Source organism: Mesoplodon mirus (genome assembly GCF_964341445.2).
Source record: "Mesoplodon mirus genome assembly, chromosome: 8".
Classification (NCBI taxonomy): domain Eukaryota; kingdom Metazoa; phylum Chordata; class Mammalia; order Artiodactyla; family Ziphiidae; genus Mesoplodon; species Mesoplodon mirus.
The window spans coordinates 45,075,846-45,147,934 of record NC_138984.1 but is presented as its reverse complement, the minus strand read 5'-3'; the positions used below and the strand labels follow the sequence as shown (position 1 = coordinate 45,147,934).

General features: G+C 36.6%; 1 protein-coding gene across 1 annotated transcript; it reads right to left on the bottom strand.

Moving 5' to 3' along the window:
• Window positions 1–57,921: 57,921 nt before the first annotated feature.
• Window positions 57,922–62,956, bottom strand: MSTN (myostatin; the record flags this gene model as incomplete). The annotated part of the gene is made up of 3 exons (XM_082629736.1): window positions 62,560–62,956; window positions 60,351–60,724; window positions 57,922–58,302 (listed from the first exon to the last, which is right to left on the bottom strand). Exons 1-3 carry the CDS (start codon window positions 62,930–62,932, stop codon window positions 57,922–57,924), a joined length of 1,128 nt encoding a protein of 375 aa, XP_082485862.1. The 5' UTR covers window positions 62,933–62,956.
• Between the last annotated feature and the right edge of the window lie 9,133 nt (window positions 62,957–72,089).

The following is a 72,089-nucleotide window of genomic DNA, read 5'->3' as shown; positions in this document are numbered from 1 at the left end:
CAACATGTCACTGAGGTGCAGTTCTTTTTTAAAAATCTATTTTCTCCCTTGTTTATATTTGATAGTTACTATTGATTTATCTTCTGGTTCACTGATTCCTTCTTCCGTCATCTCCGTTCTTCTACTGAGCCCATCTAGTGAATTATTTTAGTTTGGTTATTGTATTTTTCAGTTCTAAAATTTTCATTTGGCTCTTCTTTATATCTTCCATTTCTTTTCTGAGATTTTCGGTTTTTCCATTTGTCTCAAGAGTGTTTGTAATTTCTTCTTGGAGCATTTGTATGATAGCTCTTTAAAATCATTGTTTGATAATTCCAACAGCTGTATTATCTCAGTAATGATATGTATTGATTGTCTTTTCTCATTTAAGCCCAGGTTTTCCTGCTTCTTGATGTGATGTGTAATTTTGGATTGTATCCTGGATATTTTGAGCATTATGTTATGAGAATATAGTTTCTATGTAAGTCTTCTCTTCTAGCAGGCAGTCATCCTATATAGGTTCAGAACACACATCCTGACCCATTTTTGTTGGCTGTGGCTTGAATGTCAATTTAGTTTCCAAAGCAATTGTAGTGCAAATCTGGCATGCCTCAGTACTATCCAGAGGTCGGTTTGAAACCTGGTAATAGTCTATACTGTAGTTCAGTTCTCACAGCCCTTACTGTGTTGATTCTTGTTGGTTTCATGCCAGAGCCACTTGGGGTTGTGCCCAGGACTTCGTAGACGTTCAAGAATACCTTTCTCTACCTCTCTTCTCTCTAATCCTCCTCCCCCTCTCTAGTTTGGGAGGGGATGTGTTGCTGCTCTTTGCTCTTTTGCTTAGTGCAGGATGGAAATGGTCAACAGAGTTCCATCCCCACAGTGCCTGGTATGGAAAGAGAGGGGCACTGCTCCTTTCATCATGTTTGTCTGGAGTTGGGAGGGTATAATTAGACGAGTTGTATTCTGAAGAGCCATCCTTTTTCTAGTCCTCTGACTAGAGAGAATGGGTTTTCCTTGGGGCTTTTGTTTGTTTTGTTTTGTTTTGGTCTGTACCCATTGCATACATAGGAGACAAACAACAACAGGGAAAAAAAATCATCACAGTCAACACAGGTCATTTCTCAAGTTCCTTGGTACTAGTCAATCTATCTTCTTTTCTTTTTCAGAGTCTTCTGATAATTGCCTTATGTTTTTGTCCATAGCTTTTCACTATAATCAGCAAGAGGAATAGGGTTGAATATGCTTACTCCATCTTGTCCAGAGCTGAAAGTTTCTCTGAGAATTTAAATATCATTTCTTTAAAGTTTTCTTCTGCTTCTAACATACTCTTAGCTTATTCTTGATTTGATTTCTTCTTTTTGCTATATTTTCATATTGGAGGCTAAATGTAAATTCATTTTTCTTTTTCTTTTTTTTTTTTTTTTTTGCGGTACGCAGGCCTCTCACTGCTGTGGTCTCTCCTGTTGTGGAGCCCAGGCTCTGGACATGCAGGCCCAGCGGCCATGGCTCACGGGCCCAGCCGCTCCGCGGCATGCGGGATCCTCCTGGACCGGGGCACGAACCTGTGTCCCCTGCATCGGCAGGCGGACTCTCAACCACTGCGCCACCAGGGAAGCCCTCATTTTTCATATTTAATAGTGAGGCACCGAAAATCTGATTACAGGCTCTTATTTATCCATGGGGCTTGATGACTAGCAGTTTTTCCATAGGACAATCTACAGCAAGCTGGCTTTTTCATTGGCTGCCACTATTAAAGTATAACTTTCAAAAAGGTTAAAAAATACAACTCATATACATAAAAATGACAAGTACCAAAGAATTTATTTGACTCACTAAGATGTTATGACTGATTCAAAGAGCAGTTGAGAATCTAGTGTAACACACACATAGGTATATCTTCAGCTTGTTGCAAAAGAGGAAGTCAGAGTGACACCATCTGTGTGGCCTCAAAAACATACATCCATTCTGTGAACTGCCTGTGGGGGCCATGTGGAAAAGAGCTGAGGGTGGCCTATGGATGATGGCCAGCAAGAAAAGGGGGATCTCAGCTGTACAACCCCAAGGAACTGAATTCTGCCAACAAAAGAGTGAGCTTGGAAGCCTCAAGTTCCAACAATGAGCCCAAAGCCTCCTTATGAGAACTCAGTCTAGCTGACAACCTGACATCAGCCTTGTGATATTCATAGCAGAGAACCCCTCCTTGCCTTGTCAGACTTCTGACCTACAGAACTGTGAGCTAATGAATGGATGTTGTTTTTAAGCTACTAAGCTTCTGGTATTTTATTATGCAACAATAGGGCACTAATACAATACCAAAGAAGTGCAAATAAATTGGTCAACATGTAAGTAAATCTAAACAAATATATGTATAAAAAATAACAGTATTATCTCTTTGGGAGTGTCTTCAAGAATGACAAAAACAAAACTCTGAGCTAAAGCATATGAACTGAAAGAGGGCTAATTGTAGTTACAATATTCTAAGATCTATATATTTGAGAAGCAGAGATTTGTAGGTGTGGTGTCCCTCCTAAAAGGGGATCAGATCCTAAATCCGATCTCCCCTCCTTCTTGGGCAAATGGCCATTCTATCAGAGACCATAATTCCCTGACTCACATACAACTGGATAGCCATATGTTGAGTTCTCTCCAGGGTTACATGAGTTGGAGTCATGTGTGCACCTTTCACCTTATTTTCTTAAAAGGAAACAGTTTACCCTAGACTTCTTTTCCTCCTTTCTGATGTTTGGACATGGACAATATAGAGACCCAGCTTTGAACACACAAATACAGACCATAATGGCTGGTGGAGCAACAAAATGGAATCATCTGGTTCCCTAAATGACTAAGTAGAGTAGAGCCATACAGCTAACCTGTCTATAACTTGGGACCATCACATGAGGTAGAGATCTACATTATTTAACTCTTTATATTTTTACATTTATTTCTTAGAGCAGCTCAACCTTAACAGTAACTAAATTAGTCCCTGCAGCTGGAATGCAACAATCATAGGAACCTAAAATATGGGGCATTTGGCTTAGCAAAATTTAGGGCTTAGCAGTGAAGCAGTAGATCTTACGTTGTTTGGGGTACAGAAGCAGTTGGCTTTTCCAGCTTGTGAGGCTCACATTTCTGGATTCTCTATTTCCTTCCTTCTCTGCTTGCAAATTGGCATATTCTTGCCTTAACTCATCTTTTTCTTATAAAGCAGCAAGGGTAGAGAACACATATTCCTTATTGCTTTTAGTAAGGTATTAAAGAAATAGCATGAGATAAAACTGACTCAAAACCTTTCCGTAAATCTTCCTCAAAGAAAGAAAGGCAATCTTTTGACAAAGATCAGATTGAGGATGTTGCCTTCAAACCTAAACCTGTTGTTCAGATAGCCTCAAAATAGCCATCATTAAAATGAGAAAGAGGGAGAGAGGGAAACAAGAAGATAAGAAAAAGCCGGCTTAGAAACTTTGTCTAGAAAAAGAACAGAAAACAAACTTTGATGGGGTTACTGGCATATAGACAAATAGGAAATAAATAGAACCAAAGCCAGAAAAGGTGTTTTGAGAATTACACTGCCAACAAGTCAATAAGTAAGATCTTGTGAAAGGCTGTGGTTGTTCAATCCTTGATGCAACCCTCAGGCTCCCAAACCAACTCTAGCAATGAAGTGGGATATTAAAACATTACACTCTTCCATTCCCAATCTAACCCTACTACATTCTCTCCAAAATCAGGTATGGCCACAGAAGATTGGGAACAATGAAGAATGTCTAGAAGGCAAAGGCAGAGTCCACAGTTGATAGGGGAATTTTTCTAATAGATTAGAACCAGCATGTAACCAAGAAACCTTTTTTACTGCTAGGCTAAGGGGTTCTTTATAATTCCTGCTCAGCATAATTTTTCTCCTTTCTGTGGGCAGATGACTACTCTGTAGTTCAATTCTTCCTTTATCCAAAAGATCTTCAATTCTTCCTTTATCCAAAATATCATAGTATATTAGGGTTCAGGTTTGTATAAGTTGTCTATTAGTATATTGTTCACAGGACTAAGAGGCACCTCATATGAACTGAATGGAGAGAATTTTGCAGCACCTAGATGTCTTGGACGTTGGACTAGATAGGATCTTGGATTATGGTTCATAAAGAGGCAGTAAGTCTTTTTTAATGTGTGCGAAGAAAGCAGGCATAGGTGTTTAGATGGCCAGCCTACTAGTTGTCCCCAAAAGGTCTATTCTTCCCTTCTTCCTAGGTACTTGGTCTTAGCAGCAAGAGACTACATTTCCCACTCTGACTTGCAGCAAGATATTGCTGTGTGACTAACTACTTGCTGTTAGGAATGCTATGTGCAACTTCTGCCTCAATGGCTTGAAAGAAAATTGCCTGCATGGGATTTTCTCTCTTTCTCCTTCCTATAGAATGTAGATGTGGCAGCAATCCAGCATTAGCCACGCAGATGAGGACAGCATCCTAGTAGATGATGGTGCAATGACATGGAAGCAGGCTAGAGCCCTGAGTGATATTATGGAGCAGAGCCATCCTATTAATCTGGACTGCTCATGTCAGGACCAAAAAGAGAAATTTTTTTTGTTAAGCCACTGTGTCTTTGAGTAGCTTAGCCTTTTCCCTGATTAATTCAGAAAGCTAAGACAGTGCCTTAGGTTAGACTTTGTTAAGCACCTATGATAAAATTTTAAGGGGTAACCACAAAAAGAATGGAAATTCAGTGTATAACTTCTAGCCTAAAAATCTTAATTCCCCTCCTCGCCCCCCCCACCAAAAAAAAAAGACAAGAAGGAAATAGAAGCAAAGGAGAAAAGCACCGACAAATAGTACAAAAAAGATTATAGTAACAAGTCCATAAATATGAGTAATCACAATAAATGTAATGAACTAAATTCACCAATTAAAAATCATCATAATATAGAAAGATTAAAAGTAAAAAGAATAGAAAAAAAATATGAGGCAAATAATCAAAATAACATTGAGGTGGTTATATTTCTATGAGACAAATTAAATTCTGCAGGAAAGTATAACAACTCTAAACTTATATTCCCCTATTAACAGAGCCATGATATATATGGGTATTGTTTTAAGAGAGGTTCAGGCTTATCTTGGAAAGTCTTCTTGATTCTGGATATAGAAAATCTCAAGGAATACTCAAAAAACTTACTACAACTTCTAAATAAATCAAGCAAGGAACTCAAATAAATTTAAGAAATGAATGGCAATACTTGTATATGAAAAGCTTTAAAACATTGCTGGGAGAAATTAAAGATCTAAATTAGTAGTGAGAGATTTCATATTCATAGATTGGAAAACTTAATAATGTCAGGATGACCCTCTGTCTAAATTGATCTACAAATTCAACACAATCCTTATCAACATCCTAGCAGATTTTTTTTGTAGAAATGGACAGGCTGATCCTAAAATGTATATAGAATTGCAAAGGGCGTAGGATAAACAAAAGAATTTGAAAAAGAAGACAATTTTACTTTTTCCTTTACAATTTGGATGCCATTAACTTTTTTTTTTTTTTTTTTTTTTTGCAGTACGCAGGCTTCTCACTGTTGTGGCCTCTCCCGCTGCGGAGCACAGGCTCCGGACGTGCAGGCCCAGCGGCCATGGCTCACGGGCCCAGCCGCTCTGCGGCACGCGGGATCCTCCTGGACCGGGGCACGAACCTGTGTCCCCTGCATCGGCAGGTGGACTCTCAACCACTGCGCCACCAGGGAAGCCCCATTAACTTATTTTTATCTCTCATTGCACTAGTTTTCAGGACCTCTATTACAATGTTGATATAAATGATGAAAGCAGACTTTTTGCCTTATTGTTTTTAAATTTTAGGGTGAAAGTATAAGTTTTTCACCATTACATATGATGTCAGCTATGAATTTTTTGTAAATGTTCTTTATAAGATTGAGAATGTTTTCCTTATTCCTGAGTTGTTAAGAGTTTTTTGTTTTTATCATGAATTAAATATTTGATTTTGTCAAATATTTTTGATGCCCCTATTGATATGATCATGTGGTTTTTGTCTTTTATTCTATAATATTAATATAGTGTATTGCACTAATTCATCTTCAAATGTTAAGCCAACCTTGCATTGCTGAGATAAATCCCAATGGGTCCTGGTGTATAATCCTTGTTATATCTTGTTGGATTACATTTGCTAGTATTTTTTAAGGATGTTTGTGTCTTGTTTATAAGGGATATTCATCTCTACTTTTCATGTGATGTCTTAGTCTAGCTTTGGAATCAGCATAACACTGACCTCATAGAATAAGTGGGAAAGTGTTTCTTCCCTTCTGTTTACGGAAAGAGTTTTTAAAAATTAGTATTATTTCTTCTTTAATATTTGATAGAGCTCACCAGAGAAACCATCTGGGCCTGAGCTTTTCTTTTTGGGAAAACTTATAACTAACTCAGTCTCTTTTCTTGTTATAGATCTGTTTAGGTTTTTCTACCTCTTTTTAAGTTAATTTTTGTCATTTGTATCATTCTGGACATTTTTCCATTTCATAAAAGTTGTCTAATTCATTGGTATAAAGTTGGTTATGATATTCCTTTATTTAGTCTCTTTCTGTAAGACAGTTAGAATTGATGTGACCTCTTTCGTTCCTGATTCCAGTAATTTGTCTTCTCTTTATTTTCTTGGTCAGCGTAACTGTAAGCACTGCTTTAGCTGCATCCCATAAATTTTGGTATGTTGTGTTTTTGCTTTCATTCAGTTTATGACATTTTCTAATATACCTTGTGATTTATACTTTGACATCTGGATTATTTTGAAGTGTCTTTACTTTCCAAATATTGCAGGATTTCAAAGATATTTTTCTTTGTTAATTTTAAATTGAATTCCTTTGTGGTCAGAACATAACTTTGTGTGAAAAAAAATATTTTTGAAGTCTTTTTTTTTTTTTTTTTTTTTTTTTTTTTTCTTTTTGCTGTATGCGGGCCTCTCACTGTTGTGGCCTCTCCCGTTGCGGAGCACAGGCTCCGGACGCGCAGGCCCAGCGGCCATGGCTCACGGGACCAGCCGCTCCGCGGCATATGGGATCCTCCCAGACCGGGGCACGAACCCGTATCCCCTGCATCGGCAGGCGGACTCTCAACCACTGCGCCACCAGGGAGGCCCCTGAAGTCTTTTATATTACTATACAAATTCACAATTTATAGTGCCCTTTCTTTCTTTCTGCGGATTTGAGTCATAGTCTGGTGTCAGCCTGGAGGACTTTCTGTAGTATTTTTTGTAAAACAAGTATACTAGCAATGAATTTTCTCAGTACTTGTTTATCTGGGAATTATTTGATTTGATTTGATTTTGTCCTGCCTCTGACTAGTTTTGTTTTGTTTTTGACACACACGGGAATAGGTATCTGAGAAGGTAAAGGGTACACAAGTCCAGATATGAAGTCAGTGTACTGTCCATTATTGGACCATGGCCTCTCAAAGTTCTCTTTCTATGACAGAATGATTCTTGGTTTATTACTATTCAGGACAGGGCACGGATTTTAACAAAAGCCTAACTTTGTTCTTTGACATCTAAGGTAATGTGGGCTCAGGAAAGCCTATGAAACCAGTCCAGTTGTAGTAAGAGTTTGGGGCTGCAGGCAACAAAAATTGGCCTTAATATAGGCCATAAAAGGAGATTTATGGGTATATACTTACTTGCTCACAGAATCAAAGTAAGAGTTAAGTAGCTAGACTTCTAGAAGTACAGGATTCAAAGTACCTTTGGATATACTAGAAATAGGATATCTTGAGCCTTCCCTTTTGATATCCTCAGGATATTACTGGCAATACCATTGAGTGACTTAGTTACAACCACCTTTTGTCCTTGTACCTCAGACCTAATGATTACATTTCCCAGGAGAGATTGGATAACTTGGGTAACATGACCAAGTTGTGTGGTGAGAATCCTATGACTGGCAGTTTCACTAACTACATGAGGTAAATAATTTCCACAAATAAAAATTTTGCTGTTACCAAAAGAGGGAGAGAATGAACACTGGACAGACAACGAAGCCAGCTATCCTCAAAACTCACAATGTCAGCTCATCCTCACACCACAGGTGACCTGACAAAAACTTATTATTTTTGCCTGCCCCAAATTCATTTTGCCTTAGAGTAACAGTATCCCATTATTCTTTGATAAACTCTCTCTGTGTCCATTTCCTATGAGTGGAGGTCCAGGCATGTATATGTGACCCTGGCCAGGCCAGTTCAAACTAAGTTTCAATTCTCTGACTTTTCTTGGAAGTATTAGGGTAAGGATATTCTTCCTCTTCTGGAAAGTTACCTTCATTCATTAAAAATAGTTCTGTTGGATACAGAATTATTGGTTGACTGTTTTTTCTTTCAGTACTTTGAATATGTCATTCCACTGCCTTCTGACCTCCAGTGTTTCAAAGACAAGTCAATTGTTAATTATATTGATGGTCCTTTGTATATGGTGAGTTGTTTCCTTCTTGTTGATTTTAAGACTTCTTTTTGTCTTTCAGTATTTTAACTATGATATGTCTATGGATCTTTTTGTATTTGTCTTACTTGGAGTTTGCTGAGCTTCTTGGATCTATAGATTTATGTTTTTATTCAAATTCAGGAACTTTTTACCATTATTACTTCAAATATTTTTCTGCCCCCCCCCTTTTTTAAAGCTCATTTTTGTTTGTAGTCCCTTTTTTGGGGAGGAATGCTTTTTGATTTTATTTTATTATTATTATTTTTTAAACATCTTTATTGGAGTATAATTGCTTTACAATGTTGTGTTAGTTTCTGCTGTATAACAAAGTGAATCAGCTATACATATACATATATCTCCATATCCCCTCCCTCTTGTGTCTCCCTCCCACCATCCCTATCCATCCCTCTAGGTGGGCACAAAGCACTGAGCTGATATCCCTGTGCTATGCAGCTGCTTCCCACTAGCTATCTATGTTACATTTGGTAGTGTATATATGTCAGTGCCACTCTCTCACTTCGTCCCAGCTTACCCTTCCCCCTCCCTGTCCTCAAGTCCATTCTCTACATCTGCGTCTTTATTCCTGTCCTGCCCCTAGGTTCTTCAGAACCTTTTTTTTTTTTTAGATTCCATATATATGTATTAGCACAATATTTGTTTTTCTCTTTCTGACTTACTTTACTCTGTATGACAGACTCTACGTCCATCCACCTGACTACAAAAAACTCAATTTCATTTCTTTATATGGCTGAGTAATATTCAATTGTATATATATGCCACATCTTCTTTACCCATTCATCTGTCGATGGACACTTAGGTTGCTTCCATGTCCTGGCTATTATAAATAGTGCTGCAATGAACACTGTGGTACATGACTCTTTCTGAATTATGGTTTTCTCAGGGTATATGCCCAGTAGTGGGATTGCTGGGTCATCTGGTAGTTCTATTTTTAGTTTTTTAAGGAACCTCCATACTGTTCTCCATAGTGGCTGTATCAATTTACATTCCCACCAACAGTGCAAGAGGGTTCCCTTTGCTCCTCACTCTCTCCAGCATTCACTGTTTCTAGATTTTTTGATGATGGCCATTCTGACCACTGTGAGGTGATACCTCACTGTAGTTTTGATTTGCATTTCTCTAATGATTAGTGATGTTGAGCATCTTTTCATGTATTTGTTGGCCATCTGTATGTCTTCTTTGGAGAAATGTCTATTTAGGTCTTCTGCCCATTTTTGGATTGGGTTGTTTGTTTTTATGATATTGAGCTGCATGGGCTCTTGTATATTTTGGAGATTAATTCTTTGTCCCTTGCTTCATTTTCAAATATTTTCTCCCATTCTGAGGGTTGTCTTTTCGTCTCGTTTATGCTTTCCTTTGCTGTGCAAAAGCTTTGAAGTTTCATTAGGTCCCATTTGTTTATTTTTGTTTTTATTTCCATTACTCTAGGAGGTGGTCAAAAAGGATCTTGCTGTTATTTGTCATAGAGTGTTCTTCCTAGGTTTTCCTCTAAGAGTTTTATAGTGTCTGGCCCTACATTTAGGTCTTTAATCCATTATGAGTTTATTTTTGTGTATGGTGTTAGGGAGTGTTCTAATTTCATTCTTTTACATGTAGCTGTCCAGCTTTCCCAGCACCACTTTTTGAAGAGGCTGTCTTTTCTCCATTATATATTCCTGCCTCCTTTATCAAAGATAAGATGACCGTATGTGTGTGGGTTTATCTCTGGGCTTTCTATCCTGTTCCATTGATCTATATTTCTGTCTTTGTGCCAGTACCATGCTGCCTTGATTACTGTAGCTTTGTAGTATAGTCTGAAGTCAGGGAGCCTGATTCCTCCAGCTCCATTTTTCTTTCTCAAGATTGCTTTGGCCAAATAGAGTATGTTAACACATATATGTGGAACCCAGAAAAATGGTACAGATGAACCAGTTTCAGGGCAGAAATATAGACACAGATGTAGAGAACAAACATATGGACACCAGAGGGAAGGTGGCGGGGGGGATGGTGGTGGTTTGAATTGGGGGATTGGGTTTCACATATATACACTAATATGTATAAAATAGATAACTAATAAGAACCTGCTATATAAAAAGTAAATAAAAAAGAATTTTAAAAAAAGACTGCTTTGGCTATTTGGTGTCTTTTGTGTTTCCATACAAATTGTGAAATCTTTTGTTCTAGTTCTGTGAAAAATGCCATTGGTAGTTTCATAGGGATTGCACTGGATCTGTGGATTGCTTTGGGTAGTAGAATCATTTTCACAGTGTTGATTCTTCCAATCTAAGAACATGGTATATCTCTCCATCTGTTTGGATCACCTTTAAATTCTTTCATCAGTGTCTTATAGTTTTCTGCATACAGGTCTTTTGCCTCCTTAGGTAGGTTTATTCCTAGGTATTTTATTCTTTTTGTTCCAATGGTAAATGGGAGTGTTTCCTTAATTTCTCTTTCAGATTTTTCATCATTAGTGTATAGGATGCAAGAGATTTCTGTGCATTTTGTATCCTGCTACTTTACCAAATTCATTGATTAACTCTAGTAGTTTTCTGGTAGCATCTTTAGCATACTCTATGTATAGTGTCATGTCATCTGCAAACAGTGACAGTTTTACTTCTTCTTTTCTGATTTGGTTTCCTTTTATTTCTTTTTCATCTCTGATTGCTGTGGCTAGAACTTCCAAAACTATGTTGAATAATAGTGGTGAGGGTGGACATCCTTGTCTTGTTCCTGATCTTGGTGGAAATGCTTTCAGTTTTTCACCACTGAGAACAATGTTGGCTGTGGGTTTGTCGTATATGGCCTTTAGTATGTTGAGGTAATTTCCCTCTATGCCTACTTTCTGCAGGGTTTTTATCATAAATCGGTGTTGAATTTTGTTGAAAGTTTTTTCTGCATCTATTGAGATGAACATATGGTTTTTCTCCTTCAATTTGTTTATATGGTTTATCACATTGATTGATATGAGTATATTGAAGAATCCTTGCATTCTGGGGTAAACCTCACTTGATCATGGTGTATGATCCTTCTAATATGCTGTTGGATTCTGTTTGCTAGTATTTTGTTGAGGATTTTTGCATCTATGTTCATCAGTGATATTGGCCTGTAGTTTTCTTTTTTTGTGACATCTTTGTCTGATTTTGGTATCAGGGTTATGGTGGCCTCATAGAATGAGTTTGGGAGTGTTCCTCCCTCTGCTATATTTTGAAAGAGCTTGAGAAGGATAGGTGTTAGCTCTTCTCTAAATGTTTGATAGAATTCACCTGTGAAGCCGTCTGGTCCTGGGCTTTTGTTTGTTGGAAGATTTTAAATCACAGTTCCAATTTCAGTGCTTGTGTTTGGTCTGCTTATATTTTCTATTTCTTCCTGGTTCAGTCTCAGAAGGTTGTGCTTTTCTAAGAATTTGAGCATTTCTTCCAAGTTGTCCATTTTACTAGCATGTAGTTGCTTGTAGTAATCTCTCATGATCCTTTGTATTTCTGCAGTGTCAGTTTTTATTTCCTCTTTTTCATTTCTAATTCTGTTGATTTGAGTCTTTTCCCTTTTTTTTCTTGAGGAGTCTGGCTAATGGTTTATCAATTTTGTTTATCTTCTCAAAGTACCAGCTTTTAGTTTTATTGATCTTTGCTATCATTTCCTTCATTTCTTTTTTATTTATTTCTGATCTGATCTTTATGATTTCTTTCCTTTGGCTAACATTGGGGGTTTTTTGTTCTTCTTTCTCTAATTGCTTTAGGTGTAAGGTTAGGTTGTTTATTTGAGATGTTTCTTGTTCTTGAGGTAGGATTGTATTGCTATAAACTTCCCTCTTAGAACTGCTTTTGCTACATCCCATAGGTTTTGGGTTGTCGTGTCTCCACTGTTGTCTGTTTCTAGGTATTTTTTGATTTCCTCTTTCATGTGTTCAGTGATCTCTTGGTTATTTAGTAGTGTATTGTTAAGCTCCATGTGTTTGTATTTTTTACAGTTTTTTTCCTGTAATTGATATCTATTCTCATAACCTTGTGGTTGGAAAAGATGCGTGATATGATTTCAGTTTTCTTATATTTACCAAGGCTTGATTTGTGACCCAAGATATGATCTATCCTAGAGAATGTTCCATGAGCACTTGAGAAGAAAATGTATTCTGTTGTTTTCAGATGGAATGTCCTATAAATATCAATTAAGTCCATCTTGTTTAATGTGTCATTTAAAGCTTGTGCTTCCTTATTTATTTTCATTTTGGATGATATGTCCATTGGTGAAAGTGGAGCATTAAAGCCCCCTACTATGAGTGTGTTACTGTCGATTTCCCTTTTTATGGCTGTTAGCATTTGCCTTATGTATTGAGGTGCTCCTATGTTGGGTGCATAAACATTTATAATTGTTATATCTTCTTCTTGGATTGATCCCTTGATGATTTTGTAGTGTCCTTCTTTGTCTCTTGTAATAGTCTTTATTTTAAAGTCTATTTTGTCTGATATGGGAATTGCTACTCCAGCTTTCTTTTGACTTCCATTTCCATGAAATATCTTTTTCCATCCCCTCACTTTCAGTCTCTATGTGTCCCTAGCTCTGAAGTGGGTCTTTTGTAGACAGCATATATGCGGGTCTTGTTTTTGTATACATTCGGCCAGTCTATGTCTTTTGGTTGGAGCATTTAATTCATTGACATTTAAGGCAATTATCGACATGTACGTTCCTATTAATATTTTCTTAATTGTTTTGGATTTGTTATTGTAGGTCTTTTCCTTCTCTTGTGTTTCCTGCCTAGAGAAGTTCCTTTAGCATTTGTTTTAAAGCTGGTTTGGTGGTGCTGAATTCTCTTAGCTTTTGCTTGTCTGTAAAGGTTTTAATTTCTCCATCGAATCTGAATGAGATCCCTGCTAGGTAGAGTAATCTTGGTTGTAGTTTCTTCCCTTTCATCACTTTAAATACGTCCTGCCACTCCCTTCTGGCTTGCAGAGATTCTGCTGAAATATCAGCTGTTAACCTTATGGGGATTCCCTTGTATGTTATTTGTTGCTTTTCCCTTTCTGCTTTTAATTTTTTTTCTTTGTATTTAATTTTTGATAGTTTAATGTGTCTTGGCATGTTTCTCCCTGGATTTATCCTGTATGGGACTCTCTGCACTTCCTGGACTTGACTGACTCTTTCCTTTCCCATATTAGGGAAGTTCAACTATAATCTCTTCAAATATTTTCTCAGACCCTTTCTTTTTTCCTTCTTATTCTGGGACCCCTATAATTTGAATGTTGGTGTATTTAATGTTGTCCCAGAGGTCTCTGAGACTGTCCTCAATTCTTTTCATTCTTTTTTCTTTATTCTGCTCTGCAGTAGTTGTTTCCACTATTTTATCTCCCAGGTCACTTATCCATTCTTCTGCCTCAGTTATTCTGCTATTGATTCCTTCTAGAGAATTTTCCATTTCATTTATTGTGTTGTTCATCATTGTTTGTTTGCTCTTTAGTTCTTCTAGGTCCTTGTTAAACGTTTCTTGTATTTTCTCCATTCTATTTTCAAGATTTTGGATCATCTTTACTATCATTATTCTGAATTCTTTTTCAGGTAAACTGCCTGTTTCCTCTTCATTTGTTTGGTCTGGTGGGTTTTTACCTTGCTCCTTCATCTGCTGTGTGTTTCTCTGTCTTCTCATTTTGCTTAACTTACTGTGTTTGGGGGTCTCCTTTTCACAGGCTGCAGGTTTGCAGTTCCCGTTGTTTTTGGTGTCTTCCCCCAGTGAGTAAGGTTGGTAGTGGGTTGTGTAGGCTTCCTGGTGGAGGGGACTGGTGCCTGTGTTCTGGTGGATGAGGCTGGATCTTGTCTTTCTGGTAGGCAGGACTGCATCCAGTGGTGTTTTTGGGGTGTCTGTGAACTTATCATGATTTTGAGCATCCTCTCTGCTACTGGGTGGGGTTTTGTTCCTGTCTTGCTAGTTGTTTGGCATGTGGTGTCCAGCACTGTAGCTTGCTGGTCATTGAGTGGGGCTGGGTCTTTGCATTGAGACAGAAATCTCGGGGAGAGCTCTCACCAATTGATATTACTTGGGCAGGGAGGTCTCTGGTGGTACAATGTCCTGAACTTGGCTCTCCCACCTCAGAGGTTCAGGCCTGATACCTGGTTGTGACACCCGTCAGCCACACCATCAGTTTTGGAGACTGAGAAGTACCTCTGCAATCTGGAGGTCCAGGAGAGCTGGTGGTTTAGTTCCAGTCCAAGACCCAAGTCTGAAGGCCTGGAGAAACAGGCTGCAAGCGTGCTTCAGGGCAGAGAGGCAGGTCTGTAGTACCTTGTGTTTTCCTTTGTGCTCCCTCTAGTTTCACTTGCTCATAGGTTGCCATGGGCAGAGGCCTTGCACCGACACTTCAGACCGGAATTCCTGGTGAGCTCTGCCCTTTTATTCTGTACTTTTTCAGGGACTCCCTTTACATGTATGTTAGTACCGTTGATGTTGTCCCACAGGTCTCTGAGGCTCTATTTTCTTTTCTTCAATCCTTGTTCTTTCTGTTCTTCAGATTGTATAATTTCCATTGCTTATCAACAAGTTCTCTCATCTTTTCTTCTGCCATCTCAAATATGCTGGTGAGCCCCTATAGTGAATTTTATTTTATTTATTGTAATCTTCAACTCCAGAATTTCCATTTGTTTCTTTTTTAAAAAATAATTTCTGTGTACATATTAAGAATTTCTATCTGTTGATTCTCTGTTTTCATACTTTAATTCTTTATACATGGTTTCTTTTAGTTTTTTGAACATGTTTATAGTAGCTGCTTTAAAACCTTTGTTAAATACAACATCTGGAACACCTGAGGACACTTAGACATAGTTTCTAGTGACTACTTTTTTTCTAATTATGGATCTCACTTTCCTATTTCTTTGCATGTCTCATATTTTTCTGTTTTTGTTAAAATATATGTATATATATCCTCAGTCAATAATATGCTTGCCCCAACCAGGACCACAACCTTAGGCAAGTAGAGTCAAGCTATTGCCCTCTCCCACTGGTCAGTCTTTGGAAGTCACTTCCATCAGCAGTGCCACTTAGCATGGGCATCATCCAGCATTCCAAATCAAGTGATCCCCCATTGAAGGTAGCAGAGAAGCTGCCAGTCCTCAGAACTTGCCCCATCTGGCAGAACTTCCTCCTAGATCAAGGCAGGAGATGTGGTAGGAGCAGCCTCAGACCAGAACACCACAGATTCCCACCGTTCTTACCTGAAGTTCAGCAGTATTACAAGCATAAAAATGCTTCTCAGACTGTCATATGCCTTTGTTTGATTTTCAAAGTACTGAAATGGTTATTTTTGTAAATTTCTCCAGATTTATAGATACTTTTTGGGTAGAGTATTTGCTGAGTTCATCAGTAGATCATAGCCAGAAACCCCTCCCTCTGCTTTTATCTGGACCTTCTCTTTTCTTCACCTCTATTTTTCATATCCTTAGTCTTGTTAGTTTCTCCTCAGTGTGGAGAACTGTCCCAGAAGGCAACACTAGTAGCTCCATTTTATGAATCAGTAGGACTAGTCAGCTCCAGCCCTTATCATGGACCCTTGTATTCACCCATTATCTGCTTTTCTCAAATTGACTCACCACTTTCCATTGAATACCTGTTGTTTACTTTGGCTCTCAGATCCATCAGATGGTTTATTTTTTTCTCTTTGCTTACTTTCATAGATGCCAAATTTTTACAAGTCTTAAGGTCTGTCCTCAAGTGTTTGATTTTGGGGTTTTCTGGGAATACTTTGTCACCCAATTTTCTGATAAGTGTCCATAGGATTGTAATTTTTCTATTTAGTTGCTCTTTCTGTTTTCCTGTGGGGATTCAGAAATATTCAAAAACTATGCCACCAGTGCTCCTTTGCTGTCATCTTCCTGGAGTCCTGGGTCTTTTAGGTTATTCATTAAGTTTTCTAGTTTGTTTTCTTAAAGGTATTCAGTGTTTCTTCTTAGTTTTATTCCTGAGATATGTGATGGTTTTTAATTGCAATTAAAAATGGAAAATGATATCTCTCATTACATTTTCTAATAGGAACTCTATTGTCTTCTGTAATTTGCTCTTTCATCTGGATTCCTTCCTGGCCCCTTTTTAGTTTACAGTTTTTTAAAGTTCATTTTGGATATTTAGGAAGACACCTATGTAGATAACATTTTTCTTCCATATTTTCTAATTTAACCTTTATTAATATTCCTCCATGTCAGTGCTTATAGAGCTAATGCTTTTTTAGAATATTTACATATTATTCACTTATATCGTTCTACCATAATTTATTTAAACAGTTCCTTTTTTGACATTTATATGATTTCCAAATCTCTGCTATTGTAAATAGTATATCTTTGGGGATTTATATGAGTATTTCCATAGATTAAATTCCTAAAATAGAATTACTGGGGAAAGAAATATATTCCATTTAAAATTGTCTTCCAAGCTATTATTAGTAGTTATATAATAAATTTAATTGACTTTTGCACCGCAGATCTATTAAGCCACCGAATCTTTTTAACTCTAACTTCATGATTTCCAGAATCTGGTCACTTCTCACAATTGTCACTGATTTAACCTGGTCCAAGATATCATCATTTTTTGGGGGGGGCATATGCAGTGGCATATGATCCATCTCTAAGTTTCCATTCTTGTGGAAGAGTCTGTTCTCAGTGTATCAGTACATTCAATCTAGCAGCCAGTGTGAGTATGTGCAAATGTAAGTTAGATAATCTCAGTATTCTACTCCAGATCCTCCTCTGGTTTTAATCTAATACAGAATAAAAGTTGAAAGCTTTACAATGACCCATTAAGGCCTTTTATGATCTCCTTTTTATCTCTTACCTTATCACTTATTGCTATTCTTTAGCAGATCTATTTCAAAAGTGTACCTTCCTTCCTCTTAAGGAATAATTTTCTCTTTCTTTTGTATCAAGAAATATTTTCTTTAAACCATATTGTTTTCTTGTTTATGTTTATTCATCCTTTTATTTTGAGAGCAACAAAGCACCTGTTTTACGTACCTTTGCCCCAGATGTCACCTGATTTCCATTTAGAGCATATGATTATGTGATTATATCATATGATTGTAATTATTTTACTATGGGCTTCAGGGCATTTGTGCTCTACTTCCCTCCCTTTCAGAGGAATCAGAACCAGCAAAGAAGTAGCAACAGAAGCAGCAGATGCAAGAAGAGGAAGAGGAGGAAGAGGAAGAGGTTATTCTAGTGCAAAATCTTGAATGGGTATCCCTTCGGGGAGGGAGAGACACTGATTTTTATTGGTTGTTTTGGTGGGTTCAAGTCAAAGGACACTGCTCTAGGTTTAGTTGCTTAAGGTATTAGGTCTGCCACTCTGGGAATAATTTCACCACCTTTTCCTCAGCCTCCTTCCACTCCCATCTCTGCCACAGTAACGTCCTGTTAGGACAGGACTTCTACTTACCCCAGATGCTGGTACCTACCGAGTCCTGCCACAGTCTTCATATTTTTTCATTGTCGGGCATGTTCCCTATTAATCTCATGGTTTTTCCTTTCTCTACTCCTAAATTAGAAGAGATGACCATAGCGTTTAGTGTGTACCTTCCTGTATTCTCAAAAGGCAATGCTGTTTTCTTGTGGAAGTGAATGCCAAGCTTCCTTGAGTGTCCTCGTTTAGGTTAGAACTCTAAATATTTTCAACATTTGTAGCATCTGGTATTCTTCCCTTAGCTTTAAGCATCAACTCAACTTTTCCTTACTTTTACATTTTCCTTGGTCAATTTAGTTGGGATGGGGAAGAAAGGAGGCAGACACTGTTTCTAATCAGAATTTTTGTCCCTTTAGTCTTCTTTCTTTATAATATCTGATGTACTATACTGGTGCTCAGTACATATGAGTTTCTATTATCATCCACTGTAGGTGCAAATGAGCACTAAAATTATCTAAGGATGACCATTTAAACATTCCAGTATGTCTAGTTAGAAGTAAAAATAAATATAGCAGAATGTTCTTATCACTTATAAGATGAATGAGTGATTGATCTGTGAAAAGATTCTGTCAGAGAACTGGAAGAATTGCAGTTATAGAGTTAGCATTCCTTGACACCATTTCTAGAGCATAACTGAGTAATAGACATTTTCTGAGATAGATCTCCCCTAGACTCACAGTCAAATGTATGAGTCAACAAGCCACAACTTCCTTCTCAAAGTAGATGACTCAGTGAGCAGCTCTACTTAAAAGCTAGTTGGAAGCAGAATTCTGGGGAACAGGATTCGTATAATGTATTAGGAAGAGATCCTAATATAAGAATTTAGATAAGCAGATATTCTGAGCAAGGTCTTACTACAAAATTTTCAATGATTTGGTTGAAAATATCAGATAACCACAACGCAGTGTACATTTTACCACAGGAAAGAAATGCACTTTATCAGGAATCTTCAAGCTGGTGTAGGGTACCTATTAGAGATGTGAAAACTTTCTAGGTATACAAAGACATGGATCATTTAAAAAGAATCAATTTCCAGATTCTCCACTTCCAGCTATTTGCAAAGATTAACTTGAGTGTGAACTTGCCTGAGTTCCTAACAACCCTTCTCTCACTTTACAAAAGCACACACATAAATGGTTCACACTCTAAGCTCTGAGCAAAGGGGAGGACTTAGTTTTTCCTTTTTTTAATTAATTTATTTATTTTTGGCTGTTTTGGGTCCTTGTTGCTGCACATGGGCTTTCTCTAGTTGCAGCGAGTGGGGGCTACTCTTCGTTGCAGTGCGTGGTCTTCTCATTGTGGTGGCTTCTCTTGTTGCAGAGCATGGGCTCTAGGTGCGTGGGCTCAGTAGTTGTGGCTTGCAGGCTCTAGAGTGCAGGCTCAGTGGTTGTGGCGCATGGGCTTAGTTGCTCCACGGCATGTGGGATGTTCCCAGACTAGGGCTCGAACCCATGTACCCTGCATTGGCAGGCGTATTCTTAACCACTGTGCCACCAAGGAAGTCCATGGGAGGACTTAGTTTTAATGATTAATCAAGTTACCACAATCCACAGGGAATTTCTCTGTCTTCTCTATTTATGTTATGGGTAAAAAGTGGGTTAGGAGTGTGGTATTTTGGCCCAAGTTGGGATGTTTTGAATGCATATGTATCATAGAATAGCATGGTGAGACTAGTGATGATTTGCATTTAAGGACTATGACTTTTCCGTGCCCCCAGCTGTTATCAATTAATATGTACACAAAAGGAGCAAAGCAAGGAAAGCATTAATAAGAAATATTGAAAGCTAAAAACAGCGATTTCATACAGTTAAGCATTAAAAATTCTAGCTATTCTCGTTACTTATTCCCAGGACATATCAGTAGCAGAAAAGAAAAGCCTCTTTGAAAAGCCAAAGCAGTTAAGTTTACTGGTGCTGACTTTTTAAAATGTAACTCAAAAAAAAATTTTTTGGTGCTACCAAATTTTTCAAAACACATTAGATAAAACTCACCAATATGACTTTCACCTACTTTCTTTCACATTTTGTAATATTAGACAAAGTATTTAAAACCTCTTTTATTAAGTAAATCTGATGAATTATTTATTCCATTTATAATCAATCGTCACCTAATTTCATCTAACAAAATTTTTTTCCTACTTTATTTAAAAAAAATTAAAGGACAGTTCCTATACCAATTATTTTATAGCAGATTCGATGGAGAAATTAAAACCTTTACAGACGAGCAAAAGCTAAGAGAATTCAGCACCACCAAACCAGCTTTAAAACAAATGCTAAAGGAACTTCTCCAGGCAGGAAACACAAGAGAAGGAAAAGACCTACAATAGCAAATCCAAAACAATTAAGAAAATGGTAATAGGAACGTACATATCGATAATTACCTTAAATGTAAATGGATTAAATGCTCCAACAAAAGACATGGGCTGACCAAATGTATACAAAAACAAGACCCTTATGTATGCTGTCTACAAGAGACCCACTTCAGAGCTAGGGACACATACAGACTGAAAGTGAGGGGATGGAAAAAGATATTCCATGCAAATGGAAATCACAAGAAAGCTGGAGTAGCAATACTCATATCAAATAAAATAGACGTTAAAATAAAAACTGTTACAAGAGATAAGGAAAGACTCTACATAATGACCAAGGGATCAATCCGAGAAGAAAACATAACAATTATAAATATTTATGCACTCAACATAGGAGCACCTCAATACATAAGGCAAATGCTAACAGCCATAAAAGGAGAAATCGACAGTAATACAATAATTGTGGGGGACTTTAACACCCCACTTACACCAATAGACAGATCATCCAGACAGAAAATAAATAAGGAAACACATGCTTTAAATGACACAATAGACCAGATAGACTTAATTGATATTTCTAGGACATTCCACCTGAAAGCAGAAGAATACACTTTCTTCTCAAGTGCACACGGAACGTTCTCCAGAATAGATCACATCTTCCGTCAGAAATCAAGCCTTGGAAAATGTAAGAAAACTGAAGTCTTCTCAAGCATCTTTTCTAACCACAATGCTCTGAGATTAGAAATCAATTACAGGAAAAAAACAGTAAAAAACACAAATACATGGAGGCTAAACAGTACACTGCTAAATAACCAAGAGATCACTGAAGAAATCAAAGAAGAAATTTAAAAATACCCAGAAACAAATGACAATGAAAACATGACAATCCAAAACCTATGGGATGCAGCAAAAGCAGTTCTAAGAGGGAAGTTCATAGCAATTCAAGTTCACCTCAAGAAACAAGAAAAATCTCAAATAACAATCTAACCTTACACCCAAAGCAACTAGAGAAAGAACAAAAAATATCCAAAGTTAGTAGAAGGAAAGAAATCATAAAGATCAGAGCAGAAATAAATGAAATAGAAACAAAACAATAGCAAAGATCAATAAAACTAAAAGTTACTTCTTTGAGAAGATAAACAAAATGGATAAACCTTTAGCCAGACTCATCAAGAATAAAAGTGAGAGGACTCAAATCAATAAAATTATAAATGAAAAAGGAGAGGTTACAACTGGCACCTCAGAAATGCAAAAGATCATAAGAGACTACTACAAGCAAATATATGCCAATAAAATAGACAACCTGGAAGAAATGGACAAATCCTTGGAAAAGTACAACTTTCCAAGATTGAACCAGGAAGAATTAGAAAATATAAACTGAACAATCACAGGCAATGAAATTGAAACTGTAATTAAAAATCTTCCAAGAATCAGAAGTCCAGGACCAGATGGCTTCACAGGTGAATTCTATCAAACATTTAGAGAAAAGCTAACACCTGTCCTTCTCAAACTCTTCCAAAAAATTGTGGAGGGAGGAACACTCCCAAACTCGTTCTGTGAGGCCACCATCACCCTGATACCAAAACCAGACAAAGTTATCACAAAACAAAGAAAATTATAGACCAATATCACCGATGAACGTAGACACAAAAATCTGCAACGAAATACTAGCAAACAGAATCCAACAGCACACTAAAAGGATCATAAGGGCCTCCCTGGTGGCTCAGTGGTTGAGAGTCTGCCTGCTGATGCAGGGGACACGGGTTCATGCCCCAGTCCGGGAAGATCTCACATGCCGCGGAGCGGCTGGGCCCATGAGCCATGGCTGCTGAGCCTGCGTGTCCGGAGCCTGTGCTCCGCAACAGGAGAGGCCACAACAGTGAGAGGCCCGCGTACAGAAAAAAAAAAAGAAAAAAGGATCATACACCATGATCAAGTGGGATTTATCCCAGGGATGCAAGGATTCTTCAAGATACACAAAATAATCAATGTAATACACCATATTAACAAAAGAATAAAAATCATATGATCATCTCAATAGGTTCAGAAAAAGCTTTTGACAAAATTCAATACCCATTTATGATAAAAATTCTCCAGAAAGTGTGCCTAGAGGGAACCTACTTCGACAAAATAAAAGCCATATACAACAAACCCACAGCAAACATCATTCTCAGTGGGAAAAAAATGACAGCATTTCCTCTAAGATCAGGAACAAGACAAGGATGTTCACTCTCACCATTATTATTCAACATAGTTTTGGAGGTCCTAGCTGTAGCAATCAGAGAAGAAAAAGAAATAAAAAGTACAAACTGGAAAAGAAGTAAAACTGTCACTGCTTGCCGATGAATACTATACGTAGAAAATCCTAAAGATGCCACCAGAAAACTACTAGAGCTAATCAATGAATTTGGTAAAGTTGCAGGATACAAAGTTAATGCACAGAAATCTCTTGCATTCCTATACACTAACAATGAAAGATCAGAAAGAGAAATTAAGGAAACAATCCCATTTACCATCGCACAAAAAGAATAAAATATGTAGGAATAAACCTACCTAAGGAGGCAAAAAACCTGTACTCAGAAAACTATAAAACACTGATGAAAGAAATCAAATATAACATAAACAGATGGAGAGGTATACCATGCTCCTGGATTGGAAGAATCAATATTGTGAAAATGACTATACTACCCAAAACAATCTACAGGTTCAATGCAATCCCTATCAAATTATCAGTGGCATTTTTCACAGAACTAGAACAAGAAATTTTACAATTTGTATGGAAGCACAGAAGACCCCGAATAGCCAAAGCAATCTTAAGAAAGAAAAACAGAGCTGTAGGAATCAGACTCCCTGAGTTCAGACTATACTACAAAGCTACAGTAATCAAGACAGTATGGTACTGGCACAAAAACAGAAATATGAATCAGTGGAACAGGATAGAATGTCCAGAGATAAACCCATGCACATATGGTCACCTTATCTTTGACAAAGGAGGCAAGAATGTACAACGGAAAAAAGACAGCCTCTTCAATAAGTGATGCTGGGAAAAATGGATAGATACATGTAAAAGAATGAAATTAGAACACACCCTAATACCATACACAAAAATAAACTCAAAATGGATTAAAGACCTAAATGTAAGGCCAGACACTATAAAACTCTTAGAGAAAAACATAAGCAGAACACTCTGTGACATAATTCACAGTAAGATCCTTTTTGACCCATCTTCTAGAGTAAGGGAAATAAAAACAAAAATAAACAAATAGGACATAATGAAACTTAAAAGCTTTTGCATAGCAAAGGAAACCATAAACAAGACTAAAAGACAACCCTCAGAATGGGAGAAAATATTTGCAAACGAAGCAACTGACGAAGGATTTATCTCCAAAATATACAAGCAGCTTATGCAGCTCAATGTCACAAAAACAAGCAACGCAAGCCAAAAATGGGCAGAAGACCTAAATAGACGTTTCTCCAAAGAAGACATATAGATGGCCAACAAATACATGAAAAGATGCTCAACATCACTAATCATTAGAGAAATGCAAATCGAAACCACAATGAGGTATCACCTCACACCGGTCAGAATGGCCATCATCAAAAAATCTACAGACAATAAATGCTGGAGAAGGTGTGGAGAAAAGGGAACCCTCTTGCACTGTTGGTGGGAATGTAAATTGATACAGCTACTGTGGAGAACAGTATGGAGGTTCCTTAAAAAACTAAAAATAGAACTACCATATGACTCAGCAATCCCACTACTGGGCATATACCCTGAGAAAACCATAATTCAAAAAGAGAAATGTACTGCAGTGTTCATTGCAGTACTATTTACAATAGCCAGGACATGGAAGCAACCTAAATGTCCATCAACAGATGAATGGATAAAGAAGATGTGGCACATATATACAATGGAATATTACTCAGCCATAAGGAGAAAAGAAATTGAGTTATTTGTAGTGAGGTGGATGCACCTAGAATCCGTCATACAGAGTGAAGTAAGTCAAAAAGATAAAAACAAATACTGTATTCTAATGCATATATATGGAATTTTAAAATGTGGTACTGATGAACGTAGTGGCAAGGCAGGAATAAAGACATAGACACAGAGAACGGACTTGAGGGCACAGGGTGAAAAGGGGGAGCTGGGATGAAGTGAGAGAGTAGCATTGACATATATACACTACCAAATGTAAAATTAATGGCTAGTGGGAAGCTGCTGCGTAGCACAAGGAGATCAATTTGATGCTTTGTGATAACCTAGAGGGATGGAATAGGGAGGGTGAGAGGGAGGCTTAAGAGGGAAGGTATATGGGAACATATGTATACATATAGCTGCTTCACTTTGTTGTACAGCAGAAACTAACAGAACATTGTAAAGCATTCATACTCCAATAAAGATGTGAAAATAAAAGAAGTTATGTTAATAGATTTCTTGATCCTTGTATTCTTTTTTCTTTTTTTTTTTTTTTGTGGAACGCGGGCCTCTCACTGTTGTGGCCTCTCCCGTTGTGGAGCACAGGCTCCAGACGCGTAGGCTCAGCGGCCATGGCTCACGGGCCTAGGCGCTCCACGGCATGTGGGATCTTCCCGGACCGGGGCACGAACCCGTGTCCCTTGCATCGGCAGGCAGACTCTCAACCACTGCACCACCAGGGAAGCCCGATCCTTGTATTCTTGGAATTAAAACTTACTTGATGATAGAGTACTGTTCTTTTGAGACATTGCTGTGTTGTATTTCCTAACATTTTACTTAAAATTTATTGTGATAACCATTTTCCAGTGGATCAAATGATCATGTTGTACATCTAAAATTAATACAATGTTGTATGTCAATTATATCTCAATAAAACTAGAAGAAAAAAGATACTTTGATGGGAAAGCTTGAGAAATACTATAGTTATTAATCATTTTGAAGAAAAATCCTTCTCTGTTTTTATTCCAATATTCTCTTTTTATTTTAAAAAGTCAAATTTTTAAAATTTAAATTTCTCATACTAGAACAAGCTCTTTTGTTTTAACAGGACTATTTTATCAGAAATTTAAGGAAAAAGAAAAGCTGCTTCTATTTCTTTTGGAGCATAAACAGAGCCTCAAAAGATCATATTTACTCTCCTGTAAGTAATGTATATATATTTCCTGGTTTGTATTTTAAAAGCTTTAAGTGAAGATGTATTAGTTAGGTTATAACATTTTCTAATTTAATTGTAATTGTAATTTTTAGATGTTTTCTGAGAGGCTGTCAAAACTCCATCAAAGTAAGAGGGGAAAACACCCATTTTTCCTTATGGTAATTTACCCATACCTGTAAATCTATACTATTGTTGCCTTATAAAATCCAAGATATCCTCCAGGGGGCACTAGATACAGTAGTAAATGTATTTGATGTCATGCCAATGTAAATGACATGTGTGTGTAAGCAAGAGATGGGAGGGGATCATTCTGACTACTATGGTGTTCCTACTGGAGCTGTTGTCACTGGACAGCATCCTGGTAAATGTGGGCTTCCTAGGGATATGAGCCTAGATCAAGCAGTTACTTGGCTGATATGCACTTGGAATCTTAAAAGTCTTTTTGAGTGAGAAACCAAGATAAGATTTGCAAAACTGATTTATATTAATTTTTCAAGATGCCCAGTTCTTTCTACTATGTACAAGGGCACAAATAAAGCCATGTTTATATATACGTTGTGTAACTGTAGAATGGGCACAAATGCTATGCAATGCTAAACTGTACTAAGTATATCTAGACTGCATGTCCTAAGAAAAAGCATGTTGAGGCATATTCAAAATTATGTCATTGAAGATCAGTGTACACATATCATTTGTTTAGGTCCTATTCTAGGTTTGAAGAACCCCCAATGTACACTTGAATTCAGTCAGATTGATTCTAGAGTCAACTATAAACTTCTGGTTCTAATCCCACATACATCTAATAATCCAATCCTTCATTATTTCTAACCTAGACTCTTGATGTACTATACCTATGTATCTTTTGCCTCGTTGTAAAGGAGAATCTCTAAATATATTTATAATCACTTTAAAATGATGAATGCCTAGAGAAATTACAGTATGTCTTCAAACCAGGGAGTCAGCAGGATTGCAAAGCAGAGAATTTGTAATTATTTAAAAATTAATCCTTCTTTTTGTATCTTTGTGTTTGAATTGCACATCTTAGTTTGGGTTGAATATAATCACTTCTTCCCAACTGTTTCTTACATTGCTATCTCTTCTGTCTATATTTACTACTAATATGGAATACAAGGTTGAGATTGGTTGGGGGACTTTTCTAGTTTCTAAGTAAGATTTGAAGATCCAAATAATTATTCTAACTCCATTGGAAAATACTTTTCTACAAGGTCCAATCATTTATCAGTAGATTATAGATAAGATGAAACTGGCCCAGATTTTTCCATGTCTGGGCAAATAAAGAACTACCAAGTAAGGCAAAATAAAAGTCAAACACACTTTTTTTTTTTTTTTTTTTGCATTATAAGGGCCTCTCACTGTTGTGGCCTCTCCCATTGCGGAGCACAGGCTCCGGACGCGCAGGCTCATGGGCCTAGTTGCTCCGCGGCATGTGGGATCTTCCCGGACCGGGGCACGAACCCCTGTCCCTTGCGTCGGCAGGCGGAGTCTCAACCACTGCGCCACCAGGGGAAGCCCAAGCACACTTATTCTTTTAATCCACACAAATTCATTAAATTCAACCATCTGCTTACTGATCTTCTAACCTCCAGTTCATGCCTTCTCTGATACATCTGTCAGTTTATTGTTGTTAACATACATCTCTTATCATGTTAGCTTTAACTCCCCTCCCTGTCACCTCTACCCTTTCCACACACATTCAGAAGACTCAGTGTATCCTCATGTCCTATATAATATGAAGCGCAGGTTTACTGCCCTGTGTTTGAAGTTCTCTACGATAAAACCTCAACCCATTTTCCCCCCATTCACTAATGAATGTGTGCTTGTTTCCTGTTAGATGTGTGTTTGTTTTCCCTATAGCTGATTTGATTTTTCTGCCTTTTCCTTCATTCTTTGGCAATTTTTAAAGCCCTTCCTCCTCCTTAGCAATTAAGTTCACAGTATTATCTATGTGAATCTTAGTATTTCTCTTTATTGGTACCGTAGTATTATTGTTCTCATCCTCAGTTCCTCTTCTTAGCTCATCAGTCTTCATTCTAACCTAATTCGACTGTGTTGTGATCTTTTAAATTTTGTCTTACTTTACAGATTTCATGCTCTCTTTAATATGAGAGATTTGTTGAAAATTTTATTCTGTTTCCTGGAGGGATGTTTACTTTCAGAATATATTTTTTTATCTGTTTATTGCATGCTATCTTTCCTCTCTCCTCTCCCTCCCTCCATAAGTTTTCCTTTATTTCTAGCAGTTGTGCTCTTTTCATCCCTCAATTCCTTCCCCCTTTGAAAGGCCATGTTTATATTTTTCCCATAGAACTTCAGTTTGAAGGCAGGTTATTTGTGGCTTATATCCCATCTGATTACATTTTTTAAATTACATGAAATGAGGGGTTTGGGAAATAATATAATGAACTTCCATGTGTTCATCACTCATTTACGAAAAAAGTTTTTTCTTTTGCATTTGTGCTGTTCAAGGTGGAGGTGTGGGTGGTCAGAGAATACTTAGATGTGTCTGTAGACAATCATGATAGTTGGATTTACTCTCTACTGTTTACTTTCTACTCTTTTTTTGGTAATTAAGTAATAATTCTGTACTAGATTTTACTTTACCTAGACAGAAATCTTTGGGATTTCATAATCTCCTATTCAGGGTGAATGTCAAACTTTTGATTCTAACAAGGATAGTCATTTCTGGAGATGAGCAAAAACCTAAGGGTTCTGGTTAAGATGTTATTAGTACTTTATAGTACACAGCTATTCATTCTATCAGATGAAGATTTCTTTTCAAGGGCCGTTCCCTTAGTATTTCTTGTTTTTATTTCTTTATCTGGCAAATCACTGTTTGTTACTGGAGGTAGTTAGCTCTGGTCATTATATTTCTCTTTCTGGAGTGTGCGCATGCAGGTGCGTGTACATGCACGCACACATGCACACACTCTCGCACACACAATCAAAAAAAGAGAGTAGCATTGACATATATACGCTACCAAATGTAAAATAGATAGCTAGTGGGAAGCAGCTGCATAGAACAGGGAGATCAGCTCAATGCTTTGTGATGACCTACAGGGGTGGGATAGGGAGGGTGGGAGGGAGACGCAAGAGGGAGGGGATATGGGGATATATGTATAGGTATAGCTGATTCACTTTGTTGTACAGCAGAAACTAACACACAGCATTTTAAAGCAATTACACTCCAATAAAGATATTTTTAGAAATTACAGAAAAAGAAACACCAAAATGGCAAATCCCCAAATTCCCCTTATCTCTCTGTTATTTATCTGTGATAGTGGGGAATGGCATGTATTGCAAAAGGAATATTCTGCTATTTCCTTTGGTTGTATAATAATCCTCTCAATTTGCTTCCCTTCAAGTTAGGAAGTATTGGTGAGAGTTTTCAGAGTTTACCCATTCATCTTATTCCTCCTGTGCCAAGTATGGCAGTGGGATTTGTTACCAACTGTTAGTTATTAGAATCTTCTTTCTTCTTATCTGGATAAAATTATTCATTTTTATAGTATGAGGTTTTGTGTCAGTCTGAGTGCTATTGGTATATATTTTTCTGATTTGATTGTTATTTTTTTGTTTTAATTTTGGTTTATTTTGCTTTTGCTATTATTCATTTTATTATGTTTTTTAAGGAAGGGAGGTTTTGTGATTCAGATTTCCACTACCATTTTCCTTAGCCACCATATCTTCTCTCTTGAAATTTCTCTCCTCCATTTATATTACTCTCTTGGTTGTCTTCATGAAACCTCTTGTGCCTTCTACCTTCCATCTTCTGCCTTTCCTTGGAATGTTGAAGTCCCCAGTGTATCAGCTACCCTCTGCACACTAGTGCCTGCCAAATTTATATCTTTTGCTTAATCTTACCAGACATATTTCTCATCTACTATTAGGCATATTCTCTTGGTGGTTCTGTATTCAGTGCCTATTTAACATCTCAGAAATAGAATTTATTATCTTAGATGTGAAGCCTGCTCCTTTTCCTGTATTTCTAGGCTCTACTTTTGACGTCACTCTCTCTATCCAGTTGTCCATGGTGGAGGTATATTCTTTTTAGACACCTCTCTCCATTTTAGCTCTCACATCCAACTGGTCACTAATTTCTATCAGTTTTATCTCTCAAATATCCATTCAGGGTGTCAACATCAAATTTAATCTCACTGCTTCAAGTCTTATCTCTTTTTTATTAATATTCTATGTTAATATTAGAATGATTCTAAAAGTATTTGGACTACTTGCAAATTTGAAGTTTCAGTCCCACACTATTTAGTACAGGATAAAGTTCAAAATCTTTAGCAGGGCACACAGGTGCTTCAGAATCTGGCCCCTTGTTACCTTCAGATCCTCATGTCCTCTGATGTGGCCATTAGGAGTGTGGGCTACATTCAACAGGCCAAATCCCACAGCCCCCTGCTCCCGTTTTTATATACCCTGGAACTAAGAATGGCTTTAATTTTTTTTCTTTTTAGAACAATTTATTGTTTTTAAATTGGTTTTAACTTTTCAAAGAGTTGTTAAGAAAGAGAGAGAGGGAGAATATATGACAGAGACAATATGTAGCCCACAAAACCTAAAATAATATTTACTAAGTTGCTCTTACAGAAAAAGTTTGTCATCTCCTACTCTAGCTAGCTGTGAAATCTTTGCATCCCTGGTATCCAACTATATTAGTTAGAGTTCAGTTAGGAAAACAAGTTAGGTATTTCAACATAGAAGGTTTTTTTTTGTTTGTTTTGTTTTGTTTTGTTTTTTGCGGTACGCGGGCCTCTCACTGTTGTGGCCTCTCCCGTTGCAGGGCACAGGCTCGGGACGCACAGGCTCAGCGGCCATGGCTCACGGGCCCAGCCGCTCTGCGACATGTGGGATCTTCCTGGACTGGGGCGTGAACCCGTGTCCCCTGCATCGGCAGGTAGACTCTTAACCACTGCACCACCAGGGAAGCCCTGGAAGGTTTTAATATAGGGGAGCGGTTCAAAGGGTGAGAGGAACATAGAGGAAAAATTGTGTTTAACAGAGACTGGGAGCCCACACTCCTAATGGCCCTATTATACCTGGGAGGCTTTACAGCTGCCAGAAACAAACAAAGGAATGGCTCCTATCTAATTCCTGCCTTCTGATCTTATGTGAGTGCCTTCAAATGACAGAATCTAACCAGAACTAACTTGGCAATAGGCTTTGGAAAATGTCATTTTCAAGCTACTAGTCCCAGTGATTCAAGGGGGAATACAGAAGTGTGAATATGTAGGAGCTGAGTGTCAATGAAAAGTTCCTGGCACACTGGCATGCTGTCTTACACACAGCAAGTTCTTAGTAAAGGTTTATTGAATTAAATTGAATGAACATTTTGGTCATTTAGTGTGCTAGGCACTTCACAGAATGCCTAAATTAAGAAAACCATTTCTTTCAAGTAGTTTACAATCTACTACTTGTAAGCCAAGCTAGCAAGAGGGGCTGAAGTGCAAACTAACTATGCCTTGAGGCATAACATACTAGGTGGTGAATAGAGATTACAGGTAAAGCCCTGAAAGAAGACAGAGGAAGGAATAAATTCAGCTTGGAGGACAGAAAGGGGATGCCTTCTTAGAGGAAATGGTTTATATTTTAGGCACTGAAAAGGCTTTTGAAACAGAGAAGATTGGAGGAAATTCAGTTGATAGGAAAAAGCAGGAGCCATGGCACCAAGATGTGAAAGCAAATGGCATTTTGGGGGAGTCAGTATAGCGTAGCTGTAACTTAATGAATTTTTTCATGTTAAAGTACTTAAGTTTCTAAAAATATGAGAAATTTTATTTTTCAATGAAACATATTAATTTACTTACATCCGTTATATATATTTCAACTATAAACTTCAGTGTAACCCAAGTTCAAAATTCCACGATTAGAATTTGGGAACAACGTTATTGCATGCACTGAAATATAAGTACTTAAATTGGCCCTTGGAAGATTATGTACCTTAGCATTAACTTTATACTCAACACCATTTGTTAAAAGAGTAATATTTCTTGCCCCCTAACCCTTGCCCTCACCCCACATGCCACATTATGTTCCAAATCCAAGCCTGGGACATGCATGCACAATGCTCTACTCTTAATAGAGTCACTGGGAATCATGTGGTGCTATGTACCAGAGATCAAACTTGACTTGAGGTTTCAGCTAACTAATTTTTCTATCAGGTTTCGCATGCTGTATATACCAATCACATTTTTCATAGAGGGAGGAATACATATAAACATGGTCTCTTACTAAACTTTGTTTCAGTTTCCATTTAAGCAGGAGGCATTAGATTATAATGAAGTTTTAAAACAACACCCTTATTTTTAAATAAAGTGATGTACATAAGTCTGCCACAGTTAGCACCCAAAATTCAGTGTGACCTTTATGGCAGCTGGTGATACTCTAATATTTCTAAGTAGTACATGAAAGGTGAAAGGGCATATCTCCTTTCAGTGTGCATATGTAACTGCACTAAGTATTAATAGGAGTACATACTTGTGGATAATCCTGGAATGTATATCTATATTTATAATTAGGAATAGTTATGTGAATTTGATATAAATATCTGTCATCAGTGGTGTTTGATTATCAATTTCCCTTATACATTTTGCAAGAACTATAAGCAGATGGTAGCCTGCTATTAACTTTTATAACAGGTAATGAAAGAGTGGAATTTCTTTAAATTCTTTCATGTGTAACAATATTGTTTAGAATCCATACATTTAAATGTGAGGATGCATTTTTATTTCTTTTATTTTGTGAAATTATAGCAAATGATCAGACCAAGCACTGTAGAATTTCAAAATGTGATTTTGTGTATGAAGTTCAATTCTTATCTGCCTGTTTTTCATAACCCCAGAAGAAACCTCAGGAGCAGAGGGTGCTTGTTCTATTATATTCTGCTGCTCTCTGCACAGATTTGCCTTATTTTCTGCTTTTCCTTAATTTCCCTTTCTTTGATTAGCTTTTTGATTATCTCGTTCCCTGCCATATGCTTCAGACGTGACGATAATTAGTGAGAAGTGAAAAGGAACATAAAAGCACATTTTAGGTGGTTTTTACTTTCTCCCTTATATTTTTTCTGTATTGTTTGGGGTATATAAGAATTAGAAAAATGAAAAAAAATGACTATTATGACTGCAAAAAACTAGCATTAACTTTCTAGGAACTTTAAGAACTTGATCAGTAGGATTCTTAATTAATGTACAGGCTTTAGAGAAAAGCCTAGTTTCCCACGATTAGATTAATTGTCAAATGAATTGATTTGACTTTTTCAGGATGTTGCTCTTCCTAGGAAATGTTTATAAAACAATTCACTGAATTTTAGGAATGTCTTTGCGTTTTATATGTCAGACAAAATGACAACTCCTTTCTTTACTAGATGTGACTGTGAAGGCAGGAACCATACCTATTTTCCTCTTTGTATGGAATATAGCCATATCCCTTATGTCTCTAAATCTTCAGTAGATATTTGTTGAATTATTTAACATATGGCACACTTACAAATCAGTGTAAAAATGCTCCAAGAGAAAAATTAGCAAAGTAAATGAAGTACTTTTTTTTTTTTTTTTTTTTTTTTGCAGTACGCGGGCCTCTCACTGTTGTGGCCTCTCCCGTTGCGGAGCACAGGCTCCGCACGCGCAGGCTCAGCGGCCATGGCTCACGGGCGCAGCCGCTCCGCGGCATGTGGGATCTTCCCGAACTGGGGCACGAACCCGTGTCCCCTGCATCGGCAAGTGGACTCTCAACCACTGCGCCACCAGGGAAGCCCCTGAAGTACATTTTTATGTAAATATAAAGTAATGCAATCCATAATTCACAAAGAGAGAAGCATAAATGACCAATAATCATTCATGAAAGATATTTTACCTCATAAGAATCAAACAATACAAATGGAAACAACTGATATATCTTTTTTTTTCAAAGATTCAAAAATACTTGCTTATCCTCAGGATTGGCAAGGGAATAGAAACAATGTACACTTTCCTTCTCTAGTGATAAGGATGAAAATTATTTCAATTCATTCTGGAAAGCAGGTTGGAAAAATGTATCAAATGTATCAATAAAATATATGGAGCTTTTGACCCCACAATCCTATCTCTAAGAATTTACCTTAAGAAGACAATCAAGTGTGGTCAGATGTCCATGTACAGATTTTGTGGCAGCATCGATTATAATATAGAAGAATTAGTACTCTAAATAGCCATCAGTAGAAATTTATTAAATAAACTATGGCTCCTTTATATAATGAAATTCCATGCAGCCATTAAAATGATGATCTGTATCTACTGATCTGTACAAATAGTAATGATATATTGTCGAGTGAAAAAACAGGTTATAATACAGCATGTGTGGTATGATTCTGCCTATCAAGGTTGGCAAACTTTTGCTGTAAAAGGCCAGTCAGTAAATATTTTTAAGTTTTGTGGGTCATACAGTCTCTCTCATACTATTCAACTCTCCTGTTGTTGTGTGGAAGTAGCCACAGACAATGTGTAGACAAGTGAGCATGGCTGTGTTCCAATAAATCTTCATTTACAAAAAGAGACAACCAGCTTGCTTACCCCTACGATATACGTAAAATAGTGTGTGCGGGGCGCGGGGGTGGGGGTGGGGGGTGGGACAGAGACGGAGAGGAAGAATATACATGTTTTGGAAGAATGTTTACCCAAATGTTAACATTATGGCCATGTAGGGGGGATTCTAGATGATTTTTACTTTCTATTTTTTATTTTTTGTATTGTTTGGTTTTTATAGGCATTAGAAAAAGTTTTAAAAATTATCTCTTGTTTCATTAAAAGACTGTTTATCCTTCAGAAAAGCAGGTTCATAGGATAACATGTCTGAGAGTTCTATTTCTAAGATCCTCCATGCTATGTATATATATAACAAATACAGTAATATTTAAATATAGTTACCATTTTATTGGTATAGAATCACCTCATGCCAGCATTATTGTACTTGCTTCTTTAATAATACCCTTGCCCCTGATTTTTATAGCCCTTCTTCTTCCCATACACAAATGCCAGCTTTACCTAAGTATATATTTACCTAAGTAAATATTATTTACTTTACCTCAGTATATATTTTTTAATCTAGAATTCTATTACCTAGGCCTTCTAGAATCCATCAGAAGTAATCGAATTTTATAATAAAAATAAATACACACACACACTACTTTCTTGCCTCCCCTCTTTCTCTTACTGCCAACTTTCTGGTTTCTCTTCCTATCCCTTTAATATTAGGGTCCCCCAAATATGTCCTTGTTCTTGTCTCTCACTAATTGTTTCCTTTGACATTCTTTTGGGTTCAGATACCACTTCCGTGAGAAGACTCATCTGGACATTTGTGGAAGTGACAGGTAGCAAGTTCTGTCTTGGGAATTTATTCAAACTCACACCTACTTAAAATTACCAGTTCCCCATAACTACTTTCAGCTCCTCACATAGACTTTAGCTTTCCATCAAACTCCTCCTATAGATGTGGTAAATCTAGATTTACTAACAGGTTTAACATCTGGCTCATTGCAATATGCCTAGATTGTGAACCTGGATTTCCATTATCAGCCTTGGAAGAGGCACTTTGGTGCCTTCTGGATTTGTATTTGGAGACAGAGAAGGGTAAAAGCAGAGAAACCAGTTAATCTTACCTGTAGTTGTCTAGGTGAGATATGATGGTGGCTTTGCTTAGCTAGATTGCAGTGGAAATGAAAAGAAGTGAATGGATTCTGAGATTTTAAGAACACTAACAAGTTTTAGTGATGGACTAGATGTGGAGCAGTAAAGGAGAATGTCATCAAGGATAACTCAGTTCTCTAGCCTGTACAAAGGGGGGACACTGGCTACTCTTTTCCTCATGGTGTACAAGGTTATCTTCACCTGCTAAGAAACAAAAGAAGTGAGAGGTAAGAAGTTTGAGGATTTTGCCAGGCAGAGTGGGGATGGGTATTTCAGGCAGAAGGAATAATATTAACAAAGGCTTGAAGGTATGGAAATGATCAGTGTTTCCTGGAAATTATGTATACTTGAGTAGTCAGTTGTATGAGGTGTGCAGTAGGGAAGGTCAGTATAGAGAGGTAAAGTCTGGGAAAGCAACCAAAATCCTGATTGTGAAGGGTCTTGAATCCCATGATAATTAGTTTTTACCTTATCCTTATAAACCAGCAGTCTTCAGACGTTTAAATTCAGACTGCTAAAAGTTCATATCTAATTTATGAGACCAGCAAGAATTGTCTGCTTTTGTTTAGTAGAGTATTAAAACAATAATTAAAAAAACACTATTTTTCCTTTATGTCCTATCGTTTATAGTTTTCTGTTAAGGAGATTTTAAAAACTGAGCACTAGGCATTTTCTCACATTTCAAGAATAGTACTAGAATTGACATAACTCTAAATTACATTATAAAGGAAGCTAAAGAACATATAAATCATGCCAAAAATACTTAGGATTGGGAGGACTGGATGCCTCAGGGAATTGGTAATTTGATCCAAAGCCTGTCACCTGTTAAAATGTATCCTGGGTCAGTACTGACTGAAAATCATCACGACCTGACAGGTGTTCAGGATTGTGTGTAAAATGAAGTGGCAGGCTCAGTATAGTTCCTATTTGACACGTGTATGCATTGCTGAAACCACTGCAACATTAATTGATAACTATGCTGGCAATCTTGATTGAGGTGCCAAGGACTAACTGACCTGAACTCTCTTCACCCCTACTAATGTGCCTTTTTAAATAGGCTCAAGTGTGCTTGTGTAGTAGAAAAGTGTCTTTGGGCCTGCTCCTTTGACTAGATTACTTTACTCCTAAAACTGACCATGTGTGGTTTTTCACAGTAGATTCCTTTATTATTACATCTGAGGGTTTTTTTGTTGGTGAAATTTGTCTATCTTTTGAACCATCAAATAATATAAAGCATCAAGTTGCTACTTCTTATCACCTACAGGGATTAGTAGACTCATTCCTCTAATTTATTCTCTCCTCGGAATTTAATTTAGAAGCATCAACATGCTCTTAAATGTTTAATAATTTACCTCATTCATAATTAAATATTACTGAAAGAATTGTCTTCCAATGTAGTTAATATCTGTCATTCAAAGATTGTTGCTTTAGATAATAGAGTGTCAGAAATAAAAGCAGCCCACTTAATCCTCCCTAGTTGGTAGCGGGTGAAGGAGAGGAGAAAGAAAAGTGTTCATCTGCACTGATATCATATAGTGAAAAGAATTCTTTTTCCTCAGTAAAGGAGCATGATGGTATGCAGGGCTATATTCGTGAATTTAGTCTCAACCCTGCCAACAAGATTTTAGCCAGGTGGAACAAAGAAGCCAATTAGTATTTTAATACTAATCTAATAATTTTGTCAGTTGCATGTTTCTACTCTCATGATTGTCTGCTTAGGAAGTGACTTAGTAGTGCTCCTAGTTAGTGGTTATGTAGTCTCTTAAATTTAACTAGCAAATTATTCTCTCCTTCTACAACTCCTTCCAGAATGCTAAGGAAAGGCTAAGAAGAACAAATCTTAAATGCATGCATTCAGAGGCAAAAATAATGATGGCAGGAAGTTTACATAGGTTTTCCAACAGAGGCAATAAATGTATATCCAGAGTCTTGCCTCAAGGTTAGTAGCATACCTTCATAGACTAGCTGACAAGAGTTGTGGACGTATCTTGTGGCCATGGGACAAAACCAATTTATCTGTGGAATAAATTCATGAATTCATTAGCAATATGCACTTATAAATTGCACAGTTCATGGACTTGACAGTAACAGATTGGGCTGATTATAAATGAATTATTCAGTTTTGCTTTGCTGCTTCTGTGTAATTACTCCAAGCAGTCCCCAGATGTGCTTTGTGCTTCTGACTTCATATCTCCCTAGAATCTGCTCCCTTTCTTTCTCCCTTCTTCCCTACCCTCCCATCCACACCTCTCTCCTGGCCAAGTAAAATTCTAGCTCAAATTTCTAGGTTTAGAGTATCTGTAGATTCTTTTCTGGTTTTCTCACCATCTCTCCTCAACCATATCCACTCTGCACTCTAGGTAGTATTAATTTTTCTTTCCACACACTCAGCAATTGTGTTGTAGCTGGTTGTATTTTGTATTTATGGGTTCCTTGAAGGAGAGATTACTATGTGTTTAACATGTAGTAGACACTTAAGAGCTGTTTATTGAATGAATGATTGCATGAATAATTACAGCTTAATTCTTTTCATTTCTGTTGCATTTAAATAAATGTTTTTTGGGAATTCCCTGGCTATCCAGTGGTTAGGACTCGTCTCTTTCACTGTGGCCTGGGTTCAATCTCTGGTCGGGGAACTAAGATTCTATAAGCTCCACAGCATGCCCCCAAAAATAAAAATAAATATTCAGTAAATAAATAAATAAATAAATGTTTTGTCTCATACATAGATGAATCCTGAAAGACCTGTAGATAGGTTTAGATAGGTTTAAACCTACCTAGGAGGCAAAAGACCTATACTCCAAAAACTATAACACACTGATGAGAGAAATTGAAGACCACACAAATGGAAAGATATACTGTGTTCATGGATTGAAAGAATCAATATTGTTAGAATGACCATAATACCCAAGGCAATCTACAGATTCAGTACAATCCTTATCAAATTACTAATGGCATTTTTCACAGAACTAGAACAAAAAATTTTTTAATTTGTGTGGAAACACAAAAGACCCTGAATAGCCAAAGTAATCTTGAGAAAGAAGAATGGAGCTCGAGGAATTGGGTGTCCTGACTTCAGACTATACTATAAAGCTAGAGTAATCAAAACAGTGTGGTACTGGCACAAAATCAGAAATATAGATCAATGGTACAGGATAGAAAGACTAGAAATAAACGCAGGCACTTATGGTCAATTAATCTATGACAAAGAAGGCAAGAATATACAATGGAGACAAGAGAGTCTCTTCAATAAGTGGTGCTGGGAAAACTGGACAGCTACCTGTAAAAGAATGAAATTAGAACATCCTCTAACACTATATACAAAAATAAACTCAAAATGGATTAAAAACCTAAATATAAGATTGGATACTATAAAACTACTAGAGGAAAACATAGGCAGGACACTTGACGTAAATTGCAACAATGTTTTTTTTGGATCCGACTCCTAGAGAAATGGAAACAAAAACGAAAATAAACAAATAGGACCTAATTAAACTTAAAAGCTTTTGCACAGCAAAGGAAACCATACACAAAACAGACAACCTATGGAATAGGAGAAAATATTTGCAGTGATGTCACCGACAAGGGATTAATCTCCAAAATATATTCAATACAAACAACTCATACAGCTCAACATTAAAAAAAAAAAATCCAATCAAAAAATGGGCAGAAGACCTAAGTAGAAACTTTTCCAAAGAAGACATACATACAGATAACCAACAGGCACATGAAAGAATGCTCAATATCACTAATTATTAGAGAAATGCAAATCAAAACCACAATGAGGTATCACCTTACACTGGTCAGAATGGCCATCATCAAAAAGTCTATAAATAGGGACTTCCCTGGTGGTGCAGTGGATTGGACTCCGCGCTCCCAGTGCAGGGGGCCCAGGTTCGATCCCTGGTCGGGGAACTAAATCCCACATGGATGCCACAACTAAGGAGACTTCATGCTGCAACTAAGGAGCCCACCTGCCACAACTAAGACCCCATGCAACCAAATAAATAAATATTTTTAAAAGTCTATAAATAATAAATGCTGGAGAGGGTGTGGGGAAAAGGGAACCCTCCTACACTGTTGGTGGGAATGTAAACTGGTGCAGACACTATGGAGAACACTATGGAGGTTCCTTAAAAAACTACAGAGTTACTATATCGTCCAGCAATCGCACTCCTGGGCATATATATCCAGAGAAAACTCTAACTCGAAAAGATACACATACCCCAGTATTCATAGCAGCACTATTTACAACAGCCAAGTCATGGAAACAACCTAAATGTCCAACAGATGAATGGATAAAGAAGATGTGGTATATACATACAACTGAGTATTACTCAGCCATAAAAAAGAATGACATAATGCCTTTTGCAGCAACATGGGTGGAGCTAGAGATTATCATGCTAAGTGAAGTAAGTCAGACAGAGAAAGACAAATACCATATGATATCACTTATATGTGGAATCTAAAAAAATGATACAAATGAACTTATTTACAAAACAGAAATAGACTCATAGACATAGAAAACAAACTTATGGTTACCAAGAAGAAAGGGGGGAGGGATAAATTTGGAATTTTGGATTAACAGATACACACTGCTATATATAAAATAGATAAACATGGACCTGCTATATAGCACAGGGAACTATATTCAATATCTTGTAATAACCGATAATGGAAAAGAAACTGAAAAAGAATAGATAAATATATATATAACTGAATTACTTTGCTGTACACCTGAAACATTGTAAATCAACTATACTTCAATAAAAATGTAAAAATTAAAAAAAGAAATATATGTTTCAATAAAACTTTTAAAATCAACTAACTTAAAAAATTTTTTAGGGCTTCCCTCCTGGCGCAGCAGTTAAGAATCCACCTGCTGATGCAGGGGCACGGGTTTGAGCCCTGGTCTGGGAAGATCCCACATGCTGGGGAGCAACTAAGCCCATGTGCTACAACTACTGAGCCTGTGCTCTAGAGCTTGTGAGCCATAACTACTGCACTGCAACGAAGAGTAGCCCCCACTCGCTGCAACTAGAGAAAGTCCATGTACAGCAACGAAGACCCAATGCAGCCAAAAATAAATAAATTAATAAATTAATTTAAAAAATTTTAAAGACCTATAGCAATAAATATAGAGGTGCATTTACATATTTTTGCCTCTAATGAACTTAATTTTAAAAATCCTGACCATAATTTAATTGACTATGGCTTTTAAGGTAGTTTTCATGATTGTTAATTTGTATATGTGTGTGTATGTGTGTGTATATGTATTTGTATATATACATATACAAATGTTGAAAAAATAGCTAATTGACTTTTTTTTTTTATCAGTTGTATGGGGTTCCACAAGTTTTATACTTTGGCACAGGGAAAAGTGGGGCAAGATTATTAGAGGACTATAAATGGCACAAGCCTAGCAGTCTATGGTGCAAAAAAATTTTTAACTGTTAATTATTGAAAAGTTTAAACATACTCAGAAGTAGAATAGTTTAGTGAATCCCCAGTGACCTATTACCCAGATTTAATCATTTCGGCCCATGGCCAGTCTTGTTTCATCTATTCCCCGACTCATTGTCCCTACCCAATTTCCCAAAAGGCAGATTTATTGAGGTCTTATTTGTATAAAATAAATGTACCCTTTTAAAGTGTAAAGTTTGAAGAGTTGGGACACACATACACAGTTGTGCATGTGTTTAAGATATAGGATATTTCCATTACCATAAAAATTTCCCTCCCGCCACTTTGCAGTCAATCTCTTTACCCACCCTCACCTTCTAGCAACCACTGATTTGTTTCTGTTCCTAGTATACTGCCTTTGTCTAGAATGTAATATAAGTGGATTCAAACAATATGGAGCCTTTTGTGTCTGGCTTCTTCTGTTTAACGTAAGAGATTATGTTATGAGATTCCTCCACATTGCTGCATGTATCAATAATTGTTCAGTTATTCTCTATTTTACGGATGTACCACAATTAGTTTATCCTTTCAGCAGGTAATGGACATTGAGGTTGTTTCCTGTTTTAGGCTATCATGAGTGAAACAACTTTGAATGTTTGCATTTGGGCTTTTCTGTAGATATGTGTATTTATTTCTCTTGGGTAAATGGAATTTCTAGGTCATAGGATGAATAACTTTACTTTTATAAGAAATGGACAAACTGTTTTCCAAAGTGGGCACACCACTGCAGTGAAAAATTCAGTGCACTTCAGTGCAAAAGTTTAAGAAAATTATCTAATTTTTTGAGTTTTACATTTCTGTTATAATAAATCTTTGATCTAAAGTGCTTGGTTATTTTTATTACTCCAAGCAATAAGACTCACTGAGGCAACTATCAAGACATATTGCTGCCTACTGCTGGCAAGATCCTAGCTAGAGTTGTCTTGGACAGAGCACAGTGCAACCCGGCCAACTATGTGCTCCCCAAATCACAATGTGGCTGTGAGCCACAGCACAGCGCAGCTGACTTGATCTTTGTAGCGTGTTTGGATTTAGGAAAGTCAGGGCTTGCATCAGACTATATCCTACAAGACTGCAGAACCCAGAAGATTCATTTTTCTGGTTAAATGAAGCTGCCACTGAAGAAACAAGCCTTATTTGTAGCATTAAAATAGGTTCTTTTTACATTAAAAACTATCATTTTCATTAAGTATTTTGGAAAGAAAGTGTAAACAGTGGCATCCTAGTACATTATCCTTTGACGTGGTGAAATAGTTTGGTTAAGTCAAGAGTTCCAGATTCTTAACAGTATTTCTTTTTTGTCATCAAAGTTTTGAAAGGTCCTGGATTTAAGACTATGACCTATTTTCAATTTTATTAGAAAATTAAAAGTGCTTTATTTAGTTATTCCTTTGGTATGGTGTAGAATGGATTCAGATATATTATTTTTAGCAAAATTTCATTTTCAACTACCATTACTTGAGTACTACAGACCATAAGACCCTATGCAAGATCTGTATCTAGTGTTCCTTCTAAACATAACTGATAAAATTAAAACTGCTGGAACTGCAAGGTGAAGCATTATTTAATCCACAATATAAACGCACAGGAATTACTCTCTGCTATTAAATACATTTTGGCAATTTATAAAAGAAACATTTATATATTATATCTATCTTTGAAATCCATAGCACAATGCAACAGATAAACTGTCAACTAAGAAGGTATGAAGTCTCATTTTATTTTCAGAGAAGGCCAAATAGCTTCTTGATAATGATGTTGTTGATGATTCCTTGAACTGGGAGAAAGTTCCAGTGAGACCTGAAATGACTCAACCCCCAGGGATCAGACATCCTTGAAGTCTACCCACAGAGTAATCAGACTTGATTGGCTTTCTATGACTTGATCTGATTCTTTGCCATAGCTACCTACACTGGAAGATGGACATGGTCCCACAGTAATATTTATTTACACCAAATGCTGTAGTCATTCAGAACCTGTCTAGGATGCCCAAGATGTTAGACACAGCCTACATCTGCAACATAGAGTGATTACAAATCTTAGATTAGAGATCCAAGTCAGCCTGAGGCCAGGGCCAGAAACTTGGGGGAAAAAAATCCTATGGAGAACTTGGACCTTTGCTTGGACTCTGCATTTTCATAGTATTGAGACTTTTTGAGGGGGAAGGCAGAGATAACTAAAGTCTTAAATGCAGTGAATTGAGACATACTTAGAGAATGAATTCCAAAGCAAGGGTAGAAGGAATACCTACAGCTAGTAATGTGGGAGTTAAGAACAGTTTAAAAGGACTGAAAAAACGATAGTGGAGCTATGTTAGCTTCACACAAGACAGGGCTCAGTGATATTCATGCTGCTCTTGAGCCTGAGAGTCAAGCGCCAGAGTTTGATGAATCACTTTCTTTCTTAGGGTCCGTGATGTGACCCCACATCTAGTGGGCTAGAGTTGTAATGTCACAAACTGGGGATGAAGAGATGTAGCTTTCGTTATTTTCTTTAACTGATCCATTCTTGCTTTTAAACCTCCTCTCCTTCTAATGATGGAAAATGCTTAAGCTTGCTAATCAAAGTTACCTGTTTTCTAGGGAAATTTTTAGGCTTTTTAAAGATAAGTACTGGGGACTTCCCTGGCAGCCCAGTGGTTAAGACTTTTTGGCATGCCTTGCTGCCAAAAAAACAAAACATAAAACAGAAGCAATATTGTAACAAATTCAATAAAGACTTAAAAAAAAGATAAATACTGTATGATTCCACTTATATGAGATATCTAAAGTACTCAAAACTCGTAGAAACAGAAAGTAGAATGGTGTCGACCAGAGGTTGTAGGTGGCAGTGGTGGGGAAGGTGATGGGAATAGGGAGTTGTTCGATGTGTATAGAGTTTCTGTTTTTATGAGATTAAAAAAAAATTCTAGAGCTCTGTTGCATAACATGTGAATATAGTTAACTTTACCGAAATGCACAATTAAAAATGCTAAGGTGGTAAATTTTTTTTTGAATTTTATTTTATTTATTTTTTTATACAGCAGGTCTTTATTAGTCATCCATTTTATACACATCAGTGTATACATGTCAATCCCAATCTCCCAATTCATCCCACCACCACCACCCCCCTCCACCGCTTTCCCCCCCTTGGTGTCCATAGGGTTGTTCTCTACATCTGTATCTGTATTTCTGCCCTGTAAACCGGTTCATCTGTACCTTTTTTCTAGGTTCCACATATATGCATTAATATATGATATTTATTTTTCTCTTTCTGATTTACTTCACTCTGTATGACAGACTCTAGATCCATCCATGTCTCTACAAATGACCCAATTTCATTCCTTTTTATGGCTGAGTAATATCCCATTGTATATATGTATAAGGTGGTAAATTTTTTTTTTTAATATTTATTTATTTATTTTTGGCTGTGTTGGGTCTTCGTTTCTGTGCAAGGGCTTTCTCTAGTTGTGGCAAGCAGGGGTCACTCTTCATCACTGTGCGCGGGCCTCTCACTATCGCGGCCTCTCTTGTCACGGAGCACAGGCTCCAGATGCTCAGGCTCAGTAGTTGTGGCTCACGGGCCTAGTTGCTCCGCGGCATGTGGTATCTTCCCAGACAAGGGCTCGAACCTGTGTCCCCTGCATTGGCAGGCAGATGCTCAACCACTGCGCCACCAGGGAAGCCAAGGTGGTAAATTTTACGTTATGTGTTTTTTTTACAACAATTTAAAAAATACAACTAAATTAGACATCACAAAAAATTTAGGGTTTGGGGGAGGTTATTACTTTTTCAGTATTTCTCACTTCAGAAAGGCTCTCCCCCTCCCCCTATTCTGCTTTTCTAAATGAATCTGAGCAGAGAAGCTCACCCAGCTTCCTGGCATTAAAGAGTGTTTTCTGGTCGTCCCTCCCAGCCTTCTTCTTGACATGGTTTGTACTGCCTGGTCTCAGGGCCTCATCTTTTCCTCTTGATGCATCTGCTTTAATTTAGCTGGGCTCCCTGGTGACTGAGCATCCTGTATGTATGGGCACTGATATATTGCTGTTTTCACCTGGTTTTTGGAGCATTGTTCTGACACGTGTTATTGATGACAGCACTATTGACTTCAGTTAAGAGGCCCCTGTACTTTGTCATCCTCATCTATACCTAGCAACCAATCCAGCAGCACATTCAACAAGCTGTCCTCCCTTGGAGACCTGGTGGCTCTTGGACACTTTCTCACAAACTATCTGGAGAGTTCTGGATCGAATGTGGATGCCCTTAGTCTAGGTACCTTCTTAGTTATTGCTACTCAACTGCTCTGACATCATATTAGATATAGGACCATGTCAAGCAGAGGAATTCTCTTAAAGCTTTCTGACTTTCCATGCTACATAGGAATCAGGGCACCAGCCCCAACATTCTTTGATTCTCTCAGATTTGTCTGGATTTTTCTACTCTACTTACCTCTTCAGCCAATTTTTGACCCCCAAAAGGAACAAGCATATTTGGATGTGATTTCTCCCTTTTTCACTCCCTTTCTCTCTCCTTTGGCCCAGAAAAAAAAATAATAGCATATCTCAATTTCCTAGTTAGTATTTTCTGTACTTTTCCAGGAGCAATGATCCTCAGCCTCATGATTTACCCTTAATGACTAAATGGGTGAGGGGAGAGAAGAGTTACCAAGAAGGAAAAAAATGGGTGGCAAATATTTTTACAATGTCCCCACTTCACCTGGACTTCTCTGTAGATTCCCCTCTCTCCCTCCTTCTCCGGGTCCTGTTCATCCTATTTCCCACATGCTTCTAATTCATATTCTACCACTATTTCTACTGCCCCAGCAGTGGATAAGAGTGAGGTTCTGGAGTCAAATTATCCCAGTTCAAAACCTAGTTCTGCTACTAACTAACTGTGTGAACTGAATAAATTTCCTTAGCTCTCTGTTCTTCTGTCTCTTTGCCTGTAAAATACAGGTTAATAATGGCCCTAAGTCTGCCGATGAAATACCATATAAAGCACTTTGAACAGTGCCTAGAATATAGTAATTGCTCAATTAATATTAGCTATTACTACTCATACCATCATCACTTCTCCTCTAGACTAGTCAGTTAGATTTCTAATTGAATTCATTGTCCCTATTTCCACCCCTAGGCTCCTTAATTTATACTATTGTGTAGAATTCAGAAGATCTGAGAGTTGGATGGGAATAATTATATCTTTATTTTTGCTCACATTTAATTAAAATTTAGTATTTCTTTCCATTTTGAATATAGGCTTGAAAGCACAAAACTCTTCATAATATCTATCACCATGTCACCAACATAAATCACAAATATTTCATATCAAATTGTAGCTGTTGCAGGTACCTCATATATGCTCATCACTACTTTTATTTATTTAATTAATTCATTTACCTTTATTGAAGCATAATTGATTTACAATATTATATTAGTTTTAGGTGTACAACATAGTGATTCAGTATTTTATACTCTATTTAAAGTTATTATAAAATATTGGCTATATTCTCTGTCTGTACAATATATCCTTGTAACTTATTTCTTTTATACATAGTAGTTTGTACTTCTTAATCCCCTATTTCTATCTTCCCTCTCCACCTTGGTAACCACTAGTTTGTTCTCTATATCTGTGAGTCCTTTTCTGTTTTGTTATATTCATTTGTTTGTTGTATTTTTTATATTCCACATACGAGTGATGCCATACAGTACTTGTCTTTCTCTGTCCAACTTATTTCACTAAACATAGTGCCCTCCAGGTCCATTCATGTTGTTGCAAGTGGCAAAATTTCATTTTTTTTTTAATGTCTGAGTAATAGTCTGGTGTATAGATGTACCACATCTTCTTTATCCATTTATCTGTCACTAGACACTTAGGTTTCTTCCATATCTTGGCTATTGTAAATAATGTTGCTATAAACTTTGGGGTGCATGTATCTTCGAATTAGTGTTTTTATCTTCTCCAGATACATACCCAGGAGTGAAATTTCTGGATCATATGGAGGTTCTATTTTTAGATTTTTAAGGAACCTCCGTACTGTTTTCCATAGTGGCTGCACCAGTTTACACTCCCAACGAACAGTGTGCAAGGGTTCCCTTTTCTCTACATCCTCACCAACATTTGTTGTTTGTGGTCTTTTTGATGATAGTCATTTTGACAGGTGTGAGGTGATATCTCATTGTGGTTTTGGTTTGCATTTCTCTGATGATTAGCGATGCTGAGCATCTTTTCATGTGCCTGTTGATTATCTGTATATCTTCTTCACAAAATGTCTATTCAGATCTTCTGCCCATGTTTTAATTAGGTTGTTTGTTTTTCGGATGTTGAGTTGTATGAGTTGTTTATGTATTTGGGGTATTAACTCCTTTCGGTCATGTCACTACTTTTCAATTATTATGGTTATTCAACTAACTACTAGATGTTGTTATTCATTTTAGTAAGTTTCTGTGCTATCAGATTTTATTATATGACACATTTAAAATATTTTATAATTATATACATAATTATATATTATAATTTAAATCATTTATTTAAACAATTAAAAATAATTTAAATCATTATTCTGAGAGGGGATATACAGACTACATCTGACATTGAAAGGGGGAGCCCTTGACACAAAAAATTTTAAATACCTTATTTGAAGTGGGTTTTTTACTCTGGCTATTGTCTTCCATGTTCTCAGGACCTGTGGGTAGACAGACAAAGCTTGATGATTTCAGAGCAGGTATAGGCCAAGAAACCATGGCATTGAGTGTGCTGAGTCCAGACAAATGATATTTATATACACATCCAAATTTGAAGAAAAAATGTATTTCATTAGGTTTCAAACACTGTAATAGATATAAAGCAAAAATAAAAACCTGTTGCAAAGTTAAAACAAAAAATAGGTGAGTTTAAAAAAAAAGGCACGTCTAACCGTGTTGCTCCCTACGTAAAATGTTTCACTAGCTCTCATCACTGACAATATCAAGTACAAACTCCAAAGAAAGACATACAAGGCATGTCCTGGTTCAGTCTATTCAGTCTTCCCCTAGAGCCTCATTGCTTGTCACTCACTGCCCAAGGCCCTATCCCTCCAACCATTCTGAAATACTCGCAGGACCTGGAAGGCATCACAGTCTTTCATGCCTGCATTCATGTGTATGTGTGTTGGAGGAGGGGGCTTTGCTTTGGAATGCCCTTCTTCCTTTTTCTTTCCCATTTATCTTATTCTCCTTACTCATCCAACAAACTTTTTTTCATTATTAAAGACATTGCTAATGTCACCTTCTCCTTTAAGTCTTCAGTGAACTCCCAGTGTGGCTGAGATGACTTTCCTCTTCTCTCCCACAGCACCCTGTGTAAACCATTTGTCACATTTTTATTAAAGTTGACTGTGTGCTTTTCTGCTCTCACTAGACTGTGAGTTCCTCGAAAAATAAGCATGATTTATTCCTCTCCTCTCCTCTCTCTATAGTTCCTACAGTAGTATTTAGAACTCAATGAATGGGTAAAATCTGATAGGATATCACACAACTATGAACAGAATTACTATGTTATTTCAGAGGAAAAGTACCAGAGACATTCTGAATAATTTTCTTGCCCTCCTCTTCTGATGACAGTGGAGGGAAAATATTGCTCCTTCAGGAGGCTGAATGATATACTGGGTGGCGTGACTGAGAAATCTTTGCGACTGGGGGAGAAGGGATGTATAATTTTTCCCTGGAGAATAGGGCTCTTAGCTTCAGGAGAGGTGAGGGACACTGTCCTGGATGGATTGGTTGTTGTGGGCTAAATGTCCCACACCTAAAGTGAAGCAGGAATTAAAATATGACAATATCAGACTCTTAACATTTTTGATGGAATAAATGCGTGAATATGAATATGCATGAATACATCCGGTCATTTTTGACTGGACAGAAAACCTGTTATCATCAATCATGCTACTGTTTTCATATTCATCTGTACTGATTGTAGTTAGATTTCAAGAGGATGACTGATTTGACCCTAAGCATCCTCTATTATTGCTAAATTCTATAAAAATGACTTTTTGCCTCTGATCCATGTGGTCAGGGTAAGTGGCCAGTTAGCACCATTCCACATTTCAAATCACTAGGGGAAAGATAGTATTATAAATGGTGACAAATGGATAGTCATCTGAAGAAAAATAAATTGGATTCCTACATCTCACTATGATGAAATAAGAGTTGAGATGGATTAAAGAATTCAAAAGTAAGTAACAAGCCGTAAATGTATTAGAAGAAATTATAAGATACATTAAAAATATAAACACATAGTGTAAAAAGCTCTAAGTATGACAAAAGAAATGGAAACCAGGGAATTCCTCTGGCTGTCCAGTGGTTAAGACTTGGCACTTTCACTGCCATGGCCCAGGTTCAATCCCTGGTCTGGAAACTAAGAACCTGCAAGCCATGTGGCACGGCCAAAAAGAAGAAAAAGAAAAAAATTGGAAACCATAAAAAAAGACTAAAATATGTAACATCATACAAACATTTTAAATTCTGCATTAAAAAACAAGAAACCACAAAGTCAAAAGACAGATGAAAATCTGGGAAGAAATAGTTGTAGCTAATTTTTTTTTTTTTTTTTTGTCTGGGCCCTGGGGCTTGTGAACACTTAGTTCCCCGACCACAGATTGAACACGGCCCCGGCAGTGAAAGTGCTGAGTCCTAAGCACTGGACCACCAGGGAATTTCCCAATAGTAGCTAATTTCTTAAGTACTTATATAGGTTTTGTTTTAATGTTAACAACCTAATAGAAAAAATAAGCAAAGGATAAAAGCAAATAGTTAACAGAAAAGGAAATACAGATAATCCTTAAATATAAAAAGATTAATAACCTCACTCAAAATAAGAAAAATGCAGTGAAAATCATGATCAGATACCATTTTTTACCTATCATACTAGAACTAAGAATGATGAGGGTGTGGGGAAGTAGGTAACTTCATACATTGTTAATAGAAATATAAATTGGTACAACCTCTACAGGGTACAAATTGGCAATATCTATTAGAATTAAAGATAATCATATATACCTGATACATGTATGTACACATATGCTATACACATGTTTATTTATTTGGAATACTTTCAACTGTAAATAATAGAAACCCCAATTCAAATATGGCTTAAACAGTAGAAAAATCAATTATCGCATATAAGTCCAGATGTAAGGCAGCTCTAGGTAAAGTAAGATCAGTAGCTCAATAATATCAGTGAAGACTTAGATTCTTTCTCCCTCTCTCTTTCATCCTCGTGGTATTTACTGGGCCCTCAGGTTGTCTTTAAATTTTAATATGCTATTGTTACCTATCATAATCAATGTAACCATTCCTTATTGTTGGATACATTATTTCCAATATTAAAAAATAGTAAATAACATTGTGATTTTACATAAACATTTGCATCTTTGTTTTCTTTGCATAAAATTTTAGAAGTAAAATTAATGTATAGAACCTTTCAAGGATCTTGTTAAATATTGGAAGGCAACTGGTCAGGGCCTTTCTATAGGCAATATTATTTAGAGTGTTCATTGCTGATCACCTTACTAATAACGATAGATATTAACATAAAAATGTAGTACATTTGTAGATGAAAGGATAGTATGTAATTTTAATTTACATTTTTATTATTAGAATGAACACTGTGATTTATTAAAAGGTTACATTTTTCCAGCAGGTACTTTTCAAATCAGAATCAGGAAAAAAAAGATAGTAGTATTTAACAAAATTTTAAGTTCAAGGGTCTAGGGTTCAGGTATGAAATATAAAGTGTTAGTAAATAGATCCAGTTAGCCAGAACCTATTCCTATATCTTCTCACATAAAAATCTCATGAGCTTATGATAGGAGTGAATTTGATGGAAGAGAGAAGTTTTAGACAGTGATCTTTTTTGATGCCCTACTTCATAGGCTGAGCTGGATGTAAAGGAGAGAGACACATTACACTCCTCCTCTGAGTCTGGAGACTTGAGAGAAGGGGGATATCGTTCATGATTTTCTGGGTGAAATCCATGGACATGACAAGCATTATTAGAGCAGTTCCCATTGACATGACAGTGCCCCTATAAAGTAGAAATGGTGATACAGCACAAATGGGCTTGAGGTAAAAGCTGATGTCAGTTCTACAACAAGTAGAAAATTACATTTTTTCACACCTGAACTAATAGCTGAAAAACTGTACTTCTACATTTGGGGTTTTTTTTGGCTATTTTATTCTATTTTATCTTTTTAAAATTGAAGTATAGTTGATTTACAATATTATGTTAGTTTCAGGTGTACAGCTCAGTGATTCAGTTTACATATATATGCATATTCTTTTATATATATATACTTATATATATAATATATATATATATTCCTATATATATATTCTTTTATATATATATATACTTATATATATATTCCTATATATATATTCTTTTTCAGATTCTTTTCCCTTATATTTTACAAAATATTGAGTATAGTTTCCCATACTATATAGTATGCCCCTTTTTAGTTTTATTTATTTACTTACTTATTTGCTTAGCAAGGAGAGTAGGTCCCTTTTTAATTTTTACTTTTTTAATTGAAGTAAAGTTGCTTTACAATGTTGTGTTAGTTCTACATTTGTATGTGTATTTCTCCCATCATGTATGCACCTGCCTTAGTCACTTAATTACAATCATCTCTGAACCTCAACTTCATCATTCTAAAAATGAAGATATTAATATCTATGTAATGTGCTTTTCCCTTGTAAGTAAATGCTCATGCTTCTTGTCCAAGGTCCAACAGGCAGTTTATTTCTTGCCAGTCTGAACAGGATATATGAGGCCCAAGGGCACTAACCAGGTAATGTACCTGGTTAACAGATACATTGTGTCAACACAATTCGTGTCGTACCAACAGATATAAAGCCAAATTCCAGCCTTTGGCACAAATTCTGAAATGACACTGCTCTCTTTGGCCAATACCAGGATTCTTTGTTCAAACCTCTGGTAAAAGCAAGGTGGGGCTCACTATTCACAGTCTACCCACCTCTGTCAGCAAAGGAGAGAGCTCTGCTGGCACTGCAGTGCAGGGCTCTTCGCCCAGGAGAGTCCCAGTTGGTGCAAGGTATTTCAGTCATAGGGATGCATCCTGGCCTATGAGTAGATGGGAACCTAGCTAGCTTCCCATCAGTCCTATGCAACTTCCTTGGAATTTTTTCTGACTCTGGAGCTGTAAGGAACTTAAATTCACTAATGCATAAGACATAGGTCCTGATAGATTTTAGACTTTGGGACAATTTTACTTGCTGCCAGGGAACATCTACAAGTAGGAAGCAGTACTGTCATTTGTTCTTTTTTGCTCTAGTTTCTCTCCCATGGCACCTGGCCTGGTTCAGAGCCCAAGATGGCTAAGTTTCCTCAGTAGATCCTTTACTTAGGGTGCAGGCAGCCACATAACTCATGCCATTTCTTGAGTTGCTGAGAAGTATGCAGCTTTTCAGGAAGATATTCTTGGAGCTCAAGCCAAGCAGTTGCCTCAATGACTGCCTGATTGTTTCCATTTAACAATTTGGGTTTTCTCCCACAGTCAATTCAGTGTGCTCAGTAAATTGGTGTTTTATGCTTGATTTTCACTTTTAGAATTCTATCTCAGCATTATGAGGATCTTATGTCATGATGTAGGCAAACGTTCCTGTATTGACATGTTTTGTTTTTGGCTAGTGGAGAGGTAATGCCAAAATTCTGAGTTCCATGGGAATAGAGCCAAGAGACGTTTGGCTTCTTAGTCAGAGTTAGTGTCCGTGGGAGCGGATCTGGGAAAGTCTTGTGGAGGATCCATGGCCAAAACCGCATAATCAGATTTTGTTCTGAATAGGGTCCTTCATAAGATGTTAGGAAAAAAAAAAAAGAACATAACATTATAGGAAGAAAGTTTTCTTAATCAAATAATCTTGAATGGTTAGGAAGACAAATTAAAAATGCGAATTAGTAGGTTAATCTTTTCATATGTTTGGTTTAAAGCTTACCTTTAAGATTAATTGAATCAAGTTTATCTGTCGGCCCTTCAGGAGAACTCTCCAACAGATCTCGTTAAGATCAGAATCTGGGAATATGTTTTAGATCTCTGTAAGTTAATTCCAGTGAATAGTGTTTTGCCTATAGTGCGTACGCAGAACTAATAAAAGAAAATGTTATTAAAGTCAGTTTTTCAAGAAAGTAAATATATGTGTGTTTAATAATCACCTTTATTATAGAATAAAAATAATAACATCATACTGTTAAAAAACTTTTCTATCTTACAGTAATCCAAAATTGTAATCAATGAAAACTTAGTATGTATTTCTTTGCTTCATTGCCAAACTATGTATTTCTGTATCAGGAATACTTAGTGTAATGTTAAACCATAGCTGAAGTGAACTACTCAACCATTGTAACAGAGGACTAGGGAGTTGTCTATCATTATTATTACACATACATTTTATGCTTGTCAGATAAATTAGGCAGCTTCATATGTCAAGTCTTACATTCAAGAACATCCTGTGTTCTTGACAGGATGTGGTATTCATTGAAGTCTTTGGTAGGTAATCTAGTAAAATATATGTAAATAATCCCTCTATCTAGTGTTTTAAATTGTAACAAAGACAATCTTGCTATAAATGAATGCTATCTAATGAAAATGTATTAATTTTTCAAAGACTTCCTCTGTAAAATTCCACCTAGGCATGAATGAACTAAATTTAGTACCACTTCGCATTGCTCGACATCATACTCAGGGATGACCAAAATTAGTATAGTTTAATTTGATATGTTTTGCAGTGTGTAAATTGGAACTGAATGACCATGCAAATGAAATTTCAACACTATACATCACGTGCCAGGCAAGTCATGATTTGTTTATCACATTTTAGCCTATGGTTTAATTTCTTAGTTATGTTACTGGATAGTATCCATGTGTCTTATTTTTTAAAGTGATCATTTGATATTTTAAATGGAATTTTTTTATCATGCTACATTTTTAATGAGCAGTGTTGGAATGAATGAACAAACAAGTGTAACTTATTTGATTTCTATTTCTATTTCTTATATAATTAATGTACAAATATAAATGCTACATTTCTTTGGGCAATTTGATTAATTTAATTTAGCCTCAGTTCCCTCTATGAAATGGGCATAATAATAATACTTAACTTCCAGCATTATGAAAATAAAATTACATCATTAATGTGAGGGGACTTTGAAAGTTATTAATTATTAATTATTATTTCAATTTGTATTACTGTACGCAGTAAAGTAGTGGTTTTAATCACATACTACCATAGATTTCCCATTAGAGTCTATTTGTCCAAGATAGTCTCCAGGTTGATAAAAGATAGATGTGAACTGTTATAATCCTACGTACCTTTAGTTAGTGCCCACTATTCACATTCCCCAGCTGACAAACCATGACTCAGAGCTTTTTTTTTGTTTTTAGCTCTCCTGCATTTTGTCTTTTGGAATCATGCTTCTCACTCTGACCCACCATCCACTCTACTCTAGCATTTCAGAACTCTTGTCTCAGTTTTTGAACCAATTCACTTTATGACTTTGGGCAACCCTCTCTTTAGACCTCAGTTCTGTCATGTGTAAACTAGATGATCTCTAAGGTCTATTCCATCTCTCACATCCTGTGACATTGGCTCACTTCTATCTGTTTGTACATTTCTCTGCTTTGCTAATCACCTGCTCTTCTTCCACCTTCTCATGATACCAACTCTAACTTCCCTCATTAAAATGCAGCCACACAACATTTGCAGAAACCAATGCTGAACATATATAAGAGTATATTACAAATTATACATTAAAAAATATAGTTTCACTCTTTCATTAGGACTTGTTGAAGAATTGGTGTAACCAGAGCAATGAATCATCGTGTCGAACTGCTCTGAATTCAAATTCAGACCAACCACTGAGGTACCTCCTACTGTCTCAGTTCCTCAGAGTTCTCTTCTGTAAACTGGGGACAATAATGTCTCCTACATTGAGCGTGTCAGGAAAGTTCCTAGCACAAATCTGGTGCTCAGTAAATATTATCATCTCATACCCTCCTAATTCTGACACCCAGACATCAGAAGCCCTGATGATTTATTGATTTTGGTTTTGACACATAAAAAGAATGTGAGTTCATAATTTGAAGTGCTTTTTATTCAGCTGTCTAGTTTAATCTGTCACAGACTTGCCAGTTGATGATTGGATGATCTTTAAGAAACATAGAATGTTTTGGTAATTAGCAAGTGTTTGAGCCATGTTAAGACATCCAGGCTGATTTGATACTTATTTTCCTTTTCAAACATTCAATTGTTTAAGGATTAAAATGAATTAATTGGGAAGCAGGCCCTTATAAGTATACTTTATTACTTCATAAATAATTTTTATCTTAAGAAGGAAAATAAACTAGATTCTATGAATGAGCTCTAAGAAGACCCTGAGCTCCCTGAAATTATATGCAAAATTGTGAGTTTTCTTTTTCCTGGTGAGAGTGTCCCACCAGACCCAAAAGGGTCATTGACATTCTTAAATGAGTATATGGTGGTTTAAAGTGAAATAGATTTGTTTTTGTTTGGGGTATAGAATAATTGAGTTCTAATCTAGCTACTGTCAATGTCAAAATATTGCCTTTTTATTTTAAGAAAATAAAGTCCTCTACAGAAGTGCAAAAACCAACTTGAATACAAAAGGAACCATAAAGTTTGAAAGGGTTTTTTGTTTGTTTTTATTTTTACTGTGTTTTTTTTAACTAACATAGGTTTGTGGGAAGTATGAGAAGTATTACAAAACATTCAGAATATTAAAACTGATACACTACATTAAACTTTACATAATGTTTTCTGAAAATCTCAGGGATTAGTGTCACATATTACAAGTAAATATTCTTGGGGTGCTGAAAATGAAAGTGACATGCCCAAAGGCAGAATAGCAGAGCGCCTTTGCGACCTAGGCAAAATAGAAAAAGAAATGCCTAGGTCTTATCACAAAACTAATTGGTCCTATGCTTTCTTTCATGGTCATATGGGTTTTGAAGCGGGCTACCAAATGGAGAGGTTAGTGATGTGATCCTGGGGCTCCATGGTAAGGGTGAATATAAAGGTTGGGGAGTCCTGAAACTGGGTCCTTGGAAATGGAGGGTGTTCCTTCCTCACAGTTCCCACTGTAGGGATCAAGGTCCCCAGTTATTTGTGCTCCAGAGCCTAAGGTGTCTTAATGGGCCTGCTGACCCAGACTTTGAGGTCATGTATATTCATGGCCCTGGAAGAAGTATGTTCTGATATGTGCAACTGAAAAGTGGCCTTACCCCGTCACCACAGCTGGCTCCTCCCCCAACAGGGGCAACTCCCTTACAGCTCCAGCCTTGTCAGTGTTAAATATGTCAGTATCAGAATTAGAAAAAGTACTGCACTTTGTTTGTATGAGTGTAAATTGCTGTAATATCTTTCATGGTTATAATAATTATAAATTATTTATTTAAGAACCATAACACTAGACAAAATTTTAATCGCCTCCCCCATTAGACATAGTCACTGCTTTAGAGCTAAGCTATTAAATTAGCCAGGGGTGGATTCTAGGCACTTTATAATTATTTTTCAATTCAGTTTGAAAATTTGTGCCCCCAAAACTCAGATAAATGTGCCAGTATCATTAAGCGCTAGGAAAAAGATGCAGTTTCCCTGTGTCCCTGTGGCTTCAGTAGAACTTGTAACTCTAGGACCATATACCCTTGCCAACTGCAATGCATTTGGAAATTGAACCTATGAAAACATATAAATAGTTTTCAGGTCAAGATAAAGAGAAATGAAACAGATGTAACTAGCCCTTGCTTTTGTATGTTTAAAGCAACTTGACCAGAACCAATTTAACAGGAATTTCACTCATGAGAAACAAGAGTAGCAGACCTAAAATTTCTAAACCAAACTTTTGTGCTAAATCATTAAACTTTTACAATAAAGTGAAAACCAAAAATCCAGAATTAATCATTATCACATAAAACTGTTGTCTTTCAAAAAACGTGAAAACACTTTAATATAATTTATATTGTTTCTACACATTAGATGTAGGAAATAATTTCACTTAGTCATAAGTATAATGTATTTGATTAACAAAATCCTAATTTACAAAATAGAAGTAAATATATGTAGAAATATATTCATTATCAAATTATAAAATAAAATTAACAATTCTTAAGATATCATCAGTTTATTTTTCTGATTTTAGATAATAGAGTTAAATCATTTTGGTATGCTTAATAATATTTATAAGTATTAAAATAATGGAACGTTGAGATTTGAATACAATGATAGTAAACCACTGAAATTTCACATTCACATTATACAGCCATCATGAATCCGTAAGTGAATGTTAATAATGTAAAAAAATATAAAATGATTGTAAAATAACCATCTAACCATTAGCATATGGAGTTTTAAGACCACATTTAATCAGCTAATTTTCTCCGAAATATAAGCATTTGCTTTTCTGTCATACATGAAATGTCTTTGTGCCTTAATACTTAATTTGAAATGTCCTTACTGTAAAAATATACCAAAGTAAATAAAAAAGGAGACATTTATTTACAAAACAATATTGTATACATATTATATAAATGCAATTGTTTCAAAGTCTTTTTATACAATATTGATAGAATCAGTCATTTCCATTATGTCATCATAAAAACTGCAGTGTTGCAAAGGCAGGCTATAATTTTGAAATTTTGATAAAAATGAATACTTTTTGGCTGCCTTGTAAATGTAGTTTCTCCAAGTATGCTACAGAATTGAATCCAGACCTCTAGAAAAATGATTTTTCTTTCATTAAATAAAATCCATTCCCCATTTGGAGGAGTATGAAAATGCACCTGAAGAAAGGAGAAACATTACTTTACTGAATGTATTTTATTTGATAAACCTGATAACATCAGCCATTCAGCCTATTGTATTAGCACCATTGGCATGAATTGTTAATGTACTGTATCAATCAGAATAGGAATGGGAACTTGCACATGGTGTACCATCCCTATTTTTGTGGAATCTTATCTTACCAAGTATGCTATCATACAATATAAATTCAAGTGTTTAAGGATGATTCAAATAATGGTATATAACAATCCTGCATTTTACCAATACTACATATAGATTTTTCTGTAAATATTAAATGAAACTGTAAAGAAATAGACTTTAAAGCATACTCCTTTAATTCACCAGAACACAAGGAGAATTGCTTTCATTTACCTGCATATGTTGTGATATATATGAACATAAATGGAATTTGATCTCCAAGTTAAAAAACTCCGGAAATCATAAAACTTTTTATTGTATGATTTGTTTTGATGGTTAAATGCCAACCGTTGCATATATTCTCTCTTTTAGTTCATATACTGTAGCTTGTGCGTAAGTGACTGTAGCATACTCTAGGCTTACAGCCTGTGGTACATAATTTCACAGTTTCAAAATTGTTGAGGGGAAGACCTTCCACTTTTTAGGAAGTTATGAAACAAATATAAATCTCATGAGCACCCACAGCGATCTACTACCATGGCTGGAATTTTCCCATATATTATTTGTTCTTTGCCATTAAAATATAGCATATTAATTGGAGACATCTTTGTGGGAGTACAACAGGGGCCTGCTGAACCTCTGGGGTTTGCTTGGTGCACAAGATGGGTATGAGGATATTTTTGTAAAAATACAAATTCACACTCTCCAGAGCAGTAATTGGCCTTATATCTTTTAGGTGCAATAATCCAATCCCATCCAAAAGCTTCAAAATCCACAGTTAGAGGGTAACGACAGCATCGAGATTCTGTGGAGTGCTCATCACAGTCGAGTCCAAAATCTCGCCTGGATCTTTTTGGTGTGTCTGTTACCTTGACTTCTAAAAAGGGATTCTGTATGAAAAGGAAAGCAGAGTTAGTAATAGATCCTGAAACACCTTCCTACCTCAAGCATTCATTGTTGAAGAAAGAAACTAATCATTTTGCTTCTGCCACATTTGTTTTTATGTTTTAATGTTGCCACAGCATTAAGGAATTTTAATTTACACTAGGCTTGATACTTCCCTTATGGCTCAAAAGACTATAGTAGCAATACAGATTCCCCTGTGGTCAAATCTTTGTCTTGCTTTTCTTGTTTTCCCCAGTTTGTGTATCTGAATGCCTGGCACATAATAGATGCTCTGAAAATATTGATAGCAAGAAAGGGAGAGAGGGAGGAGAAGAGAAAGGGAGGAGGGAAGAAAGGAGGAAGGGGGAAAGCTAGCTTCTCTCTTCCTGCTTGTTGGTTAAATATGGTGGCTAAATATATCTGATGACTCTTGGAGGGATAGGTATACTCATACATCCTCCATTCACTAGATCTTATTCAGGGATCCTTGGATATTAACACCAAACCAAAATAGTTACCACCCAGCACTGTACAGATTGTAATGGGAAAAAGGAAGGTAGGGTGATGAAGGTAGTGGTAGGTATATTGGGTTGGAACGACCAACTCCAAGAGAGGGAGGGACAGATTCAGAAGAAGATAAGATAATATTTCCTTTATTCTTTCACTGAAAAATGTTTCTGTTCAGATATTTAAACAATAATTTGCTAATCCTTCCCCCACCCCAATCTTTTCATGCATTTGAGACATTTTTCCTTTTATATGGAAAAGTCTGAGGAATACATCATATTAACCATCTGTTTAATAATAAATAAAGCCTCTGTCACATCACCAACTTTGATCATTAAAATGCTGTCTATAAAAAAGAACACATTCCTAAATAATTAATAGTAGTTTTTATCCTGTATCAAAATCAAAATAGACCTGGTAATTATTGGTATTTAAGATTATAAAAAATAATAACATCATTTTGGGAGTCAGTAACATTTTATGTAGCATATTTAAAGAAAAAGATCACTTGGAAAATTGTATAATCTCTTAAAGAATATGTTTTCATTTAAAGTAGATATGACTTACTAATTATATATTCTTTATAAACAAGACCATTTAAAAAGTGAAAAGCTAACACATTTCTTGCAAGTATAATCTTTTGTTGTAAATTATATCAATAAATGGAAGTAAAAGATATGGTCACATTAAATAAGTTTTTGAAAACAGAAGTAAACACAAGCATAGGTAAGCCAGAAGAGTGAGTAACTCTAAATTTATACTAGGTTTTAAATGGTTTTTATTAATTTTTATAATATATAAGGCATTGTCTTCTGTTTGACCTGATATTAAATTAGTTGGCATTACCTAAGTAAACTCTTGCAAAAGAATAGTAAGACAGTTCAGAAATAAGCTTCTTGGTACAGGTTAACTACCCCAAAATTTTAAATTTTATTAGGAGTAATTCACAGAGTAATCCACATATACATCAATGCATCAACAGCCTAGAAAATAAGGAACATTTATCCTGAGGGATCTTAGATATAGTATATGTAATAGCATATAAGTCTAAATATATTGTATTTAGTTAGTTGCTATAATTAAAAGCATTTTATTTCAATTATAATTTTTAGAGTTTATTTTTTTCCACTTTATTAAGCCAAAAAAATGTTAACACATTTGGCACTCTTCTAGGGAAAAAAATGTTTTGTTGGGTATGTCCTAGAATCCACTATGAAGACTTCATGTTTTTATTTATATAATCATATAGCACATCAATGAAAAGCACTTTATATTTCATTCCCAATTCAAAAGAATTCCTTAAGAAGTTAAGGACTATGGTGTAACTTTTTTCTTTAAGTCCTCATGCAAACTAATAGTATCAAGAGAGTGTTTCATAGGATATGAAATTGGACACCTACTTTTATTGGGTACAGGGCTACCATCGGGGTAAGATACCTTTGTCCAGCTTATGAGCATAGGAAACTGGTAGTTTTCCACTACTATTCATTCACATTATGAATAAAAACATAAGGTTTTTAGAATGTTATTTTCAGTAATCACTTACCAGCCCATCTTCTCCTGGTCCTGGGAAGGTTACAGCAAGATCATGACCATTCTCATCTAAAGCTTTGATTTCAATGCCTAAGTTGGATTCAGGTTGTTTGAGCCAATTTTGCAACACTGTCTTCACATCAATGCTCTGCCAAATACCAGTGCCTGGGTTCATGTCAAGTTTCAGAGATCGGATTCCAGTATACCTTGTACCGTCTTTCATGGGTTTGATGAGTCTCAGGATTTGCACAAACACTGTTGTAGGAGTCTTGACTGGCCTCAGATATATCCACAGTTGGGCCTTTACTACTTTATTGTATTGTATTTTAGAGCTAAATTTAAAGAAGCAACATTTGGGTTTTCCTTCCACTTGCATTAGAAGATCAGCTATAAATGAATAAGAAAAAAAAAAGAGTTACTGAAATCATTTTTCATGACATGAATAAACTCCATATTAATCAATGAGCATGTTCATTGGAATAATGTGTGCACATTTAGTCTTTTAAAATGAAAAAAATATGCAACATTTCATTCATAACTCAGAAAACTGTCAAATAAAATAATTACTCTAGCTTTTCAGATTTTCTTAGATGTATGTTTTTTCAGCTGTTTAGGAGGAACCTACTTCCTCTCCAGAGAACTGTGGACTAAGGAAAATTCTATTAAGGAATGAAAAGTGGATGAAATTTTAAGATGATGATGATTAGAGAGAACAAGAGAAACTGTGGAGGAACATCCACTTAGAATTCTTTGGGAATCTGAGTAGTTACACTTACTGAGCAGCTGTACCAATCAGTCTGGAAGAAGGAACCCTTCCCCCAGGCCTGAATTACCTGGGGACAAGACACTGAGCAACTGAGCCTCTGTAATTAGTAGAAAATATAGTACATCTGTTATGTTTGGGTGCTGGGATAGCCTTTTAAAGGAACAAAACTAGCAGGTAAGTAGCACCAAAATCTAAATGTTGCATTCAGCCTATCTCAAAACTTAGAAAACACTGTCTTTAGAGCCAGGCTGTCATTGTAAGCAGAAGCACTTAGAAATTTCTTTCCTTTTGGTTTTCCAAGATTGTTTATAAATAAGGCACATCTACTCCAGGATTATCTGATAGCACAGTCTTAAAGGAAAATTATTCGTTGCATTATAACCTAACTACTTAATAAGAAAAACAATATTTTGAAACTGTTTTGAGTCCAGTTTAAAGTGGTTAAACCACTCTATAAAGCAAGATCACAGACATATGGCACAAAACTCTTGTCATGCCTTCTCTGTTAAGGTGCCTGTCCCACTTTCCTTGAGTATAGTTTTGAACTGCCTGCAACAGGAATGGTATGACGTATATTATCTTCTAGAAGCAAAGCAGATACTACAGGTAATAGTCCTCCCTCCTATGAGGAGTAAAATAATACTTTAGGAGGTTATTAAGCATGTGCCTGCCTGGAAATATGCAGATCGGGTACTTTCAACAATAGTACCATGGTCAAGGTATAAGTGGGACTTTGTGAGCCATAGCCTACTCAATTAAAATGTTTATTTCTTAGCATTTTCTGATAATTAGCTCATGATTATTATTATGCTATGCTTACTTCATCATTGCTCTTAGTAATACATTAAATTTATAAAAAATATTTTTTCATATTTTCCAGTGTTGTAATAGCTTTCAAAATTAGATAACTTTAATTTGTGGAGAACATAAAAACACTGTGAGAAATAGTTTTCAGTAACAGAAGTCATTCTAGGTGTTCAGCAAATGCCCAAATAGGCTTCAACATCTACAAATTTCTTTCCGTTCTCTTTATTATGAAAAAACCTGTTACTATAAATGCATATTTCAGACAACCAAATGCAGTTATGAAATTTCATGTAGTTAAACAATTTCAAGTTTTTCACATTGCTTGTAGTACCTCCCAGTCCTTACCTTGGTGGTATTAAGCTGTGAAAGCATAAGCATGTTATAGTTGTCACATTAAACTATATAACATTAATGCTATGCAAGCATTTTATTTTTAGCTTTTTAGCTCTCTAAGGAAACAAATTATGCAGCAGCTTTCAGTCTCATTAGTATATTTCTCATGAAATCTTGAAAAAAAAGAAACCCTTTTCCCTCCTACTTACATACAAGCCAGCAGCTTGTTAAAAGAGCCTGAAAATAGATCGGTTTCTCATAAACACTAGAACAACAGTCAGCAGAAGTGTTGCTCTACACTAATAGGACTACTCACACTCTGTGGGCATGGTAATGACCGTTTCCGTCGTAGCGTGGTAATCATCATCTTCCAAGGAGCCGTCACTGCTGTCATCTCTCTGGACATCGTACTGATCAATCAGTTCCCGGAGTGGAGGAGCTTTGGGCAAAAGTTGTCTTATAGCATCTTTGCTGATGTTAGGAGCTGTTTCCAGGCGAAGTTTACTGAGGATTTGGATCTTTATGGCTTCTAGTCTTGAGGATTTAGTGTTTTGTCTCCACATACATGCATTACACAGCCCCTCTTTTTCCACATTTTCCTTTTGCTCGCTGTTCTCATTCAGATCCACTGGACCAGCAACAATCAGCATAAATAGGTAAATATAAACATAGATTTGCAGTTTTTGCATGATTTTAAAATCAATACAGTCTTTTCCCTTGTTCTTATTTCTTCCTTTTACTTTTCTTTTGCTTTTGAGTAATGCCAAGCAAAATGTTAATGCCTGCACAGTCTGAGAGACAACTTGCCACACCAGTGAATCTTTTATACTGTATTCCAAGTGGCGTTTTATATTCCAACTTTGATGAGACAAGTGTCGTCAGGATCTATGATTGGCTCTTGCTCCACAATGAATCTCGCTGTCAGAGGTTAAAACCCTGTCTGTCACAAGTCACCAAACAGTATTTTGTTACAGTCAAGGGTGAGCTGATTCATTTGACTAGTTCATAAAAGAAATAAATCTACAAATAATGAAAGATATATGTGACATTTGAAAAATTAAAATCTATGTTAACAATAATATAAACTACACTTAGATCTTGTTCATCTTTATATGTGAAACTTTAAAATTATAATTTAAATAAGTAAATCTTAATTTACACTTCATACTTAAAAAGTTGAAATGTCTTTTCCTCAAAAAATAAAATGATTTTATATTATTTAGGCAAGGATTTGAAGTAAAAGGGTTTTTATGTGTTGTAGTAAATTATTTTTAGTACTGTGTAATTAGGGAAATACTGATTTAAATTTTAAATTTAAAGTTAAGATAGTGATACTAGTAAAAGATTTTCGGCTATAATTTGAGAAACTTGTTTTCCTGAATAAATTCTTAACACATAATGAAAATCATACTTACTTTAATATTAAACTTCTCATGGAATTCTTTTTAAATAATTTAATATCTTTTATTCATATGAAAATTGTATTCAGTTTTTGACTGATTACTATTATTTCCTGTCCCAAAGTTGCAGATTAATATTGCTCAGAGGATGTGTTTTTTTGTTGTTTATTACCAAGAGGATAATGTCAGCTATCTGAACTTAGAATAAGCTTAGAATAACTTAGAATAAGCTTAAGATAATGAATTTTATGACTGGTGATGAAGTCTTCCTCAGATTTCCAGTGGTAAAAGAAAAAATGTAGTATCTACTCTCTATAAATTATATCCAAATATTGTGGACACATGAAAGGAGCACCATAATAAAGGGTGCCCATTTTTCTATTTCCCAATACTGTGCTAGGTTTGCACCCCTTTGCCAGTTTCTCATTTGACCAGAGGGCAGACACCTGGCAGGGATTTGGGGTAAGGTCTGGGAGCAGAGAATAGAGCTTTTTGTTCTCTAAATTTAAGTGGCCTCTGTAGGGATCAAACTCTCAACCTTAGCTTTGGGAGCCACAAGATCTAATCAAATGAACTATTAAAAAGCTAAACAAACATAGCCAGCGAGAAACAGAAGCCGTTTCCAGGCCACAGGAGATTTATTCTTCCTACTTCTCTTGGGGAAGCTAAGGACTCCTGAGAGAGTTAATCCATTACTTTTTTTTCCAAGAGAATGCAGTGGTTCATATCAAATATTCATTTTTTTAGGTCACTACTTTTGCACATTGTACACTAATTTACTGCCTCAGTGCACTAAAATGCAACTCAGTAGCCTGAAAAGTTAATGCATTTTCATCAAATTCTTAAGAGGTATCTACATCTCTTGAGAAAAAAATGGCCTTACATAATGCATTAGATTTGCCCATCATTAAAGATTAAGGAAAACCAGACACAAACCAGATGCCCTGAAAGATTTCAGATATTGTTTGCTGTGGAGCAGTATTAGATCAGGCTTATAAAGTTTTATTTGTTTGGTAAATTTATTTTTCAGCATATAAATCTTTGTGGTGTTATAGTGATTGTAACATATGCTTCTATATACTTCTGAGTAAATCAAATCTTTTTTTTTAACTCTTATTAGAATTGCATAGAAGTTGGGACCTCAGGTTCTGCAGTCAGATAGACCTGAGTTTAAATCTCAATTTTGCAACTTCTAACTATGTAATAATGGATGAGATACTTAACTTCTCTAACCTTCAGTTTCCTCATAGAGTTTTGGGGGGGATGTAATTCAATAATACATGTAAATTGCTGAGTATTCTGCCTGTCACACAGTAAGTGATTGATAACTAGTACTTGAGTACTTGGTCTTTGCTTCATGCAGAGGGGTTTGAGATTATGCTTAAATTTATCCTCCACATGAACTAGAACTGCTTCAGTTTGTAGCTGCCAATTATCAATTCACGTAGGCTAGCTCTCTAGTAAAATGTTCTAAGGCAGCCCTATCACAAGGCACATTTCAGCTGTTTATTCTTACTACCTGGAAACAAAGGTCGTCATTTCCACATGGTCGTTGCTCATTACTCACGGATTCCACGTTTGCAAATTGTCTCATTGCTGAAACTTATTTTTTACTCCGTAATCAATACTCATAGCGCTTTTATAGTCATTCACGCACATGCACAGAGCAGCGAAAAATTTGAGGCTTCCAACACACAGGATCCCAGTTCAGGTCAACCAAGGCAATTAATTCTCTGCCTTGTTTCAGCCCTCATGCTTAATAAGTGCTTAATAAGTGCCCTTTTTGCAATCTATATAGCACCATTTTTTTTTCACATTTTTGCGTGGTGTTTTGGGGGTGATTCTGCTGTTCAAAGTGGCCCCCAGGCATAGTGCTGAAGTGCTGTGCTCCTAGGCACAGGGAGGCTGTGATGAAAAGTAAATAGAATGGTGGTTGCCAGGGGCTGGAGGAGGGGTGGGATGCGATGGGGGAAAGCCACTGTTCAGTAGATAGAGTTTTCAATTGGGAAGATCAAAAACTTCTGGAGATGGATGTTGCTCATGGTAGCACAACAGTGTAAATGTACTTAATGCCACTGAACTGTACAGTTAAAAGTGGTTAAATAGTCAATTTTGTTATGTATGTTTTACCACAATTTTTGAAAAAGAAGGTTGTGACAGAACTTAGGGAAAAAAAATTCCTTATGGAAAAATATGTGTGTTATGTAAGCTTTGTTCAGGCTTCAGTTATAGGGCTTTTGGCTGTGAATCCAATGTTAATGAATCAGCAATATATATTAAATAAGATTTTATTTTATTTTTATTGTTATTATTTTTTTTTTTCGGTACGCGGGCCTCTCACTGTTGTGGCCTCTCCCGTTGCGAAGCACAGGCTCCGGACGTGCAGGCTCAGCGGCCATGGCTCACGGGCCCAGCCGCTCCGCGGCACGTGGGATCCTCCCAGACCCGGGCATGAACCTGTGTCCCCTGCATCGGCAGGCGGACTCTCAACCACTGCGCCACCAGGGGAGCCCTAAATAAGATATTTTAAAACAGAAATGCGCATAAAGCAAGGTTATATATTGACTGGTTGACGAAAATGTGACCAGATGCTGACAGGATGTAACCTTGTGTTTCCTCTGGAGCAGTGGCTCAGTAATCACTCATTCAGTGTTGGCAGTGACTTGATAGAACATAACTACTATGAATATTGAGAATCAACTATATTCGATCAGTGCCTCTAGACGTCAGTAATGAATGAGCTAAGAGGTCCTCAAGATGTTTCAGGAACCTACATTCCTTCTGCAGTGTCAGTGACAGCAACCTTCCCAAGGCCCCAGAGCAGGAAGGTGCACCAGCAGTAGGAAGCTTCACTGTGGTCTGACTGCTGGAGGCCTGGCTTTGGCTGCTTTCATGAAGACAGGACTGTGTCATTAGGATGAGTGAGTAGAGAATTCCTTCTAGTTGATGGGATGGCACGGTCGACCAGCTTATTGGCTTTGTCTTAGGTTTGCCATCTTTGAAAGCAGTTTCTCACGGGAGTCAATTTAGGTGGCCAGTTCACCTCTTCACAAGCCTTGTATTTTTCTTTCCCACTGTGCTTCTGTGTACTGGGTGGGCCTTTACATTTCTGTAACCATAAGTAAGGTAGGAAGCAAACTTCTCTCTTCTCTCTTACAAATACTGGAGGGGACATTTCAAAACAACTTTGAGAGTATAAGGCATATTTCCCAAAAAACATTTATGGTTTTTGCAGTCTGGGAACTACTGAGTGCATTCACGTAAAAGCTTGCCAGAAGTTTAATGATGTGGCCAAAGAAAGGAGGAGACTAGGAATTAGAATAAGAATGAATCATAAAAAATTCAACTCTGCTGTGGGGAAAAAAACAGAAAGTTGTATTTTATCTGATCACTTTTGCCACTTCCTTGTGATGATAGCCCTTTGGTATCACACTGTTCTGATTATGCTTAAGGCCAGAAAAAAATTGTACACTGCTCAACTCACATAACAGCATGAGAAAGGTAGTCATCTCACAGTGGCAGTACCTGATTATCCATGCTTTCAATAGATTACAGAACAAAAATGAACAAAAACAAAAGTATCGTTGAGCCAGGGAGTAACAGTATAGGAGTAGCAGACAGGAGATCTGGAATATAGTTCTGGGTTTGTTGCTGACATTTTATGTGACCTTGAATAAGTCATTTGGCAAAGCCTTCATTTATGAATGCATGTATGCATGTATGTATGTACTGTGGACCCTTGGACAACACGGGTTTGACCTGAGAGGGTCCACTTATATGCACATTTTTCACTAAATGTGTACTACGGTGCTACACCATCTGTAGTTGGTTGAATCCTCAGATGCAAGAACCTTGGATACGGAGGGCTGACTGTAAAGTTATATGCAGATTTTCAACTGGAAGACCAGTTGGCACTCCTAACCCCTGCGCTGTTTGAATATTAACTGTATTAATTCATTTATTATTTTATGAAATATTCTAATGCCTATTATGTGCCTGGTACCATGCTAGATTCTGAGGAGAAAACAGTGAGCCAGACAGAAACAGTCACTGTCTTCGTGAAGCCTACAGTCTAGTCTCTTCAATATAAAACAGGAAGAAATTTGATGAGCTGTGCCATTTAACTTGAGGTGTATCACCTAAAACAGTAGTTCTCAGACTTCTTGGTCTCAAGATTCCTTTACTCTGAAAAGTTATTTAGGATCCTCAAAAGCTTTTGTTTGTGTGGGTCATATCTATCAATATTTAACGTATTATAAATTAAAAATGAGAAATGTTAGAATATAGACATACGCAAGCATATATTCTATTTGCTGACAAAGTGATGATGTCGTCACATATCATGGAGCCTCCGGAAAAACCCCACTATGTATATAAGAAAAAATGAGAGTAGCAAGAAAATATTAGCATTGTTATGAAAATAGTTTTTACTCCACAGACTCTCTGAAAGGGTCTTCACTCCAGGGATCCCCAGACCACACTTTCCCCCAAAGTAATACATTTTATACTGCTTCAATTGAATTTTTTCCCCTCTAACTTGAAGTCCTCTCATCTTAATATCTATAGTTGTACTTTTTTTTTTGCTGTACGCGGGCCTCTCACTGCTGTGGCCTCTCCCGTTGTGAAGCACAGGCTCCGGATGCGCAGGCTCAGCGGCCATGGCTCGTGGGCCCAGCCGCTCCGCGGCATGTGGGATCCTCCCGGACCGGGGCACGAACCCGTGTCCCCTGCATCGGCAGGCGGACTTTCAACCACTGCGCCACCAGGGAAACCCTATAGTTGTACTTTTTTTTTTTTTTTTAATAAATCTCATGCCAATCAAACGATTATTTATTTATTTATTTATTTATGGCTGAGTTGGGTCTATGTTTCTGTGCGAGGGCTTTCTCTAGTTGCGGCAGAGCGGGGGCCACTCTTCATCGTGGTGCGCGGGCCTCTCACTGTCACAGCCTCTCTTGTTGCAGAGCACAAGCTCCAGACGCGCAGGCTCAGTAGTGTGGCTCACGGGCCTAGTTGCTCCGCGTCATGTGGGACCTTCCCAGACCAGGGCTCGAACCCGTATCCTCTGCATTGGCAGGCAGAGTCTCAACCACTGCACCACCAGGGAAGCCCAATATAGTTGTACTTTTAATGAGACCTCAAACATGGTTATTTTTAGACACTGTGTATTTATTTACTGATACATAATTATTGCCAAGAGCAGAAATATAAATTTTATTGTTTTATAATCACCAACTACTAACTTGTAGGTTCTCTGGAGGACATTTGCACAACATTTGTCAGTTCTAACGGGTAGGCTGCAATCTGGTCTTGAGGGATTTCTTTAGTTGGTTTTCAGGTCAGTCCTGAGGTGATACATTCATATTATGGCAGTGTGTCACAATAATGTCCCAGTTAACAAGACGTTTGCATTCCATTGTCCTTTAGAGGTAGTATTCATTCAGGAAAGCTTCAACATGTGCTTTCTCCCCTCCTTCCTTTCCAAAGTGGGTACTCTAGTTTATTCGTTATACATTTGAAATACAAAGAATAAAAATTAAGTTATAATTTTGCTTCCTCTTTTTTCCATTGAAAAGAGACTCAAAAGACTTAGTGTTAATTATATAGATTATTACAATTCTCAAATGTGTTTACTGATAACTGAACCAATAAATGAATGAATGTCTCCTTAAATACAAGAAAGTTCAACTCTCTAATTTTTCAGTAGGTATAGTTTTATATTCATAATATATTGTTATGTTTATATTTATAGACTTTCTAAATGGCTCTTGTTGTGTTATCGGTTTGCTCTGTGGTTCATAACATTTCTATTGGGTTCCTTCTTACTCGCCCTCTTAGAGAATACCAGTACTCGGAGGTCCCTCTGTGTCCTTGCCACCTCTAGCAGTTCTGTGCTAGTGCACCGAACACTCAAACATTCCACTGGAACTTTTGCATTCAATGATCTGTGATTATGCAAAGACACTGTGTAGCTATTAACAAGACCTTGCTAGGGAGTGACCATGCTCGCTGTGACACCACTATTTAAGACTCCCAGAGCCCTTACCCAACACAGGTTCTATTTAGTTCAAATTGAGTCAAAAGCAGCCAGAGAGCAGAAAAGAAATCTCAAAAGGGTAGTGTGTGTGTGTGTGTGTGTGTGTGTGTGTGTGTGTGTGTGTAGGCAAGGCAAAGGCTGAACAATCTTCTTGGCCTTGACCCGGTAGGGAGACTGTGAACTGATAATACGTGTTACAGTCTCCTCCTTATCCATATTCTTTGTTGTAAAGTACTCCTTCTCTCCCTGCTTTCTCCTTATACCAGCAGGAAGTCATTTTCCCCTGAAACTGGGATAGAGTTTATTGCCTCAGTTTACCCCAAGGCATAGCTCCTTGAATAGCCAACCCAGGTGGGCCAGAAATCAACCTAGTTCCCAGAATGCTCTTTCAGTTCCTTAGCTTCCCAGGGGTGTCTACGAGTTCCATAAGTAATTTCAAAATATATACTTAGTTTTTAAAATTAATTTTTATTGGAGTATAGTTGACTTACAATGTTGTGTTAGTTTCTGCTGTACAGCAAAGTAAATCAGTTATACATATACATATATCCACTCTTTTTTAGATTCTGTTCCTGTATAGGTCATTACAGAGTATTGAGTAGAGTTCCCTGTGCTATACAGTAGGTCCTTATTAGTTATCTATTTTATATATAGTAGTGTGTATATGTCAATCCAAATCTCCCAGTTTATCCCTCCCCCCCTTTCCCCCTTGATAACCATAAGTTTGTTTTCTGCATCTGTGACTCTATTTCTGTTTTGTAAATAGGTTCATTTGTATCATTTAAAAAACCTAGTTTTTGATGTATATTCTGGATCATCCAGATAACCACCTTACATCTTTGATGTCTTCATTTTATACAGTGTCTACAAATACAGTGTCTACAGTGCTATTTTAAAAAGTGTTTACAATTGAGTTTTTTTTACTATAATCAAGTTGGCTTCAAGTGTCATCTAAAGTGATAGGGGTTGACTTTTATCTATGAGAGTTTTCGAAAAAATTGTTTTTCCTTGAGAATGAATCTTTATATTATTCAAGTTTTGAGGACCTGGCTCACATAATTTCTTTATTCTATTAATAGCAAGCAAGCATAGCTACTTAAGTCCTTTGCCCAAAGGCAGTGGCTGGTGTCTGGAAAAAGTCCGTGATTCACTCATTTTAGCCCCTTTTACTGGACTTGAATTTTATTTTTGTTTTTGTTGAATGTACATGCAGTGAGATAGCATGCAGGGATGTCTTAGATTCCCTGATATAATATATAACAGTCTCTAATTGGGCTCTCAAATTTGCTACACCTACATGCTCACTTTTGGTCTAAACTTCCACACCATTGCCCACCTCTCTGGATTAAGAAGGCACAGAAACTTCTGCCTGCAGTTATACATTTGTCCCCAAGTTTAATGAAGTAAAATTTTAAAAATTTATAAATGAGAAACTGAGTAAAAGAAGTTCATTTTCATTATTTTTGATGACTGATTTCCTTCATGATGGTTTTGTTTATCTTAGAACAAGCACATGGTTTCTGGAGCAGATGACAATATAGATTGAATAGGCACAATTACACCTTTAGTTTTGAAATCTTTACCCTCCCTTATTATTAAGATAAGACTTCCAACAAACAACCACTCCCCGAGAGAAAATCTTGCAATTTTCAGGGTTTTGTTCTGGGGGAACTTTGGAAACCATTGACTCAATACAGAGTACGTTTCTGCACATAAAATTTTTTTTTAGATTTAGATTTTAAATTTAAAGTCTTAAAACACCTTTAAAAAATTAACTCCCTCTTTACTCAGTTAGTGACTTGGAAATAGTGATAGCCATGAAAGAATTCAGTTCTTTTCAAGAGTATTCAGAAAATGTTTTCTCATTTCCTTGGAATTGCCTAAAGCATTGTTTTTCATAATTCGCAGAAGATTGGCTTTCAGAGGCATTCTGTTTCCAAATTCTTTTGTAAATTCCTAGAAAGACCTCTCTAAAAATTTATTCATTTGTTTATTTATTCATTTATTTGTTCATTAAACATTTACTGAGCACCTGGTTTGTGATAGAGACTATGCCAAGAACTAGAGACAAGAAAAAAAAGATGCTTTTTGTCTAAGGAAAAAAAATTGAATTTTAGTAGATTATCATATCTAATGTACTCCTGAACAGATGGAGAAACTGAGGTCCAGAGAAAGGTTATATGACTTAAATTAGAATTAAATTAAAAACAATTTTTTTGATTCACAAAGGCAATTTGCATTGAAATACTTTGGAAGCACCAGTACTTCTTTTATATTGAGTTAGGAATTTTTTTAATATTCTAAAATTAACAAATAAGGTCAGTGCCCAATTTCCTGGGTCAACGCCATAGTGGTGCCCTTTGTTCTTGGACCCAGTCCATAGTCTGGCTTGGCAACTGAAAGACCCAG